Source organism: Molothrus ater, chromosome 38 (genome assembly GCF_012460135.2).
Source record: "Molothrus ater isolate BHLD 08-10-18 breed brown headed cowbird chromosome 38, BPBGC_Mater_1.1, whole genome shotgun sequence".
In the NCBI taxonomy this organism is placed as follows: Eukaryota; Metazoa; Chordata; class Aves; order Passeriformes; family Icteridae; genus Molothrus; species Molothrus ater.
The window spans coordinates 367,253-437,281 of record NC_071665.1 but is presented as its reverse complement, the minus strand read 5'-3'; the positions used below and the strand labels follow the sequence as shown (position 1 = coordinate 437,281).

Sequence of the window (70,029 nt, the reverse complement as noted above, 5' to 3'; positions counted from 1 at the left end):
GGGCTGCTGCAGGCTGGAGACTCCTGCAGCCAGGCCTTGTTGCAATCTCCTTGCTGCAGCTGTGCCTGGAGGATGTTGGCCTGCAGCAGCACTGCTGATGCCCGGGAATGCTGCGGGGCTCAGAGAGGCAGAGTGTGTACAAAAGCTGCATTCAAAGCGCTGATGGCAAGAGCCCGGAGCCGCTGGCAAGGGCAGCAGCTCTTCTTCATTCCGTGCAGGTGAGAGCCCAGCCTTGGAGCCTGTCCCTGGGGACAGGGAAACGTTCTGAGGGTAGGTTTGAATTTTCAGGGACAGTCCAAATGAGAATTGCTTTGAGGCATGTTGTAATGTTGGGTTTGGGTGTGTCTGCAGGAAAGAAAATGGGAATAAACCCCTTGAACAACAAAGGAGAACTCTGCATGGCCAATTTACACCCTGCAGATACACTGATCATATCGGCCCACTGAATACTGGGGGCATCTAATGCAGAGTGCAAAGCTTCTTTGAATAGACAGGAGAGATGAGACTTGAAGATGAGAAAAAGGGATCAGCTCCAGGGGTCCCATAGATTTGGCTTAGTTCTGCCAAATCAAGCATGATTTGTTTTATCTTTTCTGTTGGAGTGTATTTCATAATGACTGCCCCTTGCCATTTCCATTAAGAAAATTTGGAATTGTCAGGAAGTGCCAGGATCAGAAATGTTTTGAGGTAGATCATGTTTATGTTTGGTTTGGGTGTCTGTGCAATAAAGAAAGCAGGAAATAAACCCCTGGAACAATGAAGTAGAGCAAAAGTGGAAAGTTTGGATGGTCAGTTTGCTCCCTACACCTCTCAGCCAACTGAATTCTGGGGTCATCTACAGGGGAGTGCAAAGCTGCTTTTACTTCCACCGCCCGGTGTCAGAACCCAGGAAATTCCTCTGGCTGCCCTGGAGGACTTGAGCCCCTGCCCAGGGGGCTCAGAGACCCTGGCACAGAGCCCAAGACCCCTGTGCCTTTGATTTAGCCCTTGGAGAAAACAATTACCAACCTTATATGAAGAATTACAAGCCACGCAAGTTTAAGTAGTATGATAGTGAATTTATCACAGAATGAAATAGATTTTTGAGGTTTTTAGAATGGGGGCTCAGAGTCCCAAGATGGAGGAATTTGGGTGTGCCTTGTCCTTTTTCCTTCTTCTTCCTAGCCTCCATCTTCAGCTGTGATGTTGGCACTTTTAGATTGGTTTAGAGTAGAAGCTCACTGTCTAACATAGGTGATAGGTATTGGAAAGTAATTGTAAATATTGTACACGTAGTTTTTAGTAAAAAAGGTAACACCACCCTAGAGGCAGGCAGAGTGCCTCTGACATTCTTGCTGAGTGGACCTCGGCAGGCAGGAGAAAGAAGTTTATAGATAAGAGACAAGAAACAACCTTGAGACCGAGAAATGAAAGCTCTGACTCCTTCTTCGACCGCCTGGCTGGGAAAAGAGACTTTCTAATGTATCTCGGGGTCACTCTGACCAGCCAGAGTCCTGAGAGCCCGGGGCCATTGTTTGTGTCCCAGCACTTGGTTTGATGTGAAGAGAAATAAACAAAATCCCCCACCAACAAGCTGCAACCCAGAACCCAGTGGGAATTACAGAAATAAAGGCCTTGAAATGTAGCTTTGGAAAGGGTCTCCTTCCTAGACAGTGTGAAACGCTCAGGCCTGGCCTGGCTGGGCTAAGGGCTGGCTGCCCTTGGGAGGGGAATGGAAGGGGATGGAGTTGGGCTGGGGTTTTGCAGCCATGGAAACGAGAGAACCATGGTGAGCGTGTCACAAAGGGGCAGCCCCACGCTGGGGTGGTGCAGGTTGTGCTTGGCACGGCCCCAGCGGCAGCAGACGCGTCTGGCTCTGCCTCTCTGTGCCAAGCGCTGGCGATTGGAGTCACCCAGCCTTGTTCAAAGGCTGGCACCGAGCTCCCGGAGCTGACTGCTCTGAGAGCGTCCCCAAATTCCAACCCAGGCACTTCTGCCAGGCAGAAGCACGGGTTCAAACATGGATTTTACCGGAAAAGGAAAGACCCCTGAAGGAAAAGGTGAGGATAGGAGGGAGCTGAAAGGCCAGAACAAAATGGAAAAAAATCTCCCCAGATTTCAGGGAAAACTGCTTCATGGTGGTCAGTGCTGGCTCTGTGTCAGAGTAGGTGGCTGACAGCTACAGATGATCCTGCAAGGACACCCATGGCATCACAACATTCTGTCATTAGTTTACTCTGCATTCTCCTTTTTGACAGTAGCCAAATCACTCATACTGTCAGCCAGGACAGGGACTGTGGCCACAGCTGACCACAGCTAGGACATGGGCATGAGATGCAAGTCCTGTTGCTTTCTTTGCCATCAATGTTGGGTCTCACTACAGATAAATTTCCTGTTCTTCCTCTGCTTGCTGATCAGGCCTGACCCTGAGGGTGGGATTATGGTGCTACAGACACACCAATAAGGCCTGCCTGGTGGCTGAGAGGTCTTTGTGGTTTTCAGAAATAACAGTCACAGCTAGTGTGGGTTTTTCCTCTGGATTCACAGAAGGCAAGCCTCAAGAAAGAATCTTTTTCCCCTCTTATCATTGGAGCCTTCCATCTTTACCTTCAGACTTGCTAACTCAATACTGCTCGGAGGAATTAAATGCAGGCTAGTTCCATGAGAAATAAAACCAAATACATTTTCTCAATAATTAAAAATTATTCCCCTTGAGTGCCACACCCATTAGATGTGTTGATGATAAAGATGGGAGTTCACAAAACCCACTTCCTTTCTTGTGAGCATGGCTCAGCCGCACACAGAGGTGAGATTGGATGTGAGCTATTCTCTGTTGGGAGGAAGGGTCTTGTGGCAGCGCAGAGAGGCTGTGCACATTGCCAGGGAACAGCTGTGCCCTGCATGTGCCCCTGCAAGGAGCTGTGCTGCTGCCAGTGCCCCTGGAGCTGCAGGGCTGCTGAGCTGTGGGGCAGGCAGAGGAGCAGGAGGGTGCATGTGCAGCTGAGCCATTCCTGGAGAGCACAGGGCTCTGGGCTCCCTGCTGTCCCAGAGCAGCCCAGAGGCCAGGCTGTGCCTGTGCTAGCTCTGGGCAAGTGGCTCAGGGTTTTGCCCTGGCCTGCCTCAAGTGTCCAGTCCCGACCCCGGCCCCGGCCCCGGCCCCGGCCCCGGCCCCGGCTCCTCCCGGGGCCCGCGGAGGACACAGGCGGCGCGGCCGCTCCCGCCGCCTCCGCTGCGGCTTCCCCGGCCCGAGCTCCGCCGCTCGGCAGCGCGGCCGCCGGCCCCGAGCCTCCCGTGCCGCATTCCAAAGAGCGAACGCCTGGGCATGGCCGGCCCGGGGCGGCTGAGGGGCGCTCGGGGGCCGTTGCTAGCCCCGGGCCGAGCGCTGAGAGACGCGTCCCGCCCGCAGGGAAGGCGCACCAGGCCCTGCAGGAGCGGCCCCGGCGGGGTTCGCTGCTGGGGCGCGGGCCAGGAACAGCCATGGAGCGGAGAGCCCCGAGAGTGCCCAAGCTGGCCTGCGTGGAGGAGGAGGAGGAAGAAAGCCCTGGAGCTGCCCCAGCAAGGGAGACTGAAGAGGTGGTGCCATTCCATCCACCGCAGGAGGGTGAGTGGCAGAGCTGGGCTGCAGGGCTGGAGCCTGCAGCCAACTTGGCCCCATGCCATGCCATGCCATGCCATGCCATGCCATGCCATGCCATGCCATGCCATGCCATGCCATCCCCTGGGGAAATGCCCACGGACAGGACGGAAGAGGGGCTGGGCAGATACCCCACAGTGGCCGTGCTCCATCCCCCTGGAGCATCCCGGGGCTCTCCCTGCCTGGGAGCGCAGGGCTGGGCTGTGTTCTCTGGCCTCTCCCGCAGCCCCTCAGGTCTGGCTGCGCTCGCTCTTTGCCAGATGCAGCCCTGGAGTTCACACAAGAGCAGGAACGCACCCGTGGCCGCTTCCGAAGAACAGCGCAGGTACCTGCAGCCACCCCCACCTGCTCAGCCCAGCCCCGTGTGTGGAGCACTCATTGCAACATCCCCGGCTTCTTGTCGTCCTACAGCTCGTTTGCGACTTTATCAGGAGCATTCGGCAGGGAGAGACCAGCGCCATGGGCACTGGGCTCAGAGCTCACTCGGAGCTCCTCAATCATGAGACCAGTGCCGCCCTGCTGGATTTGCTCGTGGAGAAGGGGGCTGCCAGGCCAGAGCAAGTGAGCAGCCTGGGGCCAGGCTTCAGTTCCCCCATGAGTCCCGTGGCTTCCCCAGCCACGCCTGCTGGTCCCTGGGAGCCTTTGAGGCCATGGCAGTGCCCTGGCAAGGGAAGCATTCTCTGGGGACCCTGGGGACATTGCTCCCTCTGGCAGCTTTCCAAGTCTTCCTCCTGTGCCTTCTCCAGGTGCCCGCCATGGTGAGGTACATTCACCGATGGCTCAAGGCCAATGATTCTGCCGAGCACAGGCTGGACAAGGCCCTGCTGAATGTCACCAAAGCACACCCGGATGACGCAGTCCTGACGCTGCTGCGTGTGGCCCCGTCCTGTGACAGGTATGGGGCCCACCTGCCCAGAGGGCTCAGGCCTCCCCAGCTCATCACCCTGTACCGCCTGTCCCAGGTGTCTGACCAACAGAGAGTTCCAGGGCCCTCTGGCTGCTGCCTTTCCCAGCCCTGGCCCGTCAGCCCCCGAGCCTGCTGCCAATGCTCCCTTGCCGCCCCTCAGGGCTCTGTCCCCACAGGGCTGGGCTGCCTGGCTGCTGCCGGCGAGTGGCAATGGGCAGAGGCAGAGCCGGCGGTCAGCCCGGGCCCCTAGGGATGCCCAGGCCATGGTGCTGTGTCTGAGACCCCCCTGAGACAGAGCTCTAACCCCGCAGAGCTGCCATCTCCATGTGGAAGACCATCATGTGCTCGTCCAGGACTGCAGAGCCAGTGCAGCTGATACTCCTGGATGTGCTGGGGAGCTGGCCAGAGCGTAGCACATGCACCTCTGATGGGGACAAAACAGGTGTCTTTGGCCTGGCTGTGAGTTTCCGCAACTGGCCTTTGCTGGCCCCAAGACCGCCTCTCCAGCAGCTCTCCATCCTCCTTCCCCCACTGCATCTCCCTGCCTCAGGCGCTGGCCTGAAACCTGGCCCAGGGGCAGCTTCAGGCCCACCAGGGCCCATGCTCGCCCTGCCAAGGTCTCTCTGGGCCTCTCCCTGCCCTGTTCGGGCCCTGCCACACGGACACCTCAGCACTGAGCGCTGTCTTGGGGGGCTTTGTCCCTTGCAGGCAACCGTGGTGATGTGGAAGATCCTCCAGGAGCCCCCTGTCCCACGTGTAGTGGAGCCATATTTCCCCCACCTATTTGTGCATCTGCTCTTCCAAGTGTTCTTCAGCACAGAAGAGATGCCAGAGGAGGTCGAAACCTTCTGGAAGGGATGCCAGGAAGAGCACGGCCTTGCCACCAGCCCCAACAGGTGCTCCATGCCAGTCCTCCTGTCCCTGCCACGTGGCCCGCAAAGGAGCCAGTGCTGCCAGTGTAACCTGGGCTTTGCTGTGCACACAGGTTTGCAGTGCAGACCCTGAAGTCCCTGCTCTGCCTTCTCCAGTGTGAGCACGTGGTGGTGTCAATGGAAGGCGAGCGTGGCTGGGACACGCTGCTCTGCGTTGATACCCACCACTGTGCCGTGGCTCTGCTGGCCAGGTGAGACCCCCCCCTTGTCCCCATTGCTCCCGGCATTTGTGCCCTGTGCCTGGGCTGTCCCACACGGTCCCCATGGGCCAAAGGGACAAGGGACAGCCAAGCAGGCTGGAAAAAGGCTGGGAAAGGAGGGTGCCCAGGAGTGGCCACATCTCAAAGGGCCCAGGTCCCCTGGCTGGGTGGTGGGGAAAGACAAGAACTGTGTGAGTCAGTGCTGGGAGAGGCTTCCCCCCCCGGCTCAGGGTCTTAGTGCCATTTTCCACCTTCCAGGGAGATGCGCCATGCATCCAGGCCCTTGTGTAAAAGGATCTTAGACTGCCTCCTTGAGATGATCAGCAAAAAGAGGCCATACTGGGATTTCCTTGCTCTGGCATTCCTTGCAGAGGTGAGCCTGAAGGCCAGCATGAGCTGGCTGAGCTGCCTCCCAGCTCTCTGCCCTCTCGTTGCCGCAGCCGCCTGGGACGGTGCCCGCGCCCTGTGCTGCTGCCTGGGCCCAGCCCTGTGCGGCTCTGGGCTCCTGCCGGCCGGCTCCCCCGTCACTGGCCTGTGCCTTTCAGGGCCTCGAGTGCCTGGACTTGAGGGAATGCAGGGACAGCATCATGGATGTCTTGCCAAGGCACCTGCGGAGGGAGCGCGCAGACACTGGCAGCCAGCATCTCAGGGACCATTCCCCGCTGGTGAGAAGGGGGCAGTGGCTGAAGCCGTGCAGGCAGCGTGGGGCTGGGCAACGCAGTTGCTTGGCCCTGCCTGGGCTTTGGGCACTGGGGCAGCTGCTCCCAGCTCTTGTCCCTCCCGCTTCAGCTGCCCGAGTGCTTCAGGACAGGCCTTTGGCCTCTGGGCCCTGCGGCAGCAGGGTGGCCTTTCACAAACTTTCCTTCCGCACAGGCCGAAAGAAGGCAAAGCCTGACTGAAAGGCTCATGGGGCTCCTGCTCAGGATGACCACCAGGATACTGGGCTATCTCTTCCTGGATGATGGTGCCGGGATACCCAGCCCCGTGGCCCTGGACCTGGCTAAGCTGTTCCTGCCACTCTTTGACAACGTAAGGCTCTGTGCCCCCAGCCACGGCCACTGGCTGCTGCCCGGACACTCGGTGCCCTGTGGAGATGCAGGCCTATGCCAATTGTGGGCCAGAATCAGCTGATGCTGAGCTCTTGCTGCCTTCCTATTCTACAGGGTGATTGCCAGGTGCAGCAGCTCTCCATGATTCTCTTTCACACCTTGATGTCTTCTATAGAAGAAGAAGGAAAAAAGCCCCTGATGACACAAGTGTGTCAGAGCCTGCTCCCACTCTTCTTCCACTGCCATGATGAGAATCTGCGTGTGGCAGAGGTGAGGACTCATGGGCTGCTGCTGTCCCCCTGGCAGGGGGCTCGGCTGCCTCCTGCCCTGCGCCTGCTGGACTGCAGCCTCCTCCAGGCTGCAGCTCCTGTGCCCTGGGCTCTGGGGCCATCTCCGCGTCTCTGCTGCTCTCCAGACTTCTCGGGGAACGCTGCTTTGTGCGGTCAAGTTCCTGAAAAGGAAGGATCTTGAAAAAACTGTGAAGAAAGAGAAACTCTCAAAGTTCGCTGAGCTCCTGGTAAGGATGGCCTGCAAGCCCCAGCCTCAGGCTGGAGAAGGCCCCTGAGGGCGGCGCTCAGTGTGCATGGCGGGCAGCTGTGTCCCGGCCCGCTGCTGCAGCCAGAGGCCGCGCGGGCTCTGCTCCAGGCTCCCGTGGGCCCAAGCCGGGTGTCCATGGAGCCCCAGCCCGGCGGGGCTGCGGGCCGGCACCGCGGCTCCCCGGGCAGCAGCCGGCCCGCTGCCCCCTCCCCTCGGGAGCCCTTGGCCAGCGGCTGCTGGCCGCGCCTCAGGGCTGTGCGGGCAGGGGAGGCCGGGGCTGGGCGCAGGCAGCGCCCGGCCCAGGGGCTGAGCCCGCGCCAACCCTTCCCTCCTGCCGCTCTCTGCAGCTGGCAGAGGACAGGAGCCGAGCGGCCGAGCACGTGCGCCGGGCCCTGCGCTACCTGGAGAGCCCACAGAAGCCCCTGCGAGAGGCGGCCATCAGGTTCATGGGTGAGCCACGAGCCCGGGCTCCCTCCCCGGCCCGCCGCAGCTCGGCCCCGCCTGCTGCCCCGGCAGCGCCAGCCGGGCCTGGCTCCGTGGAGCCCCGCCTGGCCTGGGCAATGCTGCTGCCGCCCTCTGGCAGCCGTGCCCTGGGGCGGCAGCGTGCGCCAAGGGCCGGGCTGAGCCCTGCCGGGCCAGCAGCCCGTGTGGCCACAGCGCCGGCAGCGCCGCCGGCAGGGAGCTGTGCCCCTGGCGCCGTGACAGGCTCTGTGTTCACAGGCATGGCCGGGCGGCGCCTGAGGGGGCAGCAGCGAGAGCTGCAGCTGATCTGCACTGGTGAGTGAGGGCAGCGGGCTGGCAGCGCGGGCTGCCGGGGGGAGAGCTGCAAGCCCTGCCCCGGCTGTGGAGGGCTCTGCTCCCATGGCCGAGCGCACTGAGCTTTCAGGGCCACGTGGGCCATTGGTGGCCAGCAGCTTCGGCCTGATCCCCTTGCTCCCTGCTCCCTCCTGCCCATGGCAAGAGCCGGCTGCGATGGCCCTTGCAGGGGGCTCTCCTGGGCTCCCCGCAGATCCGGCTCTGACCGTGGCTCTGTTCCTCTTTCTTGCAGCCCTGGAACGCCGGACGAAGGACAGGAGCAGTGCCGTGTCACAGCTGGCACTTGAAACACTGCATGTCCTCCTGGCAATACAGAGTGGGCGATATTCCACCATGCAGAGGCTGCAAGATCAGCTGCGCAGGGCATGGAGGACTCGGCCTCGCCTGTCGGGGCTCGGCTGCCTGCTCTGCCGGATGACTGAGGAGGAGAGCTGATCTGGGACGCTGTCTTTGCTGGGGCAACCTGAGCCAGGGGTAATTTTCTTTTTCTTCAAGATTTTTCTTTTCTTCTTTTCCATTTTTTGTTTATATTATAAATAAATAAATTCTAGAGTATATTATAATTATATATATTATTATATATTATAGATTACTGTAAATACCTCAATTCTAGAATGTGTTATGATATACAGACTGCCAGGAGCTTTTCTTTGCTGCCCAGGGTGTGTGTGCAGGGCAAGAGGCAGGAAAGGGTGAAAAGGGTGCTTGTGCTCAGCAGCACAGCAGGCTGAGGGGTGGTGAGGCCCTGAAGGGGGAAAGGGTGCTTGTGCTCAGCCAGCTGCCCAGGCATGCAGTGGGCAAGGGGAAATGGCCAGAAGCCCCTTGGCCTGTGGTGGTTCTGCTGAAGCCTTTGTGGTGCCGCCAGAGCGGCTGGGCAGGGCCGGAGCTGCGGGGATCCCTGCCAGAGCGGTGCCTGGAGATGGCCACAAGCCCTGTGCCAGGCAGGAAGCACCATCCATGTCCTCCTGCCCGTGTGCTGCTGCCTGCCTTGCTGAGGGCTCCCAGGTGCCTCTGGATGGGGCTGCTCTGGAGCTGCTGCCGGGCAGCTTGGCCGGGCTGGGGCAGAGCCTGAGGGGCTGAGGTGCTGGCGAGCCCTGAGCAATTGGCTGTCAGAGGCCATAAGCAGCCCTTGTTTGCTTTGGGACCACTGTGATTTGGGGGGCAGTGCAGGGGGGAAGAGAGAAAGTGTGGGCTTCCCTCAGCCATGTAGGAGGAGTTGGGCCTTCCTCAAGGCCCTGACAGAGTTTTTACTGTTTTTCTTGTTTTGCCTTTTTGTCTCTAATCTCTTTTCAAGAATGTGTTGTTTGTTTTTCCAGAGGAAGTGATCAAGGTGGTCCAGTGTGGATGGGGAAGTGCTTGGGAGCAGCTGTGGTGTGGATGGGCCGTGCCCTTGGAGAATGCTGAGGACATGGTTTGGGAGCAGCTTTTCTTCCAGCCGTGGATGGCGTGAGGTGGGTCCCTGTGTGCTTGGCAGGGTGGGATCAGAGCTTTTGGGAGATGGCAGCGAGCACAGGAGCATCCTGCTCTGGGCAGCTGCTGAGGTCTGGATGTGCCCTGGCTGGCTGCAGCCTGGGCACATGTCCTGCCCTCCTGCTCTGCTGCCAAAGGCAGCAGGGATGGGCAGCTCTGGGCACAGCTCTGGGCACAGCCAGCATGGCCTGGGCACTGCAGGCCTTGGCACAAGGGGACAGGAGCCCTCAGCTGATGGGCGGTTTCTGCTTTCTCTTCTTGCAGCCGGGCTCTGCGGCTGCTGAGGCTGCTCTGGGCTCTGCCAGGGCTCTGCTGGGCTCAGCCCTGGGCCCAGCTGGGCTGGCTCTGCCCTCACATTGCTCTGACAGCTTTGCATCAGATGAGCCCGTTGCGAGCACAGCGCCTGAGCTTTCTGCTTTGGCAGGTGAGTGAGACTCTGCTGCAGGCCCAGAGATTGCAGCTGGGGACACACATCCAACTGGCAAGGACCCAAAGTCTCCACAGTCCCAGCTGAACGCCTGGATCTGCACAGGGTGTTTTGTCTGTCCCATTCTTCCCTCTTGATTGGCTGGAATTGTGCAATTGCACTTTCTTCCTCCTCTAGAAGTGCCACGAATGGGCCAAAGCTGGTGAGTGGGCAGTGCTCCTGAGGCAGTGCAGTCTGGAGCTGATGGATGGAGAATTGCCCTTCTGCACTGCCAAACCAGAGCAAAAAGCTGTCAGTGGGACTTTGTGACTCTAAGAAATCCCTGGCAGTTTCAAAGGGAATGTGCAGCTCATTCCCAGGCTGAGAAGGAAGGTCATCTTCTCAAGGATTTGAGCTTTGACAGAGTTTAGATTCCCAATCCTGCTTGGAGCTGGCAGGGCACAAAGCAATTTCTTCTTCCTTCACACCAATTTCACCACAATTCAAAATTGCAGTATTGGAAACAAACCCCAAAATCTTTTTTAAAAAGGTTACTGAGGCCAGTAAGATGGATCCATGCCATTACCACATTTACAAAATAAATACCTGAGTTCTCTTTTTAAGAAAGATCAGTTACCTCTTAATCCAAAGTTATGCACTATTTTTCTTTACACACTTGGGTTTTGTTTTTATCTTTCACATTCTCTTCTGTGATTTATTAATTTCTTTGTCTTTCTTTTTTTTTTTTTTTAACGGAAAACATGTCCTACAAAAGGAGTGTCCTTTGCTCCTGGTTCCCGTGTGGAGCAGCTCCCTTCCTGCTGGCTGAGCTGCTCAGGCAGAGCCCGGCAGCTCCTGGCCCTGCAGGGCTGAGGCTTTTCCCCGTTGCTGGGCAGAGACTGATGGAGCAGCACTGCTGAACACGGGCACACAGAGGAACCAGCAGCAGCTGCCTTTGGCCACCTGAGGCTCCGAGGCCCAACCTCTGAGCAGCCAGGGCTGGAAGAGACTGGCAGCATCTGATCCCTGACTCTGGGCCAGGGCTGCACAAATGACCCCACAGCAGCAGCAGCAGCAGCAGCAGCAGATGGAGCTGACTTTCAGCACAGCCCCTGCCCCTGTTCCCTCCCGTGTGCAGCGGTGTCACAGCAGCCTGAGGCACCTGGGAGCCCCCAGTGCCAGCAGGGACTTGAGATGGCAGCCCTGGGCTCCTGGAGGCTGTGCAAGGAACGGAGCTGGGCACTCCCTGTCCATGGGGAGCTTGCAGATGGAAAAGGCTCCTGTGCCCAGGCAGCTCCAAGGGCACAGAAAGGAGGCTCTGGAGCACTGGATCTGTGCAGTGCCACAGTCCTGGGCAGCAGCCAGCGAGCCCTGGGGGAACAGAGGGCACAGCAAGAGGGACAGAACCAGCAGGGTCAGAGACTGGGAAGAGCCAGGCCTGGGAGCAGGAACAGCTGCTCCGTTGCACTCTTGGAGAAAGCTCTTGGCTGGTTCAAAGCGCTGAAAGGCGTGAAGGGCAGAGAGGAGGCCACAGCAAACAATGCTCCTGTTTGCACAGCCTCCCCTCTGCGTGTCCCAGAAGAAATTGGATGGACTGTGTTCTTCTCTCCGAGTCGTCTCGTTCAGCATGAGCAGCTCAGCACCAGGAGCTGAAGGAGCTGAAGCCTCAGGCCACAGGAGCTGGGCAAGAGGGAACTTTTGGAGTAAAGTAATGCTGCTAAAATAGCCCCAGCTGAAGGCAGTGGATAGAATCATGGAATCACAGAATCCTTTCTGTTGGAAAAGCCCTCTGAGCTCACCCAGTGCAGCCGCTCACCCAGCAGTGCCAAGCCCAGCACTAAAGCACGTCCCTGAAGTGCCAAGGCCTGGACACCAGCCCTGAGTGAGGCCTGAACAGCAGGCCCTGAGCCAAAGGTGGCCTCTGGATGAACCTTCCAAGCAAAGGTTATCTTTGTATCTGCTCCCTAATGAAATATGCATGGTCATTAGCACTGTGATAGATGCAGCCACTCCTTAGTGAAACATGTATTGAGCTTTCTGTATTTAGAAGCCAGACAAGGCCATGAAATCTGACATCTGGCCTTGTTTGGGGCTGTATGGTCAAAGTCAGCTCCCTTGGTTCCTCCTTGAGCCCTGGCCAGGCTTTATGAGGGGCCCAAGAGGAGGATGAAACCAGATGTTGCCACAGTAGCAGTGCTGTCAGTTTGTTCATTCAGCACTGTCAGAGCTGGGCCCTCTCCCAGCGGGGTTGGAGCCTCAGCTGGGGCTGGAGGCACCTGCAGGAATTGCCAGTGCCCAGGAGTGGCTCTGCAGCCCTTGGCTGTGACAGCTTCCCCAGCTGCTGTGTGCATCTGGGGCATGGTAAAGGCTGAGGGTAAATGCTGCTGGATCTTTCTTAATCACTGCAGGCAATCTTTGGTGGGGATGATTGGGTGCATTGCTGAGCTGCTCCTTTTGTGATTCTTTGCTGCTCTGAACTGCAGGAAATGACACTGATTCCTTCAGTTGGAGTCTGTGTCTTTGGTGCTGACTTTGCCCACTGGTGAAACAAAACTGGCACAGTCTGGCCAGATCCCAGCAAAATGTCACTTGTTCAGTGTCAATGTGAGGAATCAGTGCCATCAGAAATTCCCAGATGGGAAGCCCTTCCCTGGAGTTCCCTGGCTCTGGAGTGGGCTGAGGTCGGAGCCCTGTGGGAGCAGTGGGGCAGTCGGGTAAAAGAAGCTGCAGCCCTGGATGTCTTCAAATGCATCCAAAAGTTGCATATGGAAAAGGAAAAGACCTTGTGTGTTTGGGCAGACAAAGATGAATTTGTTGAGAGTACATAGGAAACAGCACCTTCAGAAGGAACAATTATTGTTGGAATGCTCCCACATGGAGCAACAGAAGAAGGTTTATTTCTTGAGCTCAGATGCATTTGTGCAAGTGAAATATTGATATATTGTATCATTATATACGTATTTATAGTATAAGACATTAATATATATATTTATATATGTATTTATATATTTTTAATATGTATCTATATTTCGATATGTCTATATCAATATCTACATAAAAAATAGGAATAATATGAAATAGTGCTGACATTACTAATTTGGTAGCTTTGGCTGCTCAGGGATGTAACACTAAATACCCTACAGAACAGGATTGGCCAGGACCCTAATGTCAGTGGTCAACTTTGTGAGATTGTATACAATGAAAAAAGGAGGAAGGGTGGAAATTGGCGATTTTTACAGGGTGTGCTGATAATGTGATGCAGAGTGCTTTGTCTGTTCCTGTGAAAAATACAGTGATTAAGCCTGCAGGGTTTTTCATGTACTGGACTATGCACAAGCTGCAGGATTGGTTGCATGGGTGAAGGGGTTGTTAAAAGAGCAGTTGGAAAAATGAGGAGATGGGAACCTTTGCCCATGGAGAACCCATCTCCCAGATGTGCTCCATGCCCTCAACAATGGCCCACTGGGGAAATGGAAACCCCCTGGCTGTGCAAGGCTGCCCCCAATTTGCAAATCCAACCATGGGCAGTGAGACTTGGGCTGCCTGGGAAATTGTTCTGGCTGTGATGGCCCCTGGCAGGGCCAGCCCAGAGGCTGCAGGGCTGGGCCTTCATGCATTGGAATTAATTAGGATAAATTCAAAGCAAATGAGAGCTATCAATTCTGCAACAGGAATTCAGATTCCTCCAGAACACTTTGCTTTGGTAACTGCTCCCTTGGAGCTTGGCCTTGCAAAGTGTTCCTGTCATGGCAGGAGGAATTGATGCAGAATATCCAGGAGAAATTACAGTAATTCTGTTAAACAATAGTGAACAAGATTGGATTATTCAACCCCATGACAGGGTAGCACAATTATCAATATTGCAATTTTAAGAACAACTGTGAAAAAAGGAGATCCAGCTCCAGTCACCACTGTTTGTGGAGATAAAGGGTGTGGATCCAGCAGCCCTAATAATGGAGCCAGAGTGTGGGTCCAGAGGCCAAAAGGCCCTCCCGAGGCAGCTGAAGGAGCAGCTCCTGGGAAAGACAACTCTGAGTCCTGAAACCTGGGCATGAACAATGGGAATGTGTCCCTGCAGCCAAGTGTTCTGTGTGAGAACAAGTAGATCTGACAGGATATTGTTTTACACATCCTGCCAGACCAGATCTGCCTGTTTGCCCCAAGGGCCCCTTTGGGAAATGCTCTGATCCACGGGGCTCCATGTGAAGGCTGCTGTGACACTGAGGGACTTGCACAGGAATTGCATCCAGGAGCCCGGGTGCCCCTCAGGGACTGGGACCCGGCCCCTTCCAGCCAGAGGGGAAAGGGCCCCCCCAAGCCTTGTTGGCCACAGATAACATGGTAAAGCTGAACAGCAAAGGGCCTGGGGGCATTTTTCTGGAATTAAAAAGGTGCCAGCTCCATGGACCACAGAATTCTTGTTCCTAATGTGAATGAGATTGAGAAAAAAGAATGAAGAATGGTGTCACTAAAGTACTACTGATGTCTGTAAGGTGTCCTTGATAGTCAGCCAGAATCTTTGTCTGCCACAAACACCTCTAGTGTTTCACCAAGGGGTTAGTCATCAAAATGTAATGATGAGCTATGAAAATGTAAAGATCAGGGTAGGCAAAGTGCTGCATGTCACCAACTGCTGGGTGTGTTCTCAGCTGGAGTTGGCAGGAATGGGGCTCCCTTGGAGGGCCCACCCTGTGGGGTGGCCAGAACTCTGTCCACGGGCTCTGACTCGTCACTGTCAGGGAAGGGACAGTTAAAGAGAACACAGGAATACCATGATCACTTGGACAGGATTCCCTAAGATTTGCCTTCAGGAGAAACCAAAGCCTGTTCTAGTTCCAGAGGCCACAGTGTGAGAGGATTTCTGTGCTTTTGCATCACTGCCAATGTCAGTAGAACTTGGGCTGCTGGAGCTGCTCGGTGTCAGTGTCACACCACTCTTGGCTGCAGGGCCACCATTTTGGGTCCTTCAGGAACAACCACAAGGAAGAGTTGGGGCCCAGAGAACATTTTCCCCCCAAGGAGTGCCTTGGCTTTCAGCAAGCAAAAGATTCTGGTTCACCCTGTGGCCCATGCGTGCTGCCCCATTGTGTGGAGTTGACAGGAATAAGCTGAATGGATGATTAGAAGAAGTAGCAAATGATGCTGTTAAAATGTCCAATAGCACATCCTGTGAGCTCCAACAAACACAACTGGGGACTCCACAGAACCCCATGGCCTTGGATGATCTGCCTGCTGGCCAAGGAGGAGCCTGGGCTCTCATGGGACAGGAATGTTGCACTGCTCTCAAGGATGGGTTTGAAGGCCAACAGTCAGCAATCACCTTGACACAAAGAGCAGTAGAAGAGTGGCAGAAAGAAGAAAATTCTTCTTGCTGGGATTGGCTTCATGGCTGCCAAAGTGGAGGCTGCTGTGACATGCATTTGTGGCAGTGCCTGTCATCATTGCAGCCTGTGCACTTGGTGTGCACTCTGACATTCCATGTTAGAGTTGTTGTGATGCTTTGTGCTGGGAAGTGGAGTATTGGGACTTGTCTTAAAAGAGGCAGTCTCTAGAACAGAGAGGCATTTGATAAATAACAGAGAATACCAGCAACTATTTAGGCATGTTTTAAAAGGAAGGTGAATAGCTCAGAGTAATGCAATTAAACAGCACTTAATTGAAGCACAAGAGGAGATGCCTTTATGCCTAATATCTCAATCTAAACTGTGTTATTGAAAGAATGGTTAGGAAGGTTGTAGCTCATTGTAGGTCCCAGGACCGATCAAAGTCCCAAGGCCTGAACAGGCCCTGAGGCAAAGTTCACCTCTAGATGAACCTTCCAACCAAATGTTGTATTTGTATTCACTCCTTAAGGAAGCATTATTAACAACATGATCAGTGCATGTGTTCCTTGATAAAACATGGATTTATCTTTCTGTATTGAGAAACCAGACCCGGCCCCATCTGGCCTTGTTTGGGGCTGAAGGATCAAAGTCAACTCCCTTGGTTCCTCCTTGAGCCCTGGCCAGGCTTTGGGAGGAACCAATGAGGAGAATGAAACCAGATGTTGCCACAGGAGCAGTGATGTCAGCTTGTTTGTTTAACAATGGAAAAGCTGTGTCCTCTCCCAGTGGGCTTGGAGCCTCCTTGCCTGCAGAGGTGGAGGCACCTGCAGGAATTCCCAGTGTCTGGGAGTGGCTCTGCAGTCCTTGGCTTCCCCAGCTGATGTGTGGGTCTGGGTGATGGTAAAATCTGAGGGGAACTGCTGATGGATCTTTCTTTAATCACTGCAGGCAATCTTTGGTAGTCATGACTGGATGGATTGCTGAGCTTCTTTTGTAATTCTTTGCTAATGATGATGTGCTTTGCTGAGCTTATCCTTTTGTAATTCTTTGCAGCTGTGCATGCTATAAATGACACAATTCCTTAAGTTGGTGTCTGTGTCTTTGGTAGTGACCCTGCCCACTGGTGAAACAGGGCCCCCTCTTGCCTAAGCGTTACCTGGGAAGGCAAAAGCCCTCGCTCCAAAATTCCCCCCTTCCTCCTTGTTTCCCCCCTTCATACCCTGAGCATGATGTCCTCTGGTCTGGGCTATGCCCGGGGTCAGTTGGGGTCACCTGTCCTGGCTGTGTCCCTGCCAAGCTCCCCCGCAGCCCCAGCCCCTCCCCAGCGTGGCTGGACGAGGGGCAGGACAGGCCTTGGCTGTGCTGCAGCTCAGCAAGAACAAAACCATCTCTGCGTGCTCAGCCCTGTGCTCAGCACCCGGCCCAGCAGTGTCTCAGTGCCAGGGGCTGTGCCCTCAGTGCCTGCCAGGGGTTTCCATGGCAACTGCCAGGCCAGGTGACCCAGGTGTCCCCCCCAGTGCCGGTTGCCATGGAAACAGTGCCCAGCCCTGCCCCTTTCTGTCTGGCTGACCTGGCCTTTGGCCCTGGCAGTGCCCTTGGCTGCTGGTTCCTGGTGCCTGAGCGGCCAGCGCGGCACAGGGCAGGTGGCCATGGCACAGCCCCCAGCAAGGGATCCCCTCTGGCTCTGGGCACTGACAGCAGCCCTGAGCAAGGGGCCCAGGGCAGCTTTCCATGGCCACCAGCCATCACAACGGCTCCGGGCATTGGTTGCCATGGCACCTGGTGGCACCAACGAGTGTCACTGGAATTGTACCTGGAACAGCCCTGGCACCGCTTTGTCCTGAGGGTTGCCATGGCAGCTGAGGGCAGCAACACCTGGGGCTCTGCAAGGGCCCTGGGGCAGATGGGAAGGAGCAGCAGAGCAGGGGCTGATCCATCCCCAGTGCGCTGCACAGCCCAGGGCAGCGTCCCAGAGCGTCCTCATGCAGCTGCCAACAACATCCCCCCTCTGCAGCCCTGGCCTCTCCCCCAGCTCACACAGGTGCCTCATCCTTGCAGGCACAGACACGGCAGCACTGGCTCAGCAGCCCCTGTTTGCACTGCCCACAGCAGGGGGAGCACCCCCATGCTGTTGCTGTGGGGACATGAACCTGAGGGAGCACAAATGCCATCAGCCCTGGGGCCAGCAAGGGCTGGGGGACACCAGGGAAACCACTCAGCTTTGTCCTGGCCTCTGCAGTCAGCCAGAAAGTTTGTTCCCATCAGCTGGGAGTTTCCTGTGCCACTGCAGACGCTGTTGCTCAGAGCCAGGGCTGCCTGGCAGCCACCCCCAAACTGCCCTGAGCATTTCCTTTGCTTCGCCTTTGCTTTCTTTAGTCTTCCCTTGTGCAAATTTCCTCCCATTGCCCACCCCCGTTCCCTCCCCTGCAAACAGCCCATCCCTGGTTGCCCTTTCCTCTCTGGCTCCGCTGCCCATTGCAGTTCCTGACTTGGCCCCATGGGAACGTCCCTTGGGCAGCAGGATCATCCTACAAGTGCTGCAGGAATTGTCTGCAGGCTCCTGCAGTGCCTGCTGCTGCTCCCTTGCCAGAGGCACCCCAGGCCAGGGGGGCACATCTGGGCTGCTGTGTCTGCCTCTGGGGCTCCCTGTTCTGGGCAGTGAGGAGGAGCTGCACAGGCTCTGCACGACTGACAGGATGGGCTTTGGGGCTGCCAGGAGAAGCTGAGGGACCTGGGCTGCTGGAGCTCCTCAAGAGGAGGCCCAGGGCTCATCCTGCAGCTGCTCCAAGGGTTCTTTCAGAGAATCCCAGAATCAGCAAGGCTGGAACAGGCCATGGAGATCATCAAGTCCAACCTGTGCCCTGACACTGCCTTGTCTCCCCTGAGCCTCCTCTTCTCCAGGATAAACAAGCCCAGCTCCCTCAGCTGCTCCTCAAAGCTCTTGTGTTCCAGACCCCTCCCCAGCCTTGTTGCCCTTCTCTGGACACACTCCAGCCCCTCCATGTCCTTCCTAAATTGGGGGCCCAGAACTGCAAACAGCACTCGAGGTGCTGCCCAAGCAGTGCTGAGCACAGGGGAACAATCCCTGCCCTGCTCCTGCTGGCCACACCATTCCTGAGCCAGGCCAGGAGCCATTGGCCTTCTTGGCCACCTGGGCACACGGCTGGCTCATGTCCAGCCTGCTGTCCATGTGTCCCTGCAGGTCCCTTTCTGCCTGGCTGCTCTCCAGCCCCTCTGTCCCCAGCCTGTAGAGCTGCAGGGGTTGTTGTGGCCAAAGTGCAGGACCCGGCACTTGGACTTGTTCAACCTCACCTTGTTGGATTTGGGCCCTGGATCCAGCCTGTCCAGGGCCCTGTGCAGAGCCCTCCTACCCTCCAGCAGATCCACACTCACACCCAGCTTGGTGTCATCTGCAAATTTGGTGATTTTCTATTCTTTTTCACACATGTGATAATCATTTCCCCAAAATCATTAACATATTTCCCCTCCCCTTAACCCATGTGTTCTTCTGTCCTGGGCATCTCTCTGCTGGTCCCTGGTGCTCGTGGAGCCCAATGTTCCCGTGGGCCTGGCTGAGCTGGCAGGACACTGAGGCTGCTGAACTTCCAGTTCTCCTTCTCACACAATGGGCATTGAGTGGTCTCCACAGGCCTGGGGTTGTGGAGAACAAGCTCCAGGTGTCAGCTCAGCTGGTGGAGACAATTTATCATCTGGTAACATGAGGTCACAGAGTGGGCTGTGACATCACAGATTGGATCATGTGAGGTCATCGAGCAGCTGTGGCATCATAGACTGCATCTGTGACATCACAGAGCCAGCTGTGACATCACAGGGCAGAGGTCTGACATCACAGGGCAGACTATGACATCACAGACTTGGGTGTGACATCAGAGAATGGTCTGTGACATCAGAGAGCAGCTCTGTGACATCAAAGAATGGTCTGTGACATCCCAGAGGAGCTGTGTAACATTAGAGAATGGGCTGTGACATCACAGAGGAGGCTGTGACATCCCAGAGGGGCTGTGTGACATCCCAGCAGGGCTGTGTCAGGTCACTGAGTTGCTCACTCTGCCCCAGCTCCCCCTCACTGTTTCTCCCAACAAGTCCAATGCTGTCCATGCCCAGCAGGGTCCCTGTCCCCTGGGATCCCCCCGGCCCACCTGGAGCCACAGCCTCCACCAAAGGATGTTCCACAGGATCCACCCCAGAGCCTGACAGGGGACAAGGGGCCAGGGCTCTGTGACCAGGACATCAAGGACGGGGATTATCCAGGTCACTGTTGGCTGGGTTGGGTTCCCCAGGGCAGGAAAGATGTCTGGCAGCTGGAGCAGGGCCTGGGAAGGGCCTCCAAGGTGGGGCTGGAGCCCTTGGGCTGTGAGCAGAGGCTGAGGGAGCTGGGCTTGTCCAGCCTGGAGCAGGGAAGGCTGAGGGGCTCCTCATCCCAGCCTGGCAGTGCCAGCGAGGAGGGGATGGAGAACACAGAGCCAGGCTCTTCACAGGGGGGCTGGTGGGAGACAAAAGCCAATGGGTGGGAGGGGAAAGAGGGGAGATCAGCCAGGGCATGAGGAGATGAAATGAGTCAGGCTGCTTTCAGCATTTCCTCAGCACCAAGAGCAGCCTGACCTCCCTTCTCCATCCACCACTGGCAGCTTTGCAAATCAGGAATTGTTTGAGCTGTTGTGCACCCATGTAGAGAGCTTTTTGAATAATTGCTTAGCTGAGAAAAGACATTTCGATGTGATACCAATAGATAAAGATAGGAGAAACAAGCTGGGAACTGAGCAACCAGTGTCCAATCACTGACAAAGGTCACAGTGACCTTCTCTGAAACGAGAAGACGGGGGAGAAAATCGCTTGCCAGAAAATGTAGTTATCTTAGGTAGAGAAGTTAGAAGAATGCAAATATAGAAGCAAAATAATTGTTAGAAGATAAGAGTAGGTGTAGTTAATCTAAGTGTGCTTTAACCAATGATGAGCTCAGCTTTTGCAATATGTATAAGCTTCATTAACACCAATATAAATATGTGTAAGCTTTCAATAAACTTCGAGATTTGCTATTCATGCATATAGTGTGTCGCATTTCTCCCACAGTTCACGACACCCCCACACCAGGATGAGCATCCTGATACAAGAACTTAATTGTGTTTATATCTATTACCACATTTGTCTAAAATTAATTTTAGTATCGAAATCACCTGTGGATGGTGCACTCATCAGACGCTGCTGGGACATTGCACATAGCTCAGGGAGGAGCGTGATTGTTATTAAATTGTGTCCTGTTCAACTATGGCCTGCTGGCCTTGAAGAGAAACTTTCTGTGCCTCTGAGTCCCACCAGTTCCTGACCCCCAAAGGACACAAACCTGATGAGTTGTGGTTCCCACTCCAATGGTGGCACTTGGACCTCCCTCCATCCCCAGAGCAGAGCTCCCTTGTCCCAAAAAGTGCCTGGCAATGCAGGGATGAAGGAAACAGGACAGGCTGTGGGGATCAGGTGCAGGGCACAGCCAGGGAAATGAATGACTTTTGCATTTTACAGAGCTGTGCCTTCCCTTGGCTTTGCTGGCTGACAATAAATGAACATCCCTCTGGTCTCTGGCAGCTCCTTCTCCAAGGAAAGCAGGGGGGAACTGGAGCCAAGGAGCTGAAACCTGCAGGTCCAGCCTGGGCTGGAGGGAGCTCAGATTTGCACAAGGCTGCTCTGAGTGCCAGGGCTTGGATGGGGGAAATGGTGGGGTGGGGGTAGGGACAGAGTCTGATTGATTGTCAGACATAAAGGGTCTTGATTTTCATATCTATTCCAAATGCATGAGGAGGTACTTGGATTCAGTATCAATTGGAGATTGCACATATCAATGAATTAACAGGAAAACCTAAACAGGACCAAAAACTATTTCCTCACTGTCTTTGTAAATATAATATATTCACTTTGAATGCAGTTCTGAAATCTGTCCAATTGACCATGAAAGATTTGGAAATGTAAATCAGATTATTCCCAGAGGCTCAGCTTGTTAAGGTGTGCTGAATGTTAATGAGCTCTGGGGCACTGAATTCCTGAACTGAAGAGCTGAAGGCTGAACAAGCCTCTGGAGAAGTGGAATTCAGAGGCAGCCTCCAAGTTTTTAGAGTGTGTGGAGGACAACTTTTTGTCACAGCTGGTGAGTGAGCCCAGCAGGGGAGGGACTATGCTGGACCTGTTGTTTGGGATTAGAGATGGGCTGGGGGGAGATGTGGTGGTTGGAGGCCGCTTGGGGCATAGTGAGCATGAAATTATAGAGTGCCCAATATTTGTGAAATCAGGAGGAACATCTATAAGACTCTTACATTGGACTCCTGGAGGGCAGACTTTGGCCTGATTAGCAGACTTATTCAGAGAGTTCCTTGGGAAGCAGCCCTTAAAAACAAAGGAGTTTGGGAAGGGTGGGTGTGCTTCAAAACAGAGATCTTGTGGGAACAGGAACAGACTGTCCCTGTGTGCTGAAAGAAGAGTTGATGAGGCAAACATCCAGCCTGGATGGGCAAGGAGGTTTTGATGGAACATAGGAATAAAAAGAGGATGTATCATCTTTGGAAGGAGGGTCAGGTCTCTCAGCAAGTATTTAAGGGGGTTGCTCGGGCACGTAGGAAAGAAATTAGGGAGGCCAAAGCTCAGTATGAACTTAACTTGGGACATTTAGTAAGGGATAATAAAAAAATGTTTTTACAAATATATTAATGGCAAAAGGAAGGGTAAGACCAACCCTTGTTCTTTATTAGATGTGGGAGGGGACTTAGTAACCGCAGATGAGAAGGCAGAGGTGCTTAACACCTTCTTTGCCTCAGTCTTTAGTGGAAGACTTGCCTACAGGATAACTGTCCTCTTGGGTTGGTAGACAGTGTCAGAGAGCAGAATGATCTGCCCGGGCCAGGGGCTGCACTGCCAGCCCAGAGCCACGTGGGGATCGCCTGGTACCAGCAGGGCAGCAGGGAAACCGGCACTGGGGGAGCAGAAATGGGCAACACGAGAGCTGGGGGTGCTCCAGAAGCCTGGACGTGTTAGGAGCATGGACAGGGGGGACCCATGGATACCCCAGGAGCCTGAAACAGGGACCCCGGACAGTGCTGACCCCTGGGACGCCTGTGATGCCAAAGTGGTGAGCCCAGAGAAGGGGAACCTGTGGGATTGCCAGGAGCCCCAGCAGCCCAGAGAGGGGAACACCAATACAAACTTGAACTGGAGCAACCCAGACAGGGGGGGCCTCCAGGAGCCCAAAGTGGAGAGACCAGAGAGGGGAAACTGAGGGCTGGGTGTTTTTGCTGCATCTTGGTCATTTGTGTATTTTGGGGGCCTGAATCTTGGTGCTTTGGAGGTTTATATGGGTGACAGATTCCCAGTGACTTCTAGGGATGGGCTTGGGCAGTAGGAACCCCCTAACCCAATGTGCTCATCCATTGTATTTTTCCCCAAACCAGGATTTCTCTTTCCCAAACCTTGGCTGGATGGAGAAGGAGGCTGTGAGGAAGAGGAAGATGTCCCAGGACACCAAGGCAGGTGAGGAGGAAGTCAGTGCCCCTTTCCCCCTCTCTCCTGCTCCATCTCCCAGCCCAGCACGGGCCCTGGCTGCAGGACAATCCTGCTGCCGATGCCGTCCTGCCAGGGACACATTGGGAGGATCTCCTCCCCTTTGGCATGGAGGCAAATCCCATCTTCTCCTTGTCCTTCCTCCCCCAGACCAGGAGCTGAGGATGGACACCAGGGAGGACAAATCCCCATGGTATAATCTGATGGAAGAGGCTCTTTTGAGTGACTCCACAGCACAGGAATCCAAGAGGGAGGAAAATCCCTGGAGATCCCACACAAGGAGGGGCTGCAAGCCCAGCCCAGGGTGCTCTGAGGAGGAAAGAGCCACCCTGTGCCAGGAAGGTGGACAGAGCTTCAGCCAGAGCTCGGAGCTGGTGGCCCATGAGCAGCTTGGAGTGTGGGAAGAGCTTCAGGCAGAGCAACAGCCTGATCTGCCACCAGATGATCCACACTGAGGAATGGCCTCAGGAGTGTGGCAAGCGTGGCAAGTGTGGAAAGGGCTTCAGCTGCAGCTCCACCCTCATCATCCACCAGTGCATCCACACTTGGCAGAGGCCCTACCAGTGTCCTGAGTGTCTGAAGAGGTTTCAGAGCAGCTCCCATCTCCTCCTGCACCAGCGGATTCACACTGAGGAGAGGCCCTTCCACTGCCCTGACTGTGGGAAGGGATTCAAGCACAACTCCACCCTCGTCAGGCACCGGCACATCCACACCGGGGAGAGGCCCTACAAGTGCTCTGAGTGTGGGAAGAGCTTCAGCCAGAGCTCTCACTTGAACAAACACCAACAGAGGCACCGGTAAGGGAAGCCCTGGAATGACTCGACTGAAGGAGGAGCTTCATGCACTGCTCCAGCTTCATCCCCTATTGGAGGACGCACGTTGGGAAGAGCTCTGGTGATCCATGTTCCCTGTGATCCATGCTGGGAAGACACCTGTCCCTTTTCCTGCCCCTGCCAATGACATGATGGGAGATGGAAGAACATGAGGGTCTGGCCATGGCCGTGTCATTACAGTCACTCCCACCTCAGGTCATTGCCAGGGGCAGGAAAGGGACTCTCTCTCTCCCTGAGAAGAAAGGTGTCCTTTCCAGGCAGGACAGAATACGTGGCTGGGAAGAGCAAGTCGCTGGTGATGTAGTTTTCCCTGTAAATAGATTTTCTTATCCCTTCTGTTACCAATATTATTTCTGTTCCTGTTTGTTCTTTATGTCGTTGCTGTTCCCAGGAAATTGTTCTTATCCCAGCCTGGGATCTTTGTCTTTTGTGCTTTCCATGGGAGGTGGGAGGGCAGCGAGGGCAGCGCGGTTTTAGCGGGAGCAGGAATTTGAGGAATCCCGTTCCTGAACCCCAGCAGGTGGAAACCGAGCATCCCAGCTGGTGCCAGCCCTGGTGGCCATGGCAGCAGCCTTGGGAGCGGGTCCCTGGCTGGGGCTGTGGGAACCTCTTCCCTCTGGTGCCCAGGGACAGGAGTGGAGGGAACAGCTGCAGCTGAGTCGAGGCAGGCTCAGGTTGGATGTCAGGAAAAGGTTTTTGCCCAGAGGCTGCTGGGGCCCTGGCCAGGCTCCCCAGGCAAGGGTCCCAGCTCCAGGGCTCTCTGAGCTGCAGCAGCGTTTGGCCAGCGCTGCCAGGCCCAGGCTGGCATTGTTGGGGTGTCCTGTGCAGGGCCAGCAGTTGGACTGGAGGATCCTGATGGGTCCCTCCCAGCTCAGCCAATTCTGTGCTTCTGGGATCCCATCAGCCTGGGGATGGGGGCCGCCAATGGTTGCCATGGCAACGGGCTCTGGCTGCAGGCCTGAGCTGGTGTCCATGGCAACCACCCCTGGCATGGGGTCTCCATGGAGCTGCCAAGGGACTGAGCATAGCAACAGGGAGCTGGTGATGGTTGCCATGGAAACTGAGCATAGCAACAGGGCGCTGGTGATGGTTGCTATGGAAACTGACCATAGCAACAGGGAGCTGGTGATAGTTGCCATGGAAACTGACCATAGCAACAGGGGGCTGGTGATTGTTGCCATGGAAACTGATCATAGCAACAGGGGCTGGGGATGGTTGCCATGGAAACTGACCATAGCAACAGGGAGCTGGTGATGGTTGCCATGGAAACTGACAATAGCAACAGGGGCTGGGGATGGTTGCCATGGAAACTGACCACAGCAACAGGGACCTGGGGATGGTTGCCATGCAATGGTGATGGCTGCCCGTGGCACTGCTGCCATTCTCTGCTGCTGCTGGGGCACTCGGGGCTCTGGCTGAGCAGCAAAGGTGACCCTGAGCCAGGAGCTTTCCTTGCCTGCAGCAAAGCCTCGGCACGCAAAGCCCTTCCTGGGGCTGTGCCCTGCGCCAGCAGGGATTGTGCCAGCGGAGCTGACCCGAAATTTCTTCTCCCAGGCAGCTTTAGGACACACAACATGGAAAAGCCAGAGGCCACTCTCAGCTCTGTGCAGTCCTCCAGCAGAATCCTGAGTGTGAAGCAGCCTGGGAACAGGGTTTAGTGTCAGGGGAGGGGAACTCAGAGCCCTTCCCTGCCCTGTGGGCTGAGGCTCTGCATTTCCAATGGCCCTGCAGCTGCCAAAGGGGCCTTTTTGGCTCAGCTGAGAACAGTTCTGCTGAGAGCCTGTCCTAAACCTGCTTTTCCTGCAAATGTGCCCAATCAATTCTCTTTTTTTGCAGCCCCAGGTCTTGTGTGAGTGCAAGTGTGACAACTGAAGGATGGAACAGCTCTACTTGGAGGGAGTTCTCTTTTTCTTGATTTGTTTTTTTGTTTATTTGGTTGGTTTGGCTTGATTTAGTTTTTTATTCTTTGTTCTGTTTTGGTTGGTTCATTTGTGTTGTTGTTTTGGTTTGGTTGTTTGGTTAGGGTGCTGGGGTTTCTTTTGTTTTCATATGGTTTTGTTTGGTTTTTTGTTGGTTTTTCGTTTTTTGTGGGTTTTGGGGTTTTTTTTAATTCTCTCTTCCTAGAAGCTCTGGGCAGAGCTCTGTGACTGTGTCTGACACTTGTCTGTGGCACTGTGCAGGTGGCCAGGGGGACCTTCCCCGAGCTGTGTGCAGAGGAATCCACATCAGCCCAGGCCGGGGTGGGCAGTGGCCGCTCAGTTCCATGGACTGGACGCGGCTCTGGACGCTTCCCTTGGAGCGACTGCAGGGAGGGAACGCTGGGGCTGTCACTGCTGGGGTGTCACACACAGGGGACACTGGGGCTGTCACCAATGGGGTGTCACACACAGGGGACACTGGGGCTGTCACCGCTGGGGTGTCACACACAGGGGACACTGGGGCTGTCACTGCTGGGGTGTCACACACAGGGGACACTGGGGCTGTCACTGCTGGGGTGTCACACACAGGGGACACTGGGGCTGTCACTGCTGGGGTGTCACACACAGGGACACTGGGGCTGTCACTGCTGGGGTGTCACACACAGTGGACACTGGGGCTGTCACCAACGGGGTGTCACACACAGGGGACGCTGGGGCTGTCACTGCTGGGGTGTCACACACAGGGGACACTGGGGCTGTCACCAATGGGGTGTCACACACAGGGACACTGGGGCTGTCACCAATGGGGTGTCACACACAGGGGACGCTGGGGCTGTCACTGCTGGGGTGTCACACACAGGGGACGCTGGGGCTGTCACTGCTGGGGTGTCACACACAGGGACACTGGGGCTGTCACCAATGGGGTGTCACACACAGGGGACACTGGGGCTGTCACCAATGGGGTGTCACACACAGGGGAACACTGGGGCTGCCCCACTTCTGCCGTGTCCCCAACAGCTCTGCCAGCACCTTGAGGGAACACAAAGGTTGAGCCAAAGGATGAGAATTGCAGAAGGGGCTGAGCTGGGAGGGACCCAATGGGATCATCAAATCCCAGAATCACAGAATCAGAGAATTACTGGCTTGGAAGAGACCTTCAAGATCATCGAGTCCCACCCATGCCCTAACACTTCAACTAAACCATGACACTGAGTGACACATCCAGCCTTTTATAAACACATCCAGAGATGGTGACTCCATTACCTCCCCGGGCAAACCAATCCAGGACTTTATCACACATTCTGTGAAAACCCTTCTTCCTAATATCCAACCTATATTTCCCTTGGCGCAGCTAAAGATTGTGTGCTCTGCATCTGTCAGTTGCTGCCTGGAGAAAGAGACTGACCCCCACCTGACTACAACCTCCTTTCAGGAAGGTGGAGAGAGTGGTAAGGTCACCTCTGAGTCTCCTTTTCTCCAGGATAAACAACCCCAGCTCCCTCTCCTCACAGGATTTGTGTTCCAGACCTCTCACCAGCCTTGTTGCCCTTCTCTGGACACGCTCCTGCCCCTCCTTGTCCCTCCTAAGTTGGGGCGCCCAGAACTGGACACAGCACTCAAGGTACGGTGCCAGTACAGGGCAAGAATGCCAGGTACACCAGAGGCAGGTACAGGTGGAGAATGATCTCCCTGCTCCTGCTGGCCACACTGTTCCTGATCCACACCAGGAGCCCTTGGCCCTCTTGGCCACCAGGGCACTCTGCTGGCTCATGTTCAGCCGGCTGCCAACCAGCACCCCCAGGTCCCTTTCTGCCTGGGCACTGTCCAGCCACACCGTCCCCAGCCTCTGGCCTTGCAGGGGTTATTGTGGCCAAAATGCAGGACTCGGCACTTGGACTTAATTAACTTCATCTCATTGGACTCTGCCCCTCCCTCCAACCATTCCAGGTCTCCCTGCAGAGCCCTCCTACCTTCCAGGAGATGGACACACGCCCCCAGCTTAGTGTCATCTGCAGATTTACTAATGAAAGACTCAAGCCCCTCATCCATGGTGTCAAGAGAAATATTGAACAGAGCTGGCCCCAGCACAGAGCCCTGAGGGACACCACTGGTGCCTGGCCCCAGCTGGATGCAGCACCGCTCACCACCACTCTCTGGGCCCATCCAGCCAGTTCTGAACCCAGCACAGAGTGCTCCTGTCCCAGCCCTGGGCTGCAGCTTTTCCAGGAGTGTGCTGGGGGAGACAGTGCCAAAGGCCTTGCTGGAGTCCAGGCACACAACACCCACAGCCTTTCCTGCATCCACCAGGAGGCTCACCTGGTCATAGAAGGAGACCAGCTTGGTCAAACACGACCTACCCCTCCTAAACCCCTGCTGGCTGGCTCTGATCCCCTGGCCATCCTGGAAGTGCTGGGTGATGACACTCACTAGAAACTGTTCCATTGCCTTACCGGGTACTGAGGTCAGGCTGCCTGGCCTATAATTACCAGGATCTCCTTCCACCCTTGTTGTGAATGGGTGTCACATTGGGCAGCTTCCAGTCATCTGGAACCTCACCAGGGAGCCAGAACTGCTGGTAAATGATGGAGACTGGCTTGGCAAGCTCAGCTGCCAGCTCCCTCATCACCCTGGGGTGGATCCCATCTGCTCCCAGGGATCTATGAACATCCAAGCAGCTCAGCAGTTCTCTGACTGCCTCCTCCTGGATAACAGGGGCCCATTCTGCTCCCTGATGCTCCTCTATGATGCTGTAGCTGCTCAATGACCTCACACAACAAACTCTGTGATGTCATAGCCCAATCTGTGATTTCACACAACACAGTCAGTGCTGTCACACAGCCCCTTGCTGACATCCCAGCTGCTCTGTGCCTCTATGACACAGCCACAGAGGCGCCACTGTGACACAGCCCTCTCTGGGACATCCCACAGCCCCTGCCAGTGCTGAGCCCTGGGAGCTCTGTCTGTGCCCTGCTGGTGTCCCTGAGGGGCCCTGGCAGTGCCCCAGCCCTGCTGGGCTGTGCACAGGAGCTGCTCCTGGCCAGAGCTGTCTCTCTGCAGCGCTGCTGCCCTTGCCAGGAGCTGCCTCTGGGCCAGGAGCCCGGCCCAGCTCAGCAGCACAGACACAGCACCAGGACTTCAATGACCCTCTGGGGCTTTGGTGCTCTTTGCATCAGAGCCAGTCCCTCAGAGTGGGCTCAAAGACTTCTCAAGAACTCAAAGTGAGATTGAAATACTGAAGTTTCTTGTACTTTGAATAGAATCCTGTGAGGGACAGGACTGAGAAAGTGCCCCCAGGTTCCAGTTAGAGCAGAACACCGGAGGCATTGATGGCAGCTGGGGACAAGCAAGGGAAAGGTGTCTCTGGTGCTGAGCAAACCTGGATGTGTTTCAGGAATGCAAAGGGCCAAGGCCTGAGCCCCAGCCCTGGCCAGGCAGATCCTGTCCCTCCCTCCTTGCTCAGGGCTCTTCCCGGGATGGGCACTGGCATGTGGGGATGGGCAATGCCAAGGGCAGGAGCATGGGGCGGCCCCTGCCAGGCTGCTGAGCAGGGACAAGGAGGCCATGAGGCCCCAGGCCTGCAAGGGTCACTTGTCCCCTCCTCACGGCTCAGGCCCAGGGCCAGCAGCCATGGCCAAGGTGCTGCCCAAGCTGGCTCTGGCAGGGCTGTCTTGCAGCTGCTGCCCATCCCTGTGCCCTGTGCAGCCCAGGCTGTCCTACGGTGTCCCTGCCCTGCACCTCTGTCCCTGCAGGCTCTCGGCATCCCCTGGCTGCCCCACCTGGCTGGGCCCTTCCTTTGCTGGCAGCTCTGCCTCCTGCCTGCCCCTGCCTGCCCACACAAAGCCTTGGGCTGCTCCAGGCTCCTGCTGGGGACGTGCTGCACCACAGCCCTGCCCTGCCAGGGAAATTCCTTTCTCCTGGTGCCACTCTGGGCCTCCCCAGCTGCCCTTGTGCTGCATTCCGCCCCAGCGAGGGCCACAACAACTCCCCCGGCCCCGGAGTCTCAGACCTCAGGCAGCCACCGGTGACCAACAGGGACAGGAATGCAACAGGACGGGTCCGGCTTTAGCAAAATCCAGGACCCTCTCTTGAGCCCGGGAACAAGACAAGAAATGAGGGGCGGGGGTCGGGTCATGGGTTTCACATGACAGGGTAGGGGTGGAGTTTAGGGTCAGGGTCCAATAGCAGGAGGAGCAGGGGACTGCAAATGGGTGGATCAAGGAGCACAACCAATGGAAAAAAATAAGGTGGGGACACTGCAGTAGAATTTAAAGCAATGAGGGCACAGAAAAGGAAGAACATTCTGGGGCCATTCCTATTTTGGCCAGATGGGGTGGAGTGTCTTTTCCCGGGCTTGCAGGGCCACGCCCCACAGGGTGGAGGGGTGGAATCTTCGTTCAATCACGCCCCTCGCCCGATGCTCTCTGTCTGGGTAGAATCCCCGCCGCCTGGGGCGGGGGCGCTCCACACCCTTGGTGCCATTCTTTCTTTCTCTGCCTGTTTCATACAATGAAGAAAAACTCCAGCATCTGTGGAACCACCCTCCAATTCCTTTCAGGCTACTCCTGTCCTCAGTCTGCACACAACTGAGCCCAGAGCCATCAGCCTCTACATCCTGGTTATGTGGTGAGGCCTCCCAACCCCATCTTGGGAGATTTTTGGGTCCTCGACGTGGTCTTTGTAAATGGAAACAGTGGTCAAAGTTATTTTCTCACAGATCTTGCAGTGACAGAACAAGGGTCAATATCTTTGTTACAGATCAGTAATGCCATGGTTGACTCTCCCGAGTAAGGGGCAAATATTAAGTATATGTTAAGAGAAGTTTTGCAGCTGTATAGTTATGTTTTCCCTCTCCCTTGCATTGTTATCACAGGGTGGCCTCAGTAGCTGGGGCACTTGGGAGGGTCGGCTTGTTACTATGGCAGCACCTGACCTCCAATCCAGCTGTGAGAAAGTGATCTGAGCACCACTGTGAAATAAACACAGGCAGGAGACTTTTCTCCTTTTTAATGCCTTTATTACAAGTGATGAGCTCTGGGGGGAGAGCTGACGGGTTCACACTCACGCTGCCACTGCTCCCAGTGGTGACTTGGAGGAGGAGGAAGAGTGCAGCTTTGTCCACTGGTCTGTGGCCAGAACTGGGGATTCCATCCTCATGGGAGTGTCAGGAAAAATCCCTTGTTCACTTTTTCAGTTTGACTCCCAGGGTCCTGCCTCTAGCTGAGGTCCTTCCTTGGCGAGGGCAAGGGGCAAAGAAAGGGTCTCAGCATCTCTGCAGGCTCTGGGCTTTGTTCCTCACATCCAGACATCACTTTGATCTCTTAATTCTGTGTTGGCTCGTTGTTTTTGGGGTCTTTTGGTAAGTTTGGAGGGGTGGCTTTCCCGTGGCATGCTGGCTCCAAGGTCATTTGCATGCCCTCCCATGTCCCCCCGCCATGTCATCCACCTGGCAGCAGTCAGGGTGGTACTGACAAAAGGAGTAGGTAACTAAAAGGACTGCTGATTACAATAACAAACAGTTAGAACTCCACCCTGGCAGCAACTGGTCCAACCTGTTCACTCTGCCACCTTTAAAAAAAATTGGCAGCTTTTTCTACTTATAACAGTCCCCCATCTTTTTCTTTGATCGGGCTTAAACTTAAGCTCGCATCAACTTGCAATTTCTGACTCATAAGCACAGAATTTCCTTAATTTTTTGTATTGATTATAAATTTCTTGAACACTCTGATAATCATGGCTACTTAACTTTGTTCCCTTTCCTGGTTTCTTCAGGTTAACTTTTTAGAGATCTTTAGGTTGGTCTGCCTGGCAGATACTACCATTTTAATGAAGCAGGGAAGTAAGCATAGTAAAAGAGCAAACCAGCAAGTGTACACACAGTGAAGAAAGCTACTTTTTTCCACCAATCTCCTTTGAAAGTCCATAGGTTATCCCAGCAACTGGAATCAAGTGTAGGAGTCCGTTCTTGGTTACTTACACATGCTAGTTTTTTATCTTGTTGGAGAGGTTTCTAATGATTGCTCTCTTCATCTCTAATACTGCCTGAAGCCTGATGATTCTGTTTAACATGGATATCGGGGCCCGATAACCCCAGGACCCATCTTGAGCCCAGGTGGCTGGGCCATAAGTCTTGATAATTTTTCTTGGGGTCCAAACCTGGCTCTTAGAATCTTGGATTCTCCAATTTCTATTGCATTTTGCCTCTTCTGTTTGGTTTCTCTTAAATCATTGTGTATAGGAACTCCTAAACTTGATCCAGTTTCTTTGGGTAATAAGAAGAAAGCTGGTTTTATCATTCTAGCGGTGCAGCTGCCAGACCAGCTTCTCGGCATTTAGTGCATTCTATAGTACTATAGATCAAAAACTGGTGTTTAGGGGCTCCCCAAAAATGTGTTTTTAGCTTCTGTTGGACATTCCCAATATTTAGAAATGTCTTTCATTCTCCAAAAGGGGTTTATCCCTTCTTCAATACATTCATAAAATTCATATGCTTCATGGTAGATACACTTGTTCTTTTCTTTCCTTTCAACAGACCAAAATCTATTTGGATCTCCTGATCCACCAGGTAGCAGAGTTCTTTACTGCTAGATACCTTTTACAGACCATTCTTTTTACTGGCCTATTGTACCCTTTAATACTAAATTCTGAGTTATTCCGTATCCAATTTAAGATTTCTAATAGCCTTAGATTAATTTTTTCCCATGGCCAAATTTCAGTCATCTGGGTACAAACTCGACAATCGGTTAAATTTAGTTCGTGGCTGACTCTTTCTACTGAATCTTCTATGAAAAGGTTCTTACCTCGGGGTATCTCTAAATGGTCTTGTTTTCTTATTGCTTTTACTATCTCTTTCTCTTTGACCAGATCTACCAGGCTTGCTTCAGCAGCATCACATTCAAAGCGCAACCAGGCTTCTCCTACAGGGCACTGTCCCAGGAGTTGCTGCCTAAAAGTGGCGGTATTCTGGGCTATCCAATACATTCTCTTATCTTCTTGACAAAGGACCAATTGGGAGAAGTTAGCACAAGTAGGGTTAGAATTGATGGACTCTAGACAAGGAGCTCACTTCTTCCTCCTCATAGAGGGGTTGGTAGCACTCACTGCACGGCTCTCCTGGGCTCCCCAGAGCTCCACCAGCAATTAGAGCCATCATTACTACCCTTCCCAAGAGTCCGGTATGGGTCATCTTGCACAGCCTGCCCACCCGACCTTGCCTCTTGGGGACTTTGCTGAAAAGAAGCTTCCAAGCTCTTTAGAGTCCCTTCTGTGATAAACGAGTCCACTGGATTTAAGGATCATATAATTATTTTTATTATTATGCAAGTGAGAATAAGCAAAGTTCAGCGCTGGGCGGCCGGGAGTCTCCGCTCCTGTAGGCTCGCACCGTTCCTATCCCCAAAGTTCACCTTTTATTGCCTTCTTCTCCCAGGGATGACGTGGTCTGTCTTTTGAGCTTGCTCATTCAGTTGCTAGGGGGTCTTTTTCTGCCTTCTGGTGGTCATGGGATGAAGGCTCCAAGTCTTCCTCTTTAACCGCTGAGTGAACTTTCCCTTATAAGGCATATCTAGACAGTGGAATTTTCAGAACACTGTACGATTCCTGCAAGCCTTAGCAATTCTTGCGAGTTTAAGGATTGTTGTTACAGCCTTCCTCTGTGACCTCTGGGTGAACTTTTCCTTATAAGGTGTATCTTTACCATGGAATTCCCAAAGCACTATACAATTCCTGCAAGCTAAGCAACCATATGTGGCTGCACATTTAAGAATCAAGTGGTTTTAGCTATTTAGTCATTGCTTTTATATTGTATAATTATTTAGCTATTGATTTAATTAATGAACAAACATATTGCTACTTATTACAGTCAGCATGATCCTCTGTGCTCACACAGATGCTCCAGGAGGAAGACCTCAAGATACCCAGCGCCACCACCCTGAAGCTGGCTGAGCCACTCCTGCCACGCTTGGAGAATGTAAGGCTCTGTGCCCCCAGCCATGGGCACTGGACGCTGCCCAGAAATGTTGTGCCTTGTGCACTTTTGGGCCTCTGCCCTGATGGGCCTGGAATACTTGGTGCTGAGGTCTTTTCCTTTCCTCCAGGACAACAGCCACGTGCAGCTGCTCTCCATTCAGCTCTTCTGCAAAGTGATGGAGCTGGTAGTGGAAGAGGGGGAAAAGCCTCTCACGAGAATTGTGAGCCGGAGCCTCCTCCCTCTCTTCTTGCGTTGGTACGATGAGAACCGGTGTGTGGCAAAAGTCGGGAGGAGAGACCCTTTGTCATCATGGAAGAAGAGAAGAAACCTGAGTCGATGACAAGTGGGGAGATGTTGGGGCCCGAGAGCTTGGCCTGAGGGAAGAGGCCACAAGCTGTGAATTCTCCCAGTCGGTGCCAGCAATGGCAGCGAAGGAAGCGTCCCCACGCAGAGCAAGGAGTGCCCACGAGCTGCACCAGTGGAAGGCGGCTGTGAGGGTGCTGTGGGGAGATGGGGCACAGCAACAGCCCTGCCAGTGGCAACAAAGGGCAACAGTCCAGGAGCTGCCCCCAATGGAAAAGGAGGTGACTGAGTCAGAGCTGAGCCAGCGAGGGGAAGGAAGTGTGAACAGCTGGGAGAAGCAGGCACATTCTCCTGCTCCCAGGGAGGAGGTGCCATCAGCAGGGACACAGAGCCCAGTCCCTGCTCCAGACAGCCCCTGCTGCCCCCCCAGCCCCTCACCCAGCCCACTGGGAGCCCAAAGCCCCAGTGAGCAGCTGGAAGAGGCAGAGCAGGGCTCAGTGCTGGCAGAAAAGGAGAGTGAGGAGGGCACCTCAGCTGGCAGTGATGAAGACTGGGAATCCTGCAGCCAGACTGAGCTGTCCCCAGAGTGCCAAGGTGAGGCAGAGCCAGAGCTGTCCCAAGGAGAGTTCAGCAGCTCCCAAGACCTCTCCAGCTGGGAAGACTGCAGCGAACCAGAGCTCAGAGAACTCCAAGACGATTCCACGGAGGAAGACAGCAGCAGCACAGACCTGCCACAGGACTGCTGTGAAGGTAACAGCATCTTCAGCTTTGGGCCCACTCCCTTGCTGTAGGAGGAAGAGGAGGACAACAGCTGGCATGAAGTCTATGTCCAGGAGCTGTACGAAGATGAAGGCAGGGCCCAAAGGCTGGCAGATCTGGCGGCAGATGGGCTGCCACTGCCCGTCCCTCAGCAGGTCTGGGTTGAGGGGCAGGCAGCGGAGTCCCTGTGTGCCTCGCTTCCCTCGCTGTGCAGCGAAGGCTCCGTGGGCCAGCAGGGGCCCGAGGCAGGGCCACAGAGCCCGGGGCCTGCCCCGCAGAGCCCTGGCGGCGCCTCAGCTGGCCAGCCGGGAGCGCAGGCCCGCAGGCAGCAGCGGCTGCCCCAGGCAAACGGCCCGGCCGCCTCAGGCGGGCGCTGCGGGCGCTGCTCTGCTGGCCCTGCCTGGCGCGGCAGCTGCAGGAGCAGCGCCCGTGGCCCTGCCCAGCCCGGGCCGGCCGATGGCGGCTGCTCCCTGCGCGGGGCCCCAGGGAGCCACACGGGCGGCCTCGGCCTGGACACGGCCCCGCAGCCTCAGCTGCCCCGGCCAACCTGGAGCATCTCCCCAGCACCCACAGGCACTGCTGGGGCCAGCCCTAAACAGCACGCGTGGCACACGATTGGTGCCAGAGCGCTCAGCAGGGAATCCCAGAGTCATCGAGGTGGGAAGAGACCCTGATGCTCACCCAGTGCCACTGGCACCCTGGCAGCACCATCACCACTGCAAAACCACGTCCCCAAGGGCCACATCCTCACAACTCCTCAATGCCTCAGTGACAGCGACTCCACCACCTCCTGGGCAGCTTCTTCCAATGCCTCACCCCTCTGTCAGAGAAAAATTCCTTCTGATATTGAATCCGAACCTCCCCTGGTGCCATCAAAGGCCATTTCCTCTCATCTTGAAAGGATTCCACGCTGGTCCTTTGGGATTATATCCCTGAAGAATGGGCACAGATGGGAGCTATTGCTCCATGGATGTGACTGCAGGACTTTGATTCTTCCAAAACAAATTAAAGAAATAGTAGTAGTAAAAAAAAAAAAGAAAAAAGAAAAAAAACTTAGACCAAAAGTATTTTAAAAATTTAGAAAAAAAGAATAGAAATAAGAAGATGAAGAAGATGAAGAAGAAATAGTAGTAGTAAATTTAGTAAGAATAATAAGAATGAGAATAGGAATAAGTTGAAGAGGAAGATGAACAACTAGTAATTAATATCAGAATATTAAAAAAATAAGAATGACATAGTAAGTGAGCATAACAAGTGAATAAGATTACTTAGAAGGAGGAGAAGAAGAATATTTTAAAGAAGAAAGAATACTAGCAGCAATTAAGAAGAAGAAGGGGAAGAAGAAGACGAGAAAGAAGAAGAGAAAAAAGAAATAATAATAAGATGAAGGATATTAAATCAAAATGCACATCTACATGTCTTCTAGAATCCCAGAATGCAGGAAAGGACCTTAAAAAGTATCTACTTCCAACTGATCATCCTCTGAGCTCTCTCTCTCCAAGACCTCTTTTGTACTTCGATCTCCCTAGCTCCCATTTCTTGTTCAATAAAATCCATGTCCAAAACAATCTGGTTTTGTTCTCCTATGGTCTCATTTGTCCCTTTACTGGGGCAGAGGCACCTCTCCCTCATGGCACCTTAAGCCTGGATGGAAGCATGGGCAAGTTCCTTCCAGCCACAAGCATTCCAGCATTCTGTCAGGGACTCCCTTCCCTTCTTCCCTCTGCTTCCAGCTGCAGAATGTGCAGCAAAGCCACCTTTGCTGTCTGCTCAGCGAGCCCAGCCAGCTGCTGGAGCTTGACCCTGCCCCTGCACAGCTCCCTTGGGAGGCACGGCAGGAGCAGCACCCTGGCAGCCTCAGCAATTGCCCTCTGACAGCTCTGGCACACACTGCAATGGGCTGCAATTCCAGCTGCCAGCGAGGAAAAGATGGTCCTGCCCTTCAAGGCAAAATTCTGAAGGGGCCAAGACACAAACGGAGCGAGATCTTACAAAAACATTTCACTGCCAGCCTCCATAACTTCATCCAGGGCTGTTTGAGCACCTGGATTGGGAAGGAAAAAAAAGAAAAATCAGGGGAGGGTCTTTGGCTGGGAGCTGCCACAGGTAAAGAGAGACACTAGAATGGAAAAGGAGCAGACAAAGGAAGGCAGGAGAGAAAGCAGGACACAAATGGCAACCAGCTGAGAAGGTGGCACTCTGGAAACCAAACCTGGATTAGGGAATAGGAATGGGACAGAAAGGAAGAATTCTGAAACTTTATTTACTATGCTTGTCTGAGCAACCTGTGCCAGGACTTCACCACCCTGACAGGGAAGAAGTATTTTCTGTATCAAACCTGACTTTCATCCCTGTCACAGGGACATTTTATGAAAAATCCTTTCCTTAGGATTTTTTTCTCCTGAGAAGCTGAGAGGCCTCAGGAACAAAATGTAAACAATGATTATCTGCTGCTGTGGAATGCAACAGGTGCATCTGTGATTGGTCTCATGTGGTTGTTTCTAATTAATGGCCATCACAGTCAGCTGGCTCAGACTCTCTGTCTGAGACACAAGCCTTTGTTATTCATTCCATTTCTTTTCTATTCTCAGCTAGCCTTCTGATGAAATCCTTTCTTCTATTCTTTTAGTATAGTTTTAATATCATATCTATCATAAAATAATAAATCAAGCCTTCTGAAACATGGAGTCAGATCTTCGTCTCTTCCCTCATCCTAAGACCCCTGCGACCACCGTCACAATTGGTGACCTCGAGTGACTGAAGAATTCCTCATTTGGTGAAATCCCACAGGAGCACTGCTACACTGGGTAAACCCCGAGTGTGTGGCATTGATGGTCACCACACAAGTGACCACAGAATTGGATTCTAGCCAGGAGCTGAAGAACTGAAGATCCTGAATTTGGACAGAGTTCACAGCAAGGCTGACCACAAAGAGAACCTTTTGAAAAGTGCTCCAGACAAGATGTCCGGAAACCTTCGCAGCACAGAGCAGCCTGCTGAAGCCCAGAGGACACTGTCACAAGGTACTGTTAACTCTTCCCTTCCTGACAATGCTGCCATTCGCAGAATGCGGGAGGACATTTGGGAGAGGGTTCCTATGGAGATGCAGGTTCCATTCTCCCCCTCAGAGGAGAAAATTATTACCCTCTGGCGAGAATGGGGTCATGAGGACAGAGTTCCTCTGGTGACGAGACATTTCTATGAGTTTTTTAGTTGGACAAAACACCTTGGGTTTTTTGTTGATGTTTTGTATGCTTCTGATATATATATATATATATATATATATATATATGGGAATGTATGGAATCGATTTTCGATGACACTCGTTATCAGGGTTTTGGATATCCTCAGATTTATCTGTCATTCAGAACTCACTACCCAGTTTTGAAATGGAGAGCAGCTTCTTTTCAGTGGATTGCCGACTGCAGGGGTCAAGCTCCCTTCCCGCCGGCCCCGGCAGGAGTGGACCCGGTCCAGGAACACGACCTGCTGCTTCCTGGCCCGCCTGAATCGCAGCGGGGGGTCGAGGCTTTGCCCGCAGCTGAAGGAGAGGTTTTTTCTGCGCCTTTGGAGCATGCTCAGACAGAGCCGCTTTTTCCCCCGCCTCGTTGCCCTCAGGGGAGATCTGAGCTGGGCCTCCGGGTCCTGCCCCGGCCACCCCCGCGGACCCCGCCCTGGCCAGCCCCACAGACCCCGCCCCAGCTGGCTCCGCAGGCAGCGCCAGTCCCCGTGGTGCCGCCTCCCGGGCCTGCGGGGCCTCCCTGACCAGCCCCGCGGGCGTGGCCGCCTCCCTGGGCAGCCCCGCCCGCGGCTCCGGCTGTTTCAGCGACTGCGCCTGCGCGGCCGATCCCAGAGCCAGGGGCCGACCCCCCGGCCCTGCCTCCCCCCCGGCTGTCCCGCTGTCTCCCGTGTTGGCTCCGCCGGTTTTGCTGTTTTGCCCGTGCTGCAGCTTCTGGAACCCGGAGGAGATGCGGCTGCTGCCTCAGCCCAGTGGGGGATGCACTCCCTCTGGCCTCGCCACCTGCCGCCAGCCCGGTCCCAGTTCAAGATGATGCTGAAAATGACGCCGAGCCTGCGGAACCATCACCAGAGCTGCCCGCGGTCCCACCGCCCCCAGTGGCAGCTGCTGTGGCACCTGCAACCAGCGTGACTTCCCCCCCATGTTTTTCAGGCTGTCCTGGGGCTGCCCCTGCAGGGGAGCTGGGACAGGGGAAGGGGGCATCAGCCTCTCTTTCCGTGGAGGAGGCATGGCCCGACAGCTGAGTGTGGGCGCAGCCCGGCTGCCTGCTTTCAAACTCAGCGTTTTTCACGAGCCAGTCTGCGTTTGGTTGGCAGTTCCCCCTTGGGGCTTGCAAAGCTCCCTGCCATCCCTCGTGCACCCCAGTGGCGTGGGGGGGGGTGGCTCCTGAAAGTTCTGCCTCTGGTCTCCAGCCCGGAGGGGGTGGGGGTGGTACCGAGGGGCAGAAAGTGGGAACACCTTTTGCATTTGCATTGCAGGGGCGAGGGAAACAGCGGAAAGCGACCATCGCTCGCTTGCTGTGGGGAAAAAACATCCCCGGATCCGAGATGAAGATTCTCGGGACAGCTTCTATTCCCCCACTGCCGGTATGGGCCGGTGGTTCGGGGGGAAGGAAGCGTTTGGTCACTCATCTGCCATTGCATTGGCAGCAGGGTGCTGGTCTGTGACAACGCAGAGCCCACCTCGTGGGTCAGGTCTGGGCCGTTTGGCTCGGTTCCCCGGGCCAGGGCCACTGCCCGGCCAGGCTGTTGGGTTTGGGGGCTTTGCTTCCCCCGTCAGGAATTGGGCCACCGTTCTGTGGGCAAGGTCTGGGGTTCCTGATCCTTCCAAGAGGGCCAGGGCCCCCTCAGGGCCTCAGAGACTCCTCTCTGCTGCTGCTGCTCTTTCCAAAAATGAAAATAAAATTTAAAAAAAATTAAATAAAAAGAGTTGAAAGAGCTAGCAGCAGCTCAAAAGCATTGAAGAGGCAAAAATTAGCCTCAGCCCAAGTGGTTCAATAACAGGCTGTTGCCAAGACATTCTAGAAATTTTCTCAGAATTGTTTGATGACTATGAATGGATTTTTGATAACTATTGATGGATTTTTTTTATCAATTTGTTGTTTCAGGATTCTGCAAGCCTGTTTCAGGACCAAAAGAAACTTTCAGAGATGTCAAAGAGGAACATCTTCACTCCATGGACTTTCTCCTGAAACTCGGCTGTTTGGACTTGGAGCAATGAACTTTCTTTGCAATTGTTTTTTGCATTTTCTTATATTGTAAGATTGTTTTAGTGATATGATAGAATTTTATGTTCTCCAGGTGAAGAATTTCCCTGATCATTTCACATCAGCACTTGATTGAGGTTTTGCTTGGCAACAGATAACCTGTCAAGTGTTTGTTCTTTCCTCTGCATGAGCCCAGCAGAAAAAATTACAAACACTTTTCTTTCTAATTTAACTAAAATTAAAAAGGGTGATATGTCACAGACATCTTTTATGAAAAATCCTTTCCTTAGGTAGGATTTTTCCTCCTGAGAAGCTGAGAGGCCTCAGGAATGAAATGTAAACAATAATTATCTTCTGCTGTGGAATGCAACAGGCAGATCTTTGATTGGCCCAAGTTGGATGTTTCTAATTAATGGTCAATTACAGCCCAGACAGGGGCTCGGACAGAGAGTCTGAGCCACAGGCCTTTATTGTCATTCTTTCCTATTCTATTCTTAGCTAGCCTTCTGATGAAATCCTTTCTTCTATTCTTTTAATATAGCTTTAATGTAATATATATCATAAAATAATAAATCAAGCCTTCTGAAACATGGAGTCAAATCCTCATCTCTTCCCTCAACCTGAGATCCCTGTGAACACAGTCAGAGGGGACACGCAGGGTCCTGCTGCCGTTCTCCTCCGCGCTGCGTTCTGGGCCCAGACAAGGAGGAGCAAGGGCAGCTCAGGCTGCAAAGGTCCCTGTCCTGCTGCTCCAGCTGCACAGCACCATGGAGTTAAAGGTCGTGCTGAGCATGCTGAAGGGAACAAGGACCCTGGGTTTTAGAAGAGCCAGCTTGAGGATGCTGTGAACCCAGCCATGTGGGATTCCATGGCAAGCATCCACTGAGGGCAAAGGAGCTTGCAATGCTGGAAGGTTTCACAAAGAGCTTCCTCAAAGCACAGCAATGCTCCATGCCTACACACGGACAGGAACAGGGCAGAACCAGAGACCACCATGGCCTAGCAGTGAGCTTTGGGTGTGCCTGAAAGCAAATGGAGCAGCAGCAGCAGCAGGGAGTGGCTGAGACTCAGAGGCGCGACCTGTCCCAGGGGCCGCAGCGCTGTCAGGCAGTGCCTGCACACTGGGTGCGGTTCCGGCGGCTCTGCTCTCCCCACAAGCCAGGAATCGCAGCCCCTACCTCAGATCCAGTCAGAAACCCAACCAAGCGAGACCAGAGGCAGGGGACCCTTCCCATCTCTCTTGGGCATGGCTGCAAAACAGCTGCTGGGTCTTCCTGCGCCTGTGTTTGGGCTGTGCTGAGCCCAGAGCCGGCCAGCTTGTGCTCCGCTGTGCCAGGAGCGTTCTGGGCGGGCAGGAGAAGGGCTGCGTGCACAGTGGGGAAGGGGCTCACCAGAGCCTCCTGTGGGAACAGGGCTCCACTCCCAGGCTGGGAACAGCCTGGTTTTGCTGCCCTGAGCGCGGGCAGGAGCTCAGGCACGTGCAGAGGCAGAGAGCAGCTCTTGTTTATAGGGGCCCTGGGCTGCGTGCTGCAAGGGACACGTGGAAACAGACTTGGGGGCAAGGAAGATGAGCTCCAGCTGGAGTGCCTGTGCTGCAAGAAGCAGAAGTAATTCAGCCTTGCCAGGGTTTCTTAAGTGTGTGTTGGTGTTCCCTGGGCAATGTAGGCATTTGGGGAAATGCCTTTGGAAGAGAGGGGCTTGCTTCTCAAGCAAAGTGCTTCCCTAGGAGCCCCCAGTGAGATCGGTGCAAGTGTCTCCATTTGACTCCCTGTGTATCCTTCAGTCCTTGGGGCCCCTTGCACTTTGCAGAGGGGCATGCAAAGGGAGAAGGCTGTGAAGAAATACGAATTATGTTCTCTTGACGCAGAGTGTGATTTTATACCCTCTCTCCTATGGTGCAGATGCTCTTCATTTCTACTGTGTTGACTATTCTTATCAATACATATTTTAACTTGCTCTGGCATTCTTCCCATAGAAAAGCTTTCCTTGGGTATTTGATTTACGTCTGCAAATGTTGATACGTAACTTCAGGTATCTGAATTTAGCCCATTTCTCCTCTCGCTTTCATTTCAGAAAATGTCAGAATTACAGATGTACACACTAAAGTATCCAAGATTTCTGTGCAACAGAAAGATGAGTAAACAGTAGTACAGCCCAATCTACATTACCTTTAGCAGTTACCAAAGCCAGTAGGTATTTAGAAAAGTGTGCTTTCTTTCAGCAATATTACAAATCGATTGTTATATACAAATTATAATATTATAATCTTGGCTCTACACAAATATTAAAATGGATTCTATATGTGTGATGTTAAAGTTGTGATCTTTATAACTTTGTTATAAAGATATAGTTTTTATTTCTGTTGTTAATTAAGCTTAGAGAGCTCCCAAGGCCTTGAAAATACTTGAGACTGATTTTGCAATAAACTATCTTTTAAAACTCTGTTTGGAAAGCAGAAGGTAGGAACATCAGTCATCTGTTGTGTTTGACTTTATTGTTATTTGAGATTGTAGTAAATACTGAGCACGAGCTGGGATGCAGATTGTAATTGCTCATCTTTCCAAAGACAGATATGGATACTATTAAACTGTGCCCTGTTTATTGTTCCTAACTGACTAATTGACTGCAGTGGTTTTATAGCGCTTTTTTATTGTTGTAATGTCTAAATGTAGTGGGAGAATATATATTTGACTTGGGGTAGTTTGGCTTTTGTTTTTCGAATAATAAAACCACTCTCTTCAGCCTGGTGAAGAAGAAATCGGCTTCTGTCCTTGTATACAGCTATGGGTTTGTTTACACAGCTTCGCCTTCCCTTTTCTGCCTAGGCTTTCTCACCTGCAGTTTTCAGTAGAAAAGCAACAAACCTTTGAAAGGCTAAACCTCAACATAACTGTGACCCTCAACCAATACTTCCTTCTTCCAATTTCTTAAGATCTCTTTGTCCTGGGCACTCAGTATGGCCTTTTTCCTCAAAGTTCTTTGGTTGTCTTGAATGCTTACAGTGTAACAGGTAATCCCTGATCTATTTTCAACTCTCTGCTCAGATGCAGACTGCTGGAAGGAGGTAGGACTGGTACTGGAGACCTGGCAGCTTGTCCAGGAAGCAAAGATTTTGAAAGAATGGTAATGTGGAGAAGCATGCAAGTCCGGGTGGTGAACTCATAGATGCAAGCACTTGCAGTTTCCTGTCAGGGTTTTACAGTTCAAGGGTATGGTCTCTTCTTATTTCTGTCCCTTAATGCTCAATCCTTGCCACACTTCTTCAACTTCTTTTGCATTGTCATCTTCCGTGTTTTCTTCCTCTCTTCTTCTTTCTGTGACTTTCTGTGCAGGATGGATAACCTGTCATACACTGTCAGCTTGCTCAGTGACCGAGTAGTGAGTGATACGATGGTGTGGAAATTGGAGGTGCACAGTAGGCAAACGTGTCATGCTTCTGTGTGCCCTCTGCAGGCAAACCTGCTTCCCAAACCTTCAGTCAGGCTTGGAAAAAAGGCTTGTCACCACTACTTTGTTGTGGTTTATGCATTGATGAAGAAACACTTCCATCTCAGCCCGCTTAAGCCACTGCAGAGCAGGAATTGTTGCTTTGGTAGCAGATGTGCTGGCAGGGTCCTTACAGCTCCACAAGATGTGCCTCTTCTGGAACAGATTTCTGCATCTTGGTGCAATAAAATCTATGCTTTAAATTGCACCAGGGCAAGTCATGCACTCATGTAGCTGTGTTTTCAGACATAGATATTTATATATATGCCTAGTGAATGGCCTCCTGGGGAGCAGGGACAAATGAGGAAGGGGGCTGATAAAACATGCTTCTGCTTCAAGAAAAACCCCCGTCTTCCCTTTCCAGAGAAGGATATAAACTTTTTCTTGATTGGCCTAAAGGGGATAAACAAGTCCCTCCATGTCCTGATCTTTTACTAGTCTCAAATTATTTAGAAAAGTTGTAATTTTTTTTTTTTTTTTTTTGTGGTGGGGGGTTGGTGGTGTTCGGGTCTGCACTTCAGACCTGTTCTCCCAGCAGCCAGGGACCTACAGCTGCTGTGGGTGGGGCAGGTGCTCAGGTAATTACCAACAGGTGCTTGGTAATTGCTAACAGCAGTTGAGGTGAGAAGTTGGCTTGTGCCTGGCTGAGGGCTTGAGGACTGTGGTGAGAGAAGGGATAGAGAGTGGAGTGGAAAATATTAGTTACACGAGCAAATCTGAGGTGTAGGTGGCATTTAACTGGATTAGGTACTGCATTTCATGGACTTGATCACAATTTATGAAGAACTGAACATTTAACTATGAGATAGGACTGTTTAGTTGCTATTCTAAATGCTGCATTTACTAATATGTAATGTAGTTTCTTTGTATTTTGCTCAGAAGCTGTCTCAAAAACATTAAAGTCCAAATAAAGTCTTCATAAACACAAGTTAATAGCTTACTTTTTGTTAAAAAGAGAAGCTGAAAGGGCCAATGGCTCTTGCATTCAGTAATTCACACATTTTAAAAGAAGTGGCTCTCTCCTGTTCCTGTGGCTAGCTTGTCTCTTCAGGCTAGGAACCATTTCTGGGAGCATTTCCTTGGTGCTCCTATATCTCTATCCCTGTGGAATCTGATGCTAATACTATATTTTTCTAAAATTAGAAAATTTTAAATTTCTGTAGGCCCTTTCATTTTGTAATTTGCACCTGTCACTTGAGGGGGAAAAAAGGTCTGATAAGGCTTTTTTCTTGTAGGCCTCTCAAATTGCAGCCCATTGCATTTAGCTGCAAAATTCTTAGTCATGCTAACAGGATGCCTGAAATGGAAACTGGTGGAGAGTAAAAGAAATTGCCTGGTACAGATGCTATCAACTATTTTTAGTTCCTGACAGTCCAGTATTTCCCAAGGACTGTTCATATTTCTTTCTCTTTTTCTTGCAGCTCTCAGTTCTGTGATGACCAAGAAACAAAAGTACAAAGTAAGGGTATCCAGAGTAGATGGACTTTATGAGAATTAGGGGGAAATTTGACCATACACTGATCTGTATGATTGCCTTCTTCTGTGAAAGATTGTAGTGGTGTTGTAATATATGCTGGGAAATAATTCATGCTCTAAAAGCATGTATTTCATCAAGATTGTGAAATCCAAACAAGTCTCTTACCACAAGCAGCCCGAGAGGCAGACGTCTATTCAAATTCCGAAATTCCTGAAGGCAGCAGGAGAACAATCAGCACTTAGCTTATGAATAGAGGCACCCAGCACAATGATCACCATTATCCCGAGTCATGGGCAGACACCTCAGAGCGATCATTGCCCTGTTGATAACATCGATCAAGATGGCCACTAAGCTGTCAGGCTGCTGCTGGAATTCCTCCTGCTTGGAAAGGGCTGGTGTGAGCAGCAGGAATTGTTGCTGGCTGGAACTTTTCCAAGAGCTGGACAAAAGAAGCATTTTGTGGAAGGCCACCAGCTGCCCTTGGTCAGCAGCACAAGGTGTGAGGTGCCCTTTGAAGGCCATCCCTGCACAAGGACAGCCTGGCCTTCTCCAGTGCCCAGAGCACCTTCCAGGCTTTTGGGCTGGCCTCGTCCCTCACCCTGGAGAAGCAGGTTGCTGTGGGAACTCTCATATCCACAGTTTCTGGCTGGATTGCCGTGTCTTACCACAGACAGCCCTGGAGACACCAGTACACACTCCATCTGCAATAAAAGGGGACTTTGTTCCAGCTTTTCCCTTGGCCCAGCATGCAGCAAGCCCACCTGGGCCTCATTCAGCTCTGTGTGGGCTGGTAGTCAGCTTCTGCTGGGAATTTAAAGCTTTTACCCTACTTTCCACAGTAAATAGTGGAGCAAACCCAGCCGCACCAACCCCCAAATTTCACTCTAAAAACCACAATTTTCATTTTCCTCTATTCAAGCCTTGAAGAAAACAAACTTTACTTGAGTAAGCTGGAGGCACAGTGTCCTCCAGGATCATTCTTGAGTAGGACAATATTGCAGGAGAAGACTGGCAAACCCAGAGGTTACTGGTGCTTAGGAAGCTTTGCAAAACCTTCCCACGTGCGGTGCTCTTGCAGCCTCCTGAGCTCCTGGAGCCCTCACTCAGCTCAGGCACAGTTGGGACAGAAGGGGATGGTTCCGTCTGTCAGATGTGGGGACAGGAGGAGGGAAGACTTTGCAAACGCTGCCACGAGGGCAGGGCTGTTTTCATTGATGGTGCCAAGTGGTAGTACATCATCTTTGATTAAATGTGAGGTGCTGAAGGGCAAAAATTCTCAGTGCTAAGGAGAGAGTGTCTCCACTTACACAGCAAGGTAAGTGAAGGGGAAAGTGCAATCTGTATTTCATGGGAGGTGTTCAGTTTTTAACCAAACATTTTTGCAGAAGACGTGCCCAGGCAGGGGTGATTCAGAGCATTTTATCAGCCTCACAGAGTATCCCCACATCTGCTTGGCCACATTTTCTCTCTTTTTTCATTGTGAATGATTTCTCCTGCCAGGGTTGCTCCTGCTTGGAGTTCTGCTCTCAGTGGAGCCCTGGAATTTTCTCAGCAGGCCTCTGCAGCGAGTTCTGAGCCAAGGTGGGGCTCTGCTGCCAGCCCAAATCTGCGCTTCCCCTGCCCAGCCTGAGTGCAGGTGGGGCATGTGCTGGGCATGGCCGGAGACTTGCATGGCCAAAATCCTATATATATATCCTATACAGAACTATACAAATCTCAATTTAGGTTAAAAACAGGAATTTATTCTATTATTACAACCTTTCTATGTAATAATATACAAATACCAACTTCAGTTAATTTATATCCAACCTCCACAACAACGCACTATACACAAAGATCAATTAGGTGTTTAACAACTTAATTTATTACATATTACTACAAGGATTAAGCCCATCTAGGAATACAAAAATATCTCCATAGATATGTAACTAGAATTACATCCAGAAACAGATAAATATGCATATAAAAATAGACTTATATACCTATACAAATACCAATATTCCTATTTTAAAAGCCATATAACAAAAATTGTATCAAAAGAGATACCTACACAACTTTACCCACAGGAAATAGAAATTAACACAGATATAACAATATCCATGTCTACATACATAAATTTATACACATATATGTAATTTCAAATATATATATATATATATATATACATAGCATACATTCATAACAAAATAAATATACATAAATATAAGAATATACACATGGAAATAAACACATACAAATAGCAACCCACATATGGAAATACACATATAATAAACTATGGCTACGTTCAAGTCCATGTATCTTTAAACAGCACTCGAAGCAGAGGGACCCCAGCTGCCCCATCTTCAAAGCCTCTCGCTCGGTCTCCTCCTCCCGTGCAGAGCAGCTCTCCTGGACAGCGACAGCAGATGGAACATCTGGCAAGCAAAGGGAACACTGAGTGAGTATGGGGACGTTTCCCTTGGCAGCAGCTGCACTTCCATCAGGGAAGAGGCAATGTCAGAGCCTCCCCAGGGGGGTCAGAAAGAGAAAGCAGCCGAGCGGGCCAGGCTGTGGTGAGCGCAGCCGCGGCGGGACTGTCCCGCAGCCCCGGCAGCCCGGCAGAGCCGGCACAGCTCCCGGCCCTGCCGGCACAGCTGCCTTGCCCAAGGACAGCCCCTGTGCCGGCCGGGGCAGCTGCGCTGAGCAGCCCCAGCACGGGCAGGGCCCGCTCCTGCCCCGCCGGGCAGTGCCCACGGCCACAGCCCACGGCACCCTCAGCCCCACCTGCCTCCCCGGGCCTGTGGCCTCACCCGGGCTCTCTCCAGGCTGGCAGCAGCAGGTCCCCGTTCACTGCTCTGGCTGCTGGCCTTCGGCTCCTCCCTGCTGGCTCCCGTCAGTCTCCAGCTGTCCTCAAGGTCTTCATGGCAGCTGTGGCAAAAGTGGAGGCTCTGGAATTGCTTCCAAGGCCTGGCAGAGCTGCAGTCCCGGAGCCCTCTGTGCTCCCTGCTGGCCCCCTCCATCCCCTCAGCCCCGCCATGCTCTCGGTGAACCCCCAGCCCCCTTCAGTTTCTTCAGCCCCTCACAGTCCTCTCACCCCCCTCAGTCCCTTCTGACCCATCCCGTCCCCTGAGACCCACCACCCTGCCAGCCTGTGCCACTTGCCTGTCACCTCAGTGCCACCATGGCCCTCGGCTGCCCCTCAGCCCCAGCAGCAGCTCAGGGTCACCGTCCCTTCAGCGCCCCCTGAGCCCCCTCAGCCCCCTCTGTCTCACCGTCCTTCAGCAGCTCCTCAGGGGACAGTGCCTGGGGCCAGCGGCAGCTCCCACCGCTCCAGGGACAGCCGGGGCTGGAAGTGCTGCTCCGCCCGGCCCGGCCGCCAGCTCGGACCCAGCACAGGGACAGGGGACACAGGGGGACCGGGGCAAAAGCAAGAGGTGAAAAAGGCAGCCGAGGGGGCAAAGAGCTAAAAATGCAGCCTAGGCCTACACAAACAGCAATCTATCCATCAATCTCTCCATCTAAACATTCCTATTCCTCTTACTATATAACTATACACATTCATAAATGTAACTGCATACATATGCTATATATATATATAGAAATATTTTACACATATAAAAATCTAACTCTGAAAATCTATAAATGTAAATATATATTAAAATATAATTATATCACATCTATAACTATATACATATCCACATTTAACTATACAGATCTATCAAGCTATGTCCATATAAATAGAACACTATCATCTATAAATGGAACTATAACCACTAATAAATAGAACCATAGAAATCTATAAACATATCTACAAACAGAGGAGTTCTACCTGCCCGATGGTCACAGGCTCTCCCCTGTCTCTTCCTGCCGTGCAGGGCAGCCCTCCTGGAGATGTTGGTCAGATGGCATCTGGGAAGCAAAGGCAACACTCAGTCAATATTGGCCCTTCTGCACCTCTCCCTTGGGCAGCAATTGTCCTTCGACCAGGGGCTGTCAAAGATGGCCTGAAAGGCAGACTCTCACTTGGCAATTTGAAGCAATCTGCCCTTAAAAGAACAGGGACCATTCCAGGTGTTCAAAAGTGTGTTTCAAAACACTGAAGTATCTTGATAAAGTCTCAGTTCCCGCAGTGCAAAGGGCACCCAGGAGAGCTTGAAACACACACAGTCCCAGCTGCCACAAGGAAGCCCAGCCTTGTTCTTTCTCTGAGCTGACAGAGAGACCTCAGCCCTCACTGAAATGGCTGAAGCTGAAGGTGCTGGGAGCTGAGTCATGAACCAGCTCCATTACCTGGCATCTACAAACTGCCCTCTGCAGCGAGCAGCAGCTGCTCCAACTCGACCATCAGCTCTGGCAGGAAGGGCTGGGAGGGACAGAGCTCCCTACGAGGCCTGCAGGCTGCACCAGCTTGGCTAAGGAATGGATCCACAGTGCTCCCTCTCTCCTCTTAGGCCTCCCTAATCAGGGGTCATTCAAGCTTTTCCTTCTGATACTGGAGTTACTGTGATTTTTCTATTGGTTGGCCTCTGATGTTGTGCTCCTTGTTTTTCTTTTGGGTCAGGCCCAATACCAGCAGACTGGTATTACATTTAGTCAGTGATTTGGACTTCTACCCTGACTTTTTGCTCTTTTTTTCCCCTGTTCCTTCAAGAGTCGCTCAGCCTGGCCTCCCCTGGCACCCTGCAGCAAATTTACCCACCCACTTCAGCACAAAACTGGGACACCCGGCTTGGTGACACAACTCCCACAAGGTCAGGTTTATTCCCTGCTCTCTTGCCACAGCAGAGGACTCAGTGTCAGAGCCTCTGGAGAAGCGTGGAGGGCAGGGCTCAGGGAGGTTGTGCCAGTGCAGGATTTGAACTAAAGGCACCAGGAAGCACCAACCCTGCTCAGAGCAGCCATCTCACAGCTCTCTAAATCAGTGTGGGCTCTGTCCTCACCAGGCTCCTGGGGCTCCTGGGAACTGTTCCTGCAGCTCTCGGTGCCAGATGAAACCTCCTCTGCTGCAGCTCTGTTCACAGGCTCCCCTCCTGAAGAATCAGGGGCAACACCAACATTGTCCTGAGCAGAAAAACAGAAAGAAAGGAACCCAAAGATCACTCACTATTTTGCTGGAATCATATCAGGGATACAGTAACTCTCCTTCTCCACTCCCAAAGGACATGGAGCACAGAGGAGGGAACACTGCCCCCACGGTTCACATGACAAGCCTTTTAAACTCAGGATTCAGGGGGCCAAGGTGAAACTGAAGCTCTTACAAAATGACCTTTGAGACAAAACATGAACACAGAAAACCAGAAGACACCAAGTGAGGGGACGTGCCCCCACGCTCTGACCCTGCCTTATCCCAGAGCTGTGAGAAATCAGCCAGCACAAAGCCAGGGGCTCTCCTTGCTGCCAGCACGGCTGCCAGCAAGGGCAGAGCTCGCTCCCAGCCCTGCCCAGGGCTGTGTGCTGCAAACCCACAGGCAAAGCACACATTTCTGCCTGGGAGTCTCAGCACCCCCAGCCAACCGCTCACACAACCCATCACAAGGTGCTGCTTCTCGGAGCCCTCTGCTGCTGCCCCACAGGTGTCATCCAGGCAAACATTTATGCACCCTGGGTATTTCCAGGATCACATTTGGGATCAGTGGCAAAAATCTGTACATCGTTAGGGTAGGGAAAAAAAACAACCCAAAAGACAGGAAAAGCCTGACAACCAAGTAGTGTTTCTATTCCACTGAGGAAGTAAATGTCCACCATGAAGCAAATTACCTTTGGACACAAAGATATTCTCACTATGACCAGTTTCAGAATATTCATCTCTTCTGCCATAGCTCATCCATCAGAACCCTAAAGATTCTAAAGATGGTTCAGAGCCTGCAATGTTTCCTTTTCTTATGGAATAAAATGCTTCTCTAAACTGCTATGTGTGACTTTACAGAGGACAAAAGTCATGCCACTTGAGAATAAGGTATTGGTAAATCCAAAAAATCCCACTCCCCCCCTTGAGTCATAATCACAAATGTACTGCAGGCAATGGGTCAGCACATCAACAGAAAGAGAGACATTCTTTGGCCAACACGTGTCATAATCTGCAAAAGGACAGAGAGCTGCAGCTGCAGCCCAGCCCCAGCCACGGCTCTGGGAGCGCCTACAGGCACGGCAGGGCTCACACAGTGATAGTGGAGCCCTGGAAAATGTTAAAGATAGACTTTGAAAATGTTAGGCTTTGTGTTTTCTCAGATCACTGCACCTGCGTAAGCAGTATGATAAATGATATAATTGCTAGATGTGATGATTGTTTAGTAACTAAATATAATTATTGTATAATCATAAGAAGAATCATGAGAAACTAGGTTAGAAATTTAAGGGGGAACCATGAGAAGCTATGTTTAGCTGAAATCTGTGCCTACAATAGAACAATATAAGTTTAATAATTAACATGAAAGTTATATAACGATAGAGTATAAAACACGTTCACCTCGAATGTATGGTTGCAATCAGATTTGGGTGGAAACTACCCCGATTCCCAGAGCTCTTAAATAAAAAGCACTGCATATAATCGCTTATGTGATTATGTGTTTTTGAATGCTAACAACAGCAGCAGCAGCTGCAGCCCAGCCCTTGCTTTGCCTTGGCCTTCCCACCCAAAAGAGGCACAGCCCACATCTGCTGCAGCTGGGACAGAGGCACCTCTGGCATGCCCCTCCCTGCACGGGACACTTGGCCTTCAGTGCCAATTCCCCAAACACTCTTCTCCTCTTTCCCAGCAAGTAAAACCTCTTCTTCATTTCTTCTTCATCCCCTCTTTTAGAAATCTTTCTTAACCAAGAATAATTCAATAACTAAATAAGAATGAAATAAGTTCAATTAAAGAAGCCTTTGCTTCTCAACCGTGTCACAAGGTTCAAAAGCTCTCAGTCCAGCCCCTTTTATCCCCATCCAATGGAATTACCTGAGCAGAGGGAGATCTTTCAGACAGGGACCTCCTGATCTCCCGAATCATTTTCTCTACGGCAAGGCCTAGATCTGCTGGTGGCCATTCCTCCTCCCCAGGCGCGTTCTGTGCTGAGCTGGAGGCCGTCCATGCTGCACAAGCTGCACTGCCAGCGGGAGCGCTGGGCCCTGAAGTGCCCGGGCTGGCTGCAAGAATCCAAACACATTGGTCAGGCTCCACAACGTGGCTGTGGGACACAGAGCTCTGGTGCTGTTGTGGATCAAACATCACGGGAAGCACACAGGCAAACCAGGCAGAGAATCTTTCGGCCTCCTAGGTGCCCCTTGCTAGTAGGCTTGACAGCCTCTGGCCGAGAATGACAGAGCCTTGTGGAAAACGACTTGAAACGGTCACTTTTCACGACCTTTCGGAAAAACAGGGCTACAACTCTTTTCCTACCTCGTGCGTCGTAGGCTGCGGGCTGCTGCTCCCTGTGGAGCTGCTGGAAGCTGCAGGGCTGCACCCCGAGCACCTCCCGCTCGGCCGGAGGCAGCTGCTCCCCGTAGAGCTCCTGCGAGCGGCTGCGGGGCCCCTCCCGCCCGAGCGGCAGCGGCCGCTCCCCGTGGAGCCCGAGGAAGTGGCAGGGCGGGATGCCGAGCACCTCCCGCTCGGCGGGCGGCGGCCGCTCCCCGTAGAGCTCCTGGAAGCGGCTCGGCCCCTCCCGCCGGGCCGGCAGCGGCCGCTCCCTGTGCAGCAGGTGGAAGCTGCAGGGCGGGCGCCGGGCGAGCAGCGGCCGCTCGCCGGGGGGCTGCTGGAGGCGGCCGGGCCGGGGGCTGCGCAGCTCCCGCCCGTCCGGCAGCGTCCGCTCCCTGTGCAGCAGGAGGAAGCCGCTGGGCGGGCGCCCGGCCGGCAGCGGCGGCCGCTCCCTGGGCAGCGGCTGGAAGCGACCGCGCCCGCGCCGCCCGTCCGGCAGCGGCCGCGGCCCGGGGAGCTGCTGGGAGCCGCAGGGCGGGCGCCTGCGGCCCTCCCGGCCCGCCGCCGGCCGCTGCCTGTTGACTGCGCTCCGGCGCTTGATGCGGAGCAGGAGGTCGGGGCGGTCGCGGCGAAAGCAGGGGTTGCAGTAGTGGAGCCAGGCCCCGGCATCGCCCGGCGCAGCCGAGCCGACCCAGCCCGGCACCTTGCGGAAGCCGTAGCGGTAGAGCTGCCGCACGAAGCTGCGGAACTGCGTGGCCCTGAAGGTGTGCGGCACCGGGGCCGGCCCATGGCCACGCCCCCTGTGGGCGTGGCCCGAGCTGAGCAGCTCTCGCTCCAGGAGGCAGCGGTCGATGAGCAGCCCCTGGGCGCGGCTGTCCCAGCGCACGGAGCGGACGCGGGGGCTGTTCACCAGGCGCCAGAGCTTGGCGGGGAAGGTGCCGGCGCTGAGCCCGGCGGGCAGCGGCAGCTCCGCCATGGCGTCGATCGCCGACTGTGGCCACAACGGCCGCCGCGCAACGGCCGCGGCTGCGCTGGCGGCGCGCGGCCTGAGGGGGGCGCTGCGCTCGGGCCCGCGCGCGCCCAGCGCGGCCCCGGCGCGGGCCGGACTTGGCGGGGACGAGCGCGGCAGAGCCGGGGCTGCGGGCACAGCGCGGGCGGGGCGGCTCCGGGGCTGGCCGCGCTCGGCTCGGCAGGGCCAGCTGCGAACCCCCTCTTTCTCTGGCTGCAGGCATCCTTCTGCCTTGGCCTTGCGCTACAACCCCCAACCAGCAAGACAAGGAAGATAAAACAGCCGCTTATCTCGCAGTCAGCCTCCTGCTGCTCTTGATGCCTGCGCTTATTCCTGCCCAGGTCCCAGACTTCTCATTTCCCATCCTTGAACTCCATCAGATTCCCCTCAGGCCAGTTCTTTAGCCTGCCGAGGTCCCTCTGAATGGCGCAATCATTAGGGCTCTCAGCTGCTCCTGCCAGCTTTGTTTTGTCTGCAGACTTGCTGAGGGTGTGAGATGCAAAGCTGTGTTTGGTGTCAGGTACAAACAGGCGAAGTGTGTACTTGTGAATGCGAAATGTGTGGACATCGACAATGGGATAGTTGTGAATTCTAATAATAACTGAGGAAAATAAAGCATGGAAAAAGGCCTTTGAACCTATCTTTTGTTTGAAATTAACCCTGGTTGATTTAGGAGCATTGGAATTAAGGTGTTAAGGATGTTGCTTCTTGCTTGCATTTAATCCGTAAAAAAAAAAAAAAGCTCTGCAATAATAACCTTTTGAAGTATAATTTTAGAATATTACTTGTATCCTTGAAACTATAGCTTTGGAAGATATATAGGAAATATGCTTATCTCACGCCTTATTGAAGCAGAGAAAAACAGCTTGAGAAAGGAAGATGAACATCACCTCAAGGACTTATGGTTTCGACCAAAGGGAAGCTGGACATCACTGTTGTTAGATTTATAGTCTCTGCAATTAAAAGGTGGACACATCTGGGGAGCTGGACTCCACCAGATGGGATTCATCTTTCTTCTTTCGGAAACTGGACCATCACCATCTGGGGATACTCCTTTGAAAATACATCCTGAGAAATTCAAATCACAATAGTGTATAGAATTGTGATGTAATGATTTGGAATAAAAATTGCTGATGAGTAAAAATTGGAAATAGAAACTGTTAAAAAAAAAAACCTGATGAGTACCCCTACAAATACCTGTAACCATCAATTATCGGTGTGCAGTTGGAGGGAAAACTTCCCCCACTGTACCCAGTGCTGTATTGCTCATACTTTACCATATTAAATAATAAATTGATTGCTGCTTGAATATTGGCCTAGTCAAGCTTCACATTCATAAAAAGCCCAAGGCCTGGAAAAGCAGATTCAAACACCCACCCAGAAAGTGCCCCAGGATGCCAAGGTCAATCTTTTCTCTACAGCACGGGTTTGCTATCAGAGTCTGCACGGGATTATAAAATCACCAGGAGAAAAGAGCATGAACAAGTTCTGCTCTGGCAGTACCTCAAGGCTTTGAGGGAGTTCGTTTGTGGTGCTTACTCGCTCACAGGGACACACAGAAAATGTTGAAATGGTAAAAATAGTCCAAACCCCTTAGAACTTGGAAGGAAAACCTGAGGTACTGGCAGCTAGCACCTCAGAAACACCTGGCTTTTGCTGCTCTCTTGCACCTGAGAGCTTCCTGGGCAGGGGCAATTCTTCCAATTGCATCAGCGTGGCCATGGCTAGAAAGGGCAGCGAGCAGATGGATTTAGCTTCTCCTGCCAGCCCTGAAATGCCAGTTGTCATTTGTGTGCCCTGAGGATTCCGTTTCAGACTCTGAACTGGCGCAGCTGCTCCTTGGGCGCTGCTCGCACGCAGCGCAGCGGTGCTGCAGCAGCTGTCCCGCACACAGGGAGGGCTCTGGAGCCTCCCCGGGGCCGCCAAGGAGCGCAGGAGGGAACGTGCCCGGGATCTGGTGCAGCACCGTGGGGTTGGGGGGATCCTTCGGTCTCTTGGATGGGGGAGGGAGCGGGGCAGATGGAATCAAGATGAGACAGGGATCAGACAGCCCCACACCAGGCAGCGTTTTCTCCTCTGACAGCTCCTCTGAGCTGAGTGAGCTGGTGAAGCCTGTGGAGCAAATGAGACCCAGGAGTGAGGGAAAGGCTGGCTGGGAAGGAGTCAGATAAAGCCTGTGTGGGCATTTCTCTTTCCAAGGGGCTCCTGGGGAGACAAAGGAGACAAGGAAGATGTCCCATCCCACGACATTTCCTGGGATATGCTTTGGTGGTGGCCTTGGCAGTGTTAGTGGTCTCAGGTTATTGGGAGGACTCTATGATCTTGAAGGTCTTTTCCAATGGAAACAGTTCTGCAATTCTAAACCTCCATTCCTGCTTTTGAAGGATGCAGTCCCAAATAGTCCCACATTTGTGTTTTTAAGAAATTTAGCATCTGCCTTTCCTTGAAAGTAATAGGAATCAGGCTTTAAATGCTCTTGAAACACTTGAATTCCTTGATCTTAAGCTGTGTGTTTGAATTGAGGTGCTTTTGTACAGAAAGGTTTGACCATGGGATCGATGCAGGCAATTCAGCCACAATGGCACTTGTTTCATCTGCTTTTCTTTCTTCCTTTCCCCATGGGTGGCCGATTTGTATTTGTCTTGTCCTTTGAGTTCCAGCTCAGACTTGCTCATGCATGTGCTGTAAAATCTTATCTACCCCTTCTACTGAAAATGCCTGCAGACTGGTGGGAATTGCTAGAGACAAGGCTTACAAACCAGTCCCCAGTAGGATTAGCCCAGTGTTTCTGCTTAAATCCAGGTATGCTTGTATTAAAAATGAGCAAACTATTCTAACTCACTTGCCCCCTTCCCCATCTCCCCCCCCTTTTTTTTTTGTAGCTTTTGGGGCAGTCCTGTGTGCCATTCCAACTCTTTGTTATCAAGTGTGTGAAGGCATGGTGCTGCTGTAGCAGCAGCCTGAGTTCAGTGGGAACAAGTCCAAAGCACTGGGTCCCACAGCAGTGGGCACGGTGAGAGACTTGCCTCTGCTGCCATGGCCATCCAGCCTGGGGAGAGCAGCTGCTGGGGCTTCCCCCATTCTGCCAACAGCAGTCTGCCTCCAGCACGTGGCCTGTATGGCCATGATTTTGCCAGAATGTGGAAAATGCATTGTTTGAATGTATTTTGATGGTGCCTGACATCACCTGACTGGAGCAGTTTGGTGGGCAGGACGCCCTGAGGGCAGGGCCATGGCAGGGATGGGTGGCTGGCACTGGCACTGGCACTGGCAGTGTTATTTTCCCAGGCAGGCTCCTGGTACAGCTGTGGGGGAGGGCACCAGCAGCTGTATCAGCCCAGCGAGCAGCAGCACATGGAGGAGACCCTCATCTGCAAAGAGCCCCTCACCCCCTTTGCTCCCCCATGGCAGCGCAAGATGATTCTGCCGCAGGGGAAGGGCTGCTGCAGGCTGGAGACTCCTGCAGCCAGGCCTTGTTGCAATCTCCTTGCTGCAGCTGTGCCTGGAGGATGTTGGCCTGCAGCAGCACTGCTGATGCCCGGGAATGCTGCGGGGCTCAGAGAGGCAGAGTGTGTACAAAAGCTGCATTCAAAGCGCTGATGGCAAGAGCCCGGAGCCGCTGGCAAGGGCAGCAGCTCTTCTTCATTCCGTGCAGGTGAGAGCCCAGCCTTGGAGCCTGTGCCTGGGGACAGGGAAAGGCTCTGAGGGTAGGTTTGAATTTTCAGGGACAGTCCAAATGAGAATTGCTTTGAGGCATGTTGTAATGTTGGGTTTGGGTGTGTCTGCAGGAAAGAAAATGGGAATAAACCCCTTGAACAACAAAGGAGAACTCTGCATGGCCAATTTACACCCTGCAGATACACTGATCATATCGGCCCACTGAATACTGGGGGCATCTAATGCAGAGTGCAAAGCTTCTTTGAATAGACAGGAGAGATGAGACTTGAAGATGAGAAAAAGGGATCAGCCCCAGGGGTCCCATAGATTTGGCTTAGTTCTGCCAAATCAAGCATGATTTGTTTTATCTTTTCTGTTGGAGTGTATTTCACAATGACTGCCCCTTGCCATTTCCATTAAGAAAATTTGGAATTGTCAGGAAGTGCCAGGATCAGAAATGTTTTGAGGTAGATCATGTTTATGTTTGGTTTGGGTGTCTGTGCAATAAAGAAAGCAGGAAATAAACCCCTGGAACAATGAAGTAGAGCAAAAGTGGAAAGTTTGGATGGTCAGTTTGCTCCCTACACCTCTCAGCCAACTGAATTCTGGGGTCATCTACAGGGGAGTGCAAAGCTGCTTTTACTTCCACCGCCCGGTGTCAGAACCCAGGAAATTCCTCTGGCTGCCCTGGAGGACTTGAGCCCCTGCCCAGGGGGCTCAGAGACCCTGGCACAGAGCCCAAGACCCCTGTGCCTTTGATTTAGCCCTTGGAGAAAACAATTACCAACCTTATATGAAGAATTACAAGCCACGCAAGTTTAAGTAGTATGATAGTGAATTTATCACAGAATGAAATAGATTTTTGAGGTTTTTAGAATGGGGGCTCAGAGTCCCAAGATGGAGGAATTTGGGTGTGCCTTGTCCTTTTTCCTTCTTCTTCCTAGGCTCCATCTTCAGCTATGATGTTGGCACTTTTAGATTGGTTTAGAGTAGAAGCTCACTGTCTAACATAGGTGATAGGTATTGGAAAGTAATTGTAAATATTGTACACGTAGTTTTTAGTAAAAAAGGTAACACCACCCCGGAGGCAGGCAGAGTGCCTCTGACATTCTTGCTGAGTGGACCTCGGCAGGCAGGAGAAAGAAGTTTATAGATAAGAGACAAGAAACAACCTTGAGACCGAGAAATGAAAGCTCTGACTCCTTCTTCGACCGCCTGGCTGGGAAAAGAGACTTTCTAATGTATCTCGGGGTCACTCTGACCAGCCAGAGTCCTGAGAGCCCGGGGCCATTGTTTGTGTCCCAGCACTTGGTTTGATGTGAAGAGAAATAAACAAAATCCCCCACCAACAAGCTGCAACCCAGAACCCAGTGGGAATTACAGAAATAAAGGCCTTGAAATGTAGCTTTGGAAAGGGTCTCCTTCCTAGACAGTGTGAAACGCTCAGGCCTGGCCTGGCTGGGCTAAGAGCTGGCTGCCCTTGGGAGGGGAATGGAAGGGGATGGAGTTGGGCTGGGGTTTTGCAGCCATGGAAACGAGAGAACCATGGTGAGCGTGTCACAAAGGGGCAGCCCCACGCTGGGGCGGTGCAGGTTGTGCTTGGCACGGCCCCAGTGGCAGCAGACGCGTCTGGCTCTGCCTCTCTGTGCCGAGCGCTGGCGATTGGAGTCACCCGGCCTTGTTCAAAGGCTGGCACCGAGCTCCCGGCGCTGACTGCTCTGAGAGCGTCCCCAAATTCCAACCCAGGCACTTCTGCCAGGCAGAAGCACGGGTTCAAACATGGATTTTACCGGAAAAGGAAAGACCCCTGAAGGAAAAGGTGAGGATAGGAGGGAGCTGAAAGGCCAGAACAAAATGGAAAAAAATCTCCCCAGATTTCAGGGAAAACTGCTTCATGGTGGTCAGTGCTGGCTCTGTGTCAGAGTAGGTGGCTGACAGCTACAGATGATCCTGCAAGGACACCCATGGCATCACAACATTCTGTCATTAGTTTACTCTGCATTCTCCTTTTTGACAGTAGCCAAATCACTCATACTGTCAGCCAGGACAGGGACTGTGGCCACAGCTGACCACAGCTAGGACATGGGCATGAGATGCAAGTCCTGTTGCTTTCTTTGCCATCAATGTTGGGTCTCACTACAGATAAATTTCCTGTTCTTCCTCTGCTTGCTGATCAGGCCTGACCCTGAGGGTGGGATTATGGTGCTACAGACACACCAATAAGGCCTGCCTGGTGGCTGAGAGGTCTTTGTGGTTTTCAGAAATAACAGTCACAGCTAGTGTGGGTTTTTCCTCTGGATTTACAGAAGGCAAGCCTCAAGAAAGAATCTTTTTCCCCTCTTATCATTGGAGCCTTCCATCTTTACCTTCGGACTTGCTAACTCAATACTGCTCGGAGGAATTAAATGCAGGCTAGTTCCATGAGAAATAAAACCAAATACATTTTCTCAATAATTAAAAATTATTCCCCTTGCGTGCCACACCCATTAGATGTGTTGATGATAAAGATGGGAGTTCACAAAACCCACTTCCTTTCTTGTGAGCATGGCTCAGCCGCACACAGAGGTGAGATTGGATGTGAGCTATTCTCTGTTGGGAGGAAGGGTCTTGTGGCAGCGCAGAGAGGCTGTGCACATTGCCAGGGAACAGCTGTGCCCTGCATGTGCCCCTGCAAGGAGCTGTGCTGCTGCCAGTGCCCCTGGAGCTGCAGGGCTGCTGAGCTGTGGGGCAGGCAGAGGAGCAGGAGGGTGCATGTGCAGCTGAGCCATTCCTGGAGAGCACAGGGCTCTGGGCTCCCTGCTGTCCCAGGGCAGCCCAGAGGCCAGGCTGTGCCTGTGCTAGCTCTGGGCAAGTGGCTCAGGGTTTTGCCCTGGCCTGCCTCAAGTGTCTGCCAGCAGGAGCATGTTTCCCTGTGCAGCTGTTTAGAAGTTTGCAGGAAATGCGTCCCATGAAATATGGAGCTGCAGCTGCTTTAGGTTTGCATGGTGGCCTCTGTTCTATTTTGTGTCTCCACTTTGCAGGCCTGACTGGTTACCCTCTTGCCAAGAGATTTTCCCTGGCAAGTCCCTCCATGCTCCTTCCCTCCAAGCCGTTGCCTCCCATCCAGAAGAGCTCTCCTTCTACCAAGCCAAGCCCAACATGCAGCGGAGAGCAGAAGAATGGGAAAAATGGCACTGGCTGGGATGAGTACAGGGTAAAAAAAGAGGAGCTGATTTCAGAGGGAAAAGAACCTAAGGTAAGGAGACCAAGCAAAGTCCTGTGTGGTAAATGTTCAGTTGATGTGCTGTCAGCAGAGCTCTGAGACCTTTTCCCTGACAGGAACTGACCCTTTCAGTGAAGTTTGAGCAGGTCCTGGTTTGGCTCTTTAGCTGGGCCAGAAATGATGGGATATGAAGGAAGGGTGTGCACCTGCCCCTGCTGCCTCCAGCCCCATTCCTGGCCATGGCATGGGGGCCCTGGAGCAACTGGGGCCGGCAGAGACCTTGCAGAGAGCAGCAGGGCAGGGAGCTCTGCTGAACTTCCTCAGTGCCAGGGAGCCTGAGATGATGGATGTGTGGGAGCTGGAGAGCAGCCAGCATCCCGAGAGCTCAGCAGCATCTGGGCTCAAAGGCTGCTGGGGAAGTGTAGGAGGGAAGGGCAGCAGCAGGAGAAATGAGGGGCTTGAGAAAAGCAGGTTTGGACATCCTGCAGAATGGCTTTGTGGGGACATGGCTGGAGATCAGCACTGGCTGTTTGGTACCTTAGGGGCAGGGAGAGAACAGTGATCTAAAGCCATTCCCATGCCATCCACAAGGCCAGTGGAGGCAGTGGCACCCCAGAACATCTTGATGTCAAACATGTGGAAGCCAGCTGGGAATGCAGCCACACTTGCAGAGGAATGAGCACGAGGGCAGAGGTGGCAAATGTGGGACGTGGTCTCTCCCTCACCACTTCCCTTTCCTAGGTCACCTTTCCCTGTCCTGGGCCAAGCTGCTCCATCAGTTTGGCTTTTTCTGGCAGGTCCCAGTTAAATGCATGGCGAAATGTCTTGAGGCATGAATGGGGGCAAGGCTGGATGCTTGATCTGAGCACTGTGTTCTTCTCTTTCCAGGCTTCCTTGCTCTATTCCAGTGGTGGGGATATGAAGAAGGGGTCACTGGGACTGCCTTTGATCCCCCCCATCCGCAGGGCAGTGAGTCCCCCTGTGGGCAGTGCTGCAGGGTCCCTGCCAAGCTCTCCCCAGCTGGAATTCCAGGAGCCCCAGGAGATGAGGTAAGCCAAGGTGTCTGTTACTCCAGCGTGCTGTTCACCTCACTCTTCCCTTCTTGTGTGGTTATTTTGCACAGCCATCTGTCTCCTGTATTTTGGAAAACCTCTGTGTATTCTATATTTTACCCATCCATGATCATCCAGCACAATGTGAAACACAACACCATATATACCCCAAGAGCAGAGGTGGTGGTGGGGAAGAGGAGGCAGGGCTTCAAAGCACCTCAAGATGGGTCCTCTGCTGGACGTGGCACTTGATTCCCTTTGTAATGGTTGTGGTCACATTTGGGAACTGTACTGCATGGGATGGGGTCCTGCAGGTCTTTGAATGCTGTGATCCTTGACTGTCAAATTCTACAACCAGGTGAATATGCTTGGGCAAATATTGGCTACTGGAGAGGTGTCTGCAAATTCAGGTGCTGCTTCTGTAAACATCAGGTGTAACTTCACTGTGCCTGGGCCTCCACTGTGAAATGAGATGCCAGATATGTTTTGGAGTATAGATGTATAATTTGATCAATGTTTAATATTTTGATCTGGGCTTAAGATCAAAGAGGGCAAGGTGTTAGAGAAGAGTTACAGGACTGTACCTGATGGAAAAATATTGGCTTGGATATGCAAGAGAAAATGTAGCTATTACCCTTATCCAAGTGCTAACAATAAAGAGGGAGTCACAGAAGTATCATTCCAATTGAAAATCTTTGGTGGAGCTTTTAAGGTGTGATCTGAACATCCTTTCCTAGCAGCTGAGTTGGGAACAGCCTTTTTGTTGTTGAAAGAGCCAGCAGGTGTAATATCATTCTCAGGAGACAGCAGTGCTCTGACCACATGTAGCACGAGGCTGTCACCAGGGTAAGGCACGGGCAGGCCAAGTCAAGCTTTGGCAGCTGTACAAAAGTAGCTGCCCTCCTTACAGACTCGTGTGTCAGCTCAGCAGCTCTTGCTGCTTCAGAGAGGCTGTAGGAGCCACTTGGCCCCAAAAGGAGAGGCAGCAGAACTGGGGAGTTCTGATGTAAGTTGAACAATGACTGCTGTGTTTCAGCCAGAGCTTGGCCAGCTCTGTGTGACTCCAGCAATGGCAAACTTAAGGACAATGAATCAGCTTTGCATCTTGTTGGGTTTCTGTGTTGCATTTCCCCCTTCATCACAGTGACCATGTTTAAAATTTTGCCTCCTCTTATGGTAAGCCCTTTCCCTCCCTTCTCTTTCTACCTCCTCACATGTTCTTTCGTCCTTCATTTTCTCAAGGCCAAGACCCAGCAGCAGAAGCAAAGAGAATTCTGAAGATGCAGGTAGGTACAGGGCATGTCTGTCCTAGAATGACCATTGTATTCTTGACTCAGAGGTGACATTTGGAAAGCTTGGTTTAAACCAATTCTTTTCAAAATTTCTTTAAATTTGTTTCAATTCTTTGTTGGGCTCTGTGGACTCTCTGAGAGTCCAGTCACTGGGAGTGTTCTCTCGTGGCACAGTGAAAAGTCCTCCAGTGTGAAGTGTTGAGTGGTACCTGGGGGCCCCTGAAATGCAGTGCTGGAAGAGGATACCTTCCTCTCCATCCTGCACATTCTTTTTATCTCCCTGCAGCCTTTTTAGTGTCACAACTAGTAGGGAAAAAGAAGGCATTTAACATGAAATGAGAGATGTTCCCACTCCTTCCTCCTGCTTTCGAAACAGAAAACCTTTCTTGGGCAGTTTCTGAGCTGAACCCTTTGGGATCTGAAGGACATTCATGGACATTGCCTGGTTTTGCACTGGCAGAAATAGGGAAACCTCCTATGATAGAAAGTCCTTTAGAATTTTCCAGTGAAGGATAAGGAGGCTTCCAAATGGATGCAGCCTAGGCAGGGTGTGAGTTTGTCATGCTGTGACAGCACAAGCCCAAAGCCACCTATGGCAGGTTCACAGTGACAAATCTCTTCCCTGGCTGTCTCTGCCTGTGTCAGTGTTGCAGGCTGAGGCTGGGGCAGGAGATGCCTTCTGCCTTGTCCCTGTCCCTGCCTTGCCTGATCCCTGACAAGTGGAATTGTGCCAGACAAAATGCAGTCTCTGCTGCATCTGGGTCAGGCAATGCTTTCAAGTTGAAAGCCTCAATGACACTGTTGTTGTTCCTTAGGCATCTCTGGGCGTGTAATGATAGGAGAGATGAGACTTGGAGAAATAATTCTGCTGATGCAGAACAAGGGATCAGATCCCCTGGTCCCTTTGGGGCTCAGGGTTAGTTCTGCCAAATCCTGGCTATGGCCCCTTTGGAATGACTCCTTACTTGCTGATGTGCATCTGGAATGCTTAATGCAGCCAGAGAATAGTCCTGCTCAGTAAGTAAGGTGACATTTTTGCTGGATCAATTCTGGACTAGAAATTTCCTATCTCATTAAACCTTACCTGTCTCACTTTTATTACTGACCCCAGCATTCTACAGGGTGAAGGAATCCAGGTTTAAGACACTCATCCTGCTTGGCTGCTATAGGATTTTATTCTCTGTGCAGCCATGTAAAGAACTAGTTCTCTTAATTCTAACTGCTCTGTTGGAGAGTATTTCAAAATGACCTACCCTCTGCTATTTCCATTAGGAATATTTTGAATTGACAGTATTAGCCAAGATCAGAAATGTTTGGAGGCAGGTCATGTTTATGTTGGGTTTGGGTGTCTCTGCTGAAAAGACAGCAGGGAATAAACCCCTGGAACAAGTAAGTAGAGCAAAAGTGGAACTTTGAGATAAGCACTTTGTTCCCTACAAAGACAGGCTCACAGAATACTGGGCACATCTAATGCAGAAAGCAAAGCTTCTTTTGCTTTCTAAAATGTGGTGCCATTGTTTGTGTCCCAGCACTTCTTTTGTTGCAAAGAGTAATATAAAAATCCCAAAAATGCAAAACCCTGACCTGGAATTGAGTGGGACCTACAGAAACAAAGGCCTTGAAAATTACTTTTGAAAACAATTACTTCCTTGCCAGTGTCAGATTCTAGAGAGCACTGTGAATTCCCAACTGTTTGGAAGGAAAGGGATCGTGTAGTAGTGGGGAGGCAATGGGCACCACATGAACTAGTAGAGCCCTTCTCTCTTGGCTTACCAGCTCCATATTGTTCAGAAAAATAAAACTGATGCTAGTTTCATGAAAAATAAAAAACCAAGCAATCTTTTCAGTAACTAGAATACGCTTTGAATTCCTCACCCATTAGATGGGTTGATTGTAAAGGCATGAGTTCAATTAACTCACTTCTTCTCTTGCACCTGAATGTCAGCTTCTTCTGAGCCTACAGCAAAGACCCAGAGGAAGAAGGGAAAGAGCTCTTGGTGCAAGACAGGAGCTGGGATGGCTCTGTTCCCAAGGGAACTGGCTGACCTGTTGGGCTTGGAGCCTCCTGTGCCGGAGCCCGGCCTTGGGAATGGAGGTCTGGGCTCCCGGGCGGCTCAGGGGCCTGGGCCCAGGAGCCCCGGCAGAGGCCGCGGAGCCGCGCAGGCCCCAGGGGCACTGCCAGGGAGGACAAGGACAGAGGGGAGGGGGGAGCTGGGCTGCTTGCTGGCAGCAGGAAGGGTCTTGTGGCAGCGCAGAGAGGCTGTGCACATTGCCAGGGAACAGCTGTGCCCTGCATGTGCCCCTGCAAGGAGCTGTGCTGCTGCCAGTGCCCCTGGAGCTGCAGGGCTGCTGAGCTGTGGGGCAGGCAGAGGAGCAGGAGGGTGCATGTGCAGCTGAGCCATTCCTGGAGAGCACAGGGCTCTGGGCTCCCTGCTGTCCCAGGGCAGCCCAGAGGCCAGGCTGTGCCTGTGCTAGCTCTGGGCAAGTGGCTCAGGGTTTTGCCCTGGCCTGCCTCAAGCGTCTGCCAGCAGGAGCATGTTTCCCTGTGCAGCTGTTTAGGAGTTTGCAGGAAATGTGTCCCATGAAATATGGAGCTTCAGATGCTTTAGATTGCATCGCCGCCTCTGTTACATTTTGTGTGTCCCTTTTGCTGGCCTGACTGACAGCAGTGGTCCCAAGGAGGTTACCTTGGGATCTGTAGTTTCCCTGCCAACATCTCAAATGCTTTTATCTTCCAAGGCCCTCCTTTCACATAGCTGCTATCTGTCTCCTTTTTTATTATTATGCTGACCATTCTGCAGGAGCAAAAAATCCTGATTTAAGACATTGCTTTTTTTCTACTGTGTTGCCACTTAATTTATCCTCTGTGAAGCTGTTGTATAGAATTGCAATTAGAAAATCAGCCTTTAGTCAGCCTGGCCCGAAAGTGGCCCAATCTCATACAGTTTAGAATGAAAATCCTTGGGGAAAATGAAATATCTATTGTTAAGAACACAGTTCACATTTGGGTAACACTCCTGCACTCCTGCAATGCTCAGATTTTCTTTCAATGTCCTCTAAAATTTTCCGACAAAGAGAAGACAATGTTGATCTAAATGCATCCAGGTATTAGAACCTGGGGCTCCTTTCAGGAACAGGAAAGATGATGTTTACTACAATCAGCATGAATAAGGCCAGATAAGAATCTCTGTCCAGAGCAATCTCCATCTCTGCCCTTCTCTATCAGACACAGAGGCTCTCCAGCATGCAGGGGCTGAGGCCTTCACCATGCAGCAGGTTTCAGTCTGCTGGCCAACAGAGCCATGGCATGTCTGCTGCCAGTAGCCCATCCCTTGGGAGAGGGTCTAGGCATTGTACCTTGCTGCTCTCAATCCCAATCTCTGTGTCTTGAGAGCTCTGCACTCTGGAACCTGTCTTGCCTGTTGCTCAGCATTGCGTTTTTGGGGGCTTGAAGTCTGCCAGAGGTTTACAGGAACCTTTGCTTCCATTCCCAGGCCTCCCACTGAGCCAGGCCAAGGAGACAGATCATCCCACCAGTCCTGGTCTAACGAGGGACAAAGAGCTGAGGGACGGCTTTGGAAAGGTAAGGGATAAGGACAGGGATGAGCAGACTTCCTTTCTCGTGGCTGTTTAGTGCTTGGCCCAAAATGTCACTGAAAATCATCATCTGCCACTCTTGGGAATATATTGGACAGCTACAGAACCATTGCTTGGCTATTTCCAGTGGTGCCAAGGTCCCTGGTTTGGAGATGGTGCTAAGGTCATGCCAGAAGCATTCTTTATGTGCAAAGGCTGTTTTAGAGAAGTTCTGAATGGCAGAGCAAGCTACACATCCGTGAACGTGGGCAAAGCGTACCCTCGGAAGCAGAAAAGCAAAGATTCTAATGTTGGGTGTAAGCAAGGCTGCAAAAGAAAATGGGAGAGGTTGATTTTTCCTGGTCACCTTTGTGGCTGTATCTCACAGCCCTCTCATTCTCAAGTTTTCTGCTCATTGCCATCAGTGTTTCTGCAATTTGTTTTCACATGACTCCTCCTTTTGGTCTCCTGGTCTCAGAGACCAAGTCCTTCAGAGCCCTTCAGAGCTGAGTTGTTCAGAAGCCAGGAAGTGAGAAACAGCTGCAATTCCTGGCCACGAGTGTTAAGCAACAGCTCATTAGCCCTCCTTGCTGGGTATTGCACATGGTTTTTATTCTCCTGCCATGGCCTATAGGAACTGAACTGCCTGCTCACTGGCCATGTCAGCTCTTCCTCTGTCTTGGAGCACTCCTATGACTTTGATGCTTCAAGCAGGGCTTCCTGACATAGGTTGCAGTTGCAGCAGTGGAAGGTTGTGGCACTGAAGTGTTCCCCCTCACTGTGTGTAATTGCCAAGGTGAGGACAGGAGACATTCCTCTGAAACTATTGGAATGTGGATGGAGCTGCATTGAAGCCTATGGCACTGTGTGGACTCTGTGCTCCTGATGAGATGTTGTGTGTGGTTTGTGTGTCTCTGCTTACAGTCTATGATGTATTTCCATTGCACCCAGATCCGTGCTGCTTTGTGCATGTTGGCTCAAAAGAACTTGGGGCGGAAGGACGCAGAGCTTTTGGAGAGAGAGATGAAGAATAGGAGACAAAGCAAAACATCATTGCCGCCTATTCCTGAGACAGTCGAGCCTGGGGATGCAGCTGAAGCAAGTAAGTGGTGGCTACACTTGTGGTGGTCCTTTTTGACCACTTGCTTGCCCTTTGCACAGCGTTGCAATCAGACTGGGGAGCTGTTCTGCTTGCATCTGAGTGGAAGCTTGCTTGGGATTGAATTCTGTTTCCCAAAGAAAAATAGAGAGGCATGAAGTGTCTTGCCCCTGGCCTCACTGAGTCAGTAAGAGAATATCAGCTTGCCCCCTTCACCTCTAAAGTCTTTCAGAGTAGAAAATTCTGTCTTGCAAAGTACACTGGGGTTTCAGACTCTCTCCTGGAGAGCAGCCTCCAGGGAAGGGGAGTCCAAAAGAATGCTTTTCAACCAGGCTGCAACCTGGAAGAAACAAAATTCAGCTCCTTGTAATGAAAACACCAGAGATCCTTCTCCTGCCACTCCCTGCTGAGGAGCTGGCGCTGTAGAGCTGTGCTGAAGCCCCAGCCAGGGCTTCTGTTGTAGCCCCAGGGGCAGCAGCGTTCCCGACTGAATCCCGGCTGAGGGGCTCTGCCTGCAGGGCTGTGAGCGCTGCCCGAGGGCGGCAGCGGGGCCCTGAGGAGGCAGCACTCAGCCCGAGGCCAGCACCCAAGGTTATCTGCACTTTGCTTTGGCAACTGCCCCTGCCAGCCTCTGCAACAGGAGAACAAAGGCAAAGCAATGCTGGGTTTCCTTGTTTCTTAGGGAAAGCATCACTGCAGTTTGGCTTTAAGCTAGAATAGGGTAGATTTAGATTAGATATTAGGGAGATTTTTTTTTTTAATAATGAAGGGAATGAAAAGCTGGAAGGTTTGCCCAGAGAAGCTGTTGCTGGTCCATCCTTGAAGGTGTTCAAGGCCAGCTTACATGGAGATCTGAGGAACCTGATCAGGATGAAGATGTCCCTGCTCATCTAGTCCAACTCACAGGAGTTGGACTAGATGGTGCTTAAAGGTGCCTTTCAACCCAAACTCTTCTAGGATTCTGTGATCATTGTCCCATGTTAGTGTTATACTTGGTATAAAGTGGTATTTCATTGTTACACTTGAAATTCTTTGGGATAACAAAGAGATGTTACCCAGCCAGCTCCAGCAAGTTTTCTGTCCAGCACTCTCCCCTTACAAGCTCCTCTTTGGTCCCTGCAGCCTTTAGCCTACCACCTGTTGATGGCACAGCTTCTAGAGTGCAGAGAACACACCCTGGTGGTGCCTTGAAGAAGGAGGTTGTGAGGAAGCAGGACAACGTTCCCTTACTGCCCAATACACCCATCATCCATGGGGATGGCAGCTTCCCACACAGCTCCTCAGGTAAGCCTGCTCCATGGCAGCTTTTCCCACTCGGGTTTGTCCTTGCACAAGGAGCACAAACTGCCTCCTGCCTCAGCCAGCACTGCTGGGATCTTGGCTCCATAGTCTGTCCTGAGAGTGAACAGCAAATCTACTTTTGAGTTACTCCAGCTTGGAAGTACTGGAGCAGTTGGTTCTTAGAGATCCATTGGAAAGCTGAGCTGAATAAAGTCGTGGTAAAGGCCTGAGCTCTGGCTTTTGCCCATGCTGAGAGTCCAAACTACAGCACTGGTGCCAGGAGGCAGCTGGGACTGCAGGGATGAGCTGCAGGGCACTCTGCCAGGCTGTGCTCACTGTGCTCCTACGAGAACCACCACGATGAGTTGTTCACTCACCATCTGGGCCCTGTGCCTGTGCTGCTGTCCAGTTCTGCAGCCAGCTGTCCTGCTATCCAGCAAGGGCTGTCTCTGCAGGGCACTCAGTGGCTCGGTGCAGTCGTGCTGCTGCTGCTGCCAGAGGTGCCCGATGGCTCCTCGCTGCCGCCATCCCACAGCCTGCAGTGCCAGGAGGGAACAAGCAGTGCCTCCTGTGTCACCCAGCAAATACAGCACCCCTGTGCAGCAGATGGCAGCCAGCAGGGGCTGCCTGCTGCTCCCAGGCTGTTTGCTGCCTGCAGCAAATACCCAGCAGATAGTCCCTATGGCTCTTGTCTCTCCTTTGTGGGCAGCCTGCCTGTGCTGTGATCCCAAGTAGGGTGAGATAAGAAGAAGGGAGCTAGGAGTGATACTTGAATGCTCTTTTCTAGTGATGCTACTTCCATGTTCAGAATTGACCAGAACTAGCCTGGTGTGGCTCTCCATTCACAGGGAATCCAGATGTGTGTGCCTACCTCACTGGTGTCAGTGGCTGGGGTACCTCAGTGACATCCAGATTAGCTCCCTTCTGAATATTTTTGATGTTAGGGTTCCTCCATACTTTGTGAGAACATGCAAGGTAGCACAAAAACCCTACAGAGTCCAGAGCAGTTCATCTAGATTCTGTGCAATATTTATACTCCATCATTTTAGACATCTCAAATGTTTTCATCTATGCATTAGAAAATGAGCTTTTGAGTACATGACATGACAGTGCTTTTGATGACAAATGGGTTTCATAAGGAATGCATTTATCATTAGTTTTTTCTCATACCTTGTAAATTGTTTTCCTTACCAAAAAATTCAATTAAGGCAAACCCAGGTCAACTGATTAACAAGAGAGTGCATCTGCCAACAATGTGGATCTGTATTTGCATATTTTTATCCTCAGAGTGCATTTGGAAGGCTTTTTTATCAACTGTCTAGTCTGGAAATTGCGTTTTTCCACAAGAGAAAGCTTAGAAACTGCTGCATTTGCAAAGACGTCCATTAGATGGGAAATCAATTTCACCTCAGCATCCTTGAAATACAGGCAGTGTGTACCTCTGAAAGAGGAAAAGGTTCATGAAAGGCTTGGAAAGAAGAAAATCCATGAAGTACTCCCTTCCCAATAGCAGGCTAAAATGTATGTGCACTCAGCTGCCTCTGTCTGGAATATTTGCAGGCAATGGGAACAGAGGCGCTGTCAGGTGGGAAGGGTCAGGTGTGGCTGTTCCCTGGCAGCTGCTCCGTGGGGATTGAGCCGGGCCCAGCAGGGCTGGGTTGTTCAGGCTCGGCTTGGTGCTGTCTCCAGGCAGCTGCAGGTCTC

At 52.5% G+C, this 70,029-nt stretch overlaps 1 protein-coding gene across 1 annotated transcript; it reads right to left on the bottom strand.

Moving 5' to 3' along the window:
- Positions 1–46,502: 46,502 nt before the first annotated feature.
- LOC118700839 (basic salivary proline-rich protein 4-like) lies at positions 46,503–53,133 on the bottom strand. The gene is made up of 6 exons (XM_036405412.1): positions 52,143–53,133; positions 51,702–51,889; positions 49,702–49,822; positions 48,034–48,670; positions 47,572–47,689; positions 46,503–47,196 (listed from the first exon to the last, which is right to left on the bottom strand). The coding sequence occupies exons 1-4, from the start codon at positions 53,131–53,133 to the stop codon at positions 48,660–48,662; spliced, it is 1,311 nt and encodes a 436-aa protein (XP_036261305.1). The 3' UTR covers positions 46,503–47,196; positions 47,572–47,689; positions 48,034–48,659.
- Between the last annotated feature and the right edge of the window lie 16,896 nt (positions 53,134–70,029).

Excerpts from the sequence above, each read along its gene's own strand:
- LOC118700839 (XM_036405412.1), bottom strand. The coding sequence starts at position 53,133 with ATGGCGGAGCTGCCGCTGCCCGCCGGGCTCAGCGCCGGCACCTTCCCC. Across the intron at positions 51,890-52,142 it reads CGCAGCCTACGACGCACGAG|CCAGCCCGGGCACTTCAGGG; the intron begins GTAGGAAAAGAG and ends GGATTCTTGCAG. Across the intron at positions 49,823-51,701 it reads AAAGATCTCCCTCTGCTCAG|GACAATGTTGGTGTTGCCCC; the intron begins GTAATTCCATTG and ends TTTTCTGCTCAG.